At 45.9% G+C, this 71,807-nt stretch overlaps 1 protein-coding gene across 4 annotated transcripts; it reads left to right on the top strand.

Annotated features, from left to right (window-relative positions):
* Positions 1-18,070: 18,070 nt before the first annotated feature.
* On the top strand, positions 18,071-64,019 carry LOC140734551 (triacylglycerol hydrolase DDHD2-like). Of its 4 annotated transcripts, XM_073058691.1 has the most exons (18): positions 18,071-18,721; positions 19,094-19,278; positions 29,257-29,632; positions 31,212-31,422; positions 33,054-33,244; positions 37,438-37,527; positions 38,605-38,815; positions 41,221-41,362; positions 42,331-42,539; positions 44,196-44,302; positions 46,083-46,175; positions 50,302-50,397; positions 50,705-50,869; positions 54,441-54,596; positions 56,104-56,206; positions 60,677-60,841; positions 61,601-61,766; positions 63,221-64,019. In XM_073058691.1, the coding sequence occupies exons 3-18, from the start codon at positions 29,285-29,287 to the stop codon at positions 63,300-63,302; spliced, it is 2,535 nt and encodes an 844-aa protein (XP_072914792.1). In that variant the 5' UTR covers positions 18,071-18,721; positions 19,094-19,278; positions 29,257-29,284; the 3' UTR covers positions 63,303-64,019. The 4 variants fall into 4 exon arrangements, with proteins under 4 accessions (XP_072914792.1, XP_072914782.1, XP_072914799.1 ...); XM_073058681.1 differs by lacking the exon at positions 19,094-19,278; XM_073058698.1 differs by lacking the exons at positions 18,071-18,721; positions 19,094-19,278 and adding an exon at positions 26,842-26,962.
* Positions 64,020-71,807: the final 7,788 nt, after the last annotated feature.

The raw sequence follows: 71,807 nt of genomic DNA, 5'->3' as shown, positions 1-71,807 counted from the left end.
CCCAGGAAATTCTGACCACTGTTGTCCTCAGTCTCTCACCAGTCAAGGTACAGTCTCCTTTTCCATATTCTTCCGCCAAAGTGGATGGCCTGCCCGTTTTCCACACTATATTTCATCTGCCATCTCCCCCGTTTTTCAACCAGTGTGCCCTCTACCTCAGCAACCACTTCCTCTAAGACCCTCATATTCACTTTTTCAGATCTCGACGGTCTATAACATTATTTTTTTATTTTGTAATTTTTATCTAGCAATAACAATTACTGTAAGTTAATTCGGCCTTTTTGACCTCAGATCTCTGAATAAAATTGAGGTTTTTTTCGCGTGTTTCCAAATCTCTGTCATTTTTCTTACTTCCCATTATTAAATCTCAAGTTTTATCCTCCAGGGACAAATGCTTCTGTCAGTTCCTCTTTTCTATGCCTATTTTTCATCAGGTCTAACTGTCTACATTTATATTTCTCCTCAGCTCGCTTTCATAGTCTGTCTTATCCCTCTTTATTTTTTAACTAATCTTGTATAGATTTCCAATACTCTGGCCTTCCACTGAACTGAAGTGACTTTAAATGCCCGGCTCCTGTGATGGAACCTGCTTTTACTTCAATAGGTCATTATTCCAGGCTTTTGCAGTGCCTGATCAATTCTGCAACTATACGTCTCCCTGTGTGATACAGAAGTTACATGTCTCCTTCAAGTCCTTAGGGGTAAATATTGCCAACAGTTTGGCCTGGGCCCGCCATGTAACTGCAATGGTCAAGAAAGCACAGCAACACCTCTACTTCCTCAGATGGCTAAGGAAATTCAGCATATCCTCATTAACGCTCACCAATTTTTGCAGGTGAACCACAGGAACCGTCCTTCCTGGAATAATCACAGCATTGTATGGCAACTGCTCTGACCAAGACCGCTAAAAGTTGCAGAGAACTGTGACCACAACCCAGACCATCACACGAAACAGCCTCACCTCCAGTGACCGCATCTGCACCTCCCACCAACTCAGGGAAACAAGCAGCATAATCAAGGACCCCTCCCATTCTGGTCGTTCCCTTTTCTCCCCTCTTCCATCGGGCAAAATACACAAAAACTTGAGAACATGTACTAACAGGATCAAGGACAGCTTCTAAAACACTGTTATCAGACGTTATAGCAGATATCCGACTGACAAAGATGAAGCCTACACCACTGTGGCCTTTGCACTCCATTTGTCTCCCTGCACTGCATTTTCTCGGTAAGCAGAACACTATAGTCTGCATTGTACTAGCATGAGGTGCTAATGTTTCGGAATGAGCTGTCTGGGTGGCATACACTCAACGAGTTTCACTGTGTCTCAGTATTTCAGCCAGAGGGTGATGATTTTGTGGAATTTGTTACCACAGGCAGCTGTGGAGGCCTGGTCGTTGGGTGTAATCAAGAGTAGGTTCTTGATTGGACTCGGCATCAAAGGTTAAGGGGAGCAGCCAGGGAGTGGGGCCGAGGAGGGAGATAAAGGATCAGCCATGATTGAAAAGCGGAGCAGATTCAGTGGGCCAAATGGCCTAATTCTGCTCCTATGTCTTACAGTCTTATGAGAAACCAATAAGCAGTTGCTGTTGATCTCCAAGGTCACAAGGGTCCAACCTACCTTTCCTTACTGGCATCAGCTTGCTCAAACTACACAATGTACAAAGGGTGACTTGATAGAGAAGTATGAGCAGATGAGAGACATTGATATTGTGGACTTCCTCTTTTTGTGCCCTTAACTCCAGTGGAGTATAGGCCTTTAACGACCTCCCAACTCCATCATCCCAAGTCGATGGCATGGTTGGAGTTTGTCAATGTTTCCGTCATCTATTGCACAGGGGACTGGCCTCTGCAGCTTCACCAGAGCCCTGTTGGCCAGCCTTACCTGCTTCCACCTGTCATGGCGGGAACATAGGGTTGGACTTTGGGTGGCAGATGCAGTGGACAGCCATAGAATTTGTTCCCAGGGCAGAAGGGGTCATCATGTTTGAGGAAGTTAGAGGAGAGAATGTTAGAGGAAGGTTTTTTTACACAGAAAGTAATAAAAGAGGCAGATACATTCAAGGGAAACTTAGATAGGAACATGGATGAAAGAACAAGAGAGAGTTATGAGCTATGTAGGAGGGGAGGACGATCATGGAGTGAGTTATAGGTCAGTACAACACTGTAACCGAAAGGTCCATATTGTGCTGTATTTTTCTATATTCTATACCCTTTAAACTTTCCCATCCATGTACTGGTCCAAATGTCTTTTAAGCACTGTAATTTCACCAAGCTCGACAGCTTTTTTGGCAGCTCACTCCACATAACCATTATCATTTCAGTGAAAAGCTCGCACCTCGGGTCCCTTTTAAATATTTCTGCTTTCACCTTAAGTGTATGCCCTCAGCCCTGGGCAACAAATTGTGGCCATCTACCTCTTAAACATGAGAAATTCTGCTGATGCTGGAAATCCAAGGCAACGCACACGAAACGCTGGAGGAACTCAGCAGGTCAAACAGCATTTATGAAAGTGAATGACCAGTTGTTTCGAGCCGAGACCCTTCTTCGGGACCGGAAAGGAAGGGCGAAGATGCCAGAATAAAAAGGTGGAGAGAGGGGAAGGAGGGTAGCCAGAAGGTGTTAGATGAAGCCAAGTGGGTGGGAAAGGTCAAGGGCTGGAGAGGAAGGAATCTGATAGGAGAAGAGGGTGGACCACAGGAGAAAGGGAAGGGGGAGGGAACCCAGGGAGAGGCGATAGGCAGGTGAGAAAAGGTAAAAGGCCGAAGTGGGGAATACAAGAAGAGGCGGGTGGGAAGGAAAATCCCAGAATATCCAGTCTCTCCCTATAACTCGATCCCTCCGGTCTAAGTAATATCCTTAGCAATCTTTTCTCACCTTTTCCAATACTCATTTACAAATTGGAAGAACAATCTTCAGGATTTTCCCAGACAGAAAGATCTGATGGCTGAACAAAACTAATTTTCTTTTGAGAAATAACACTCAATTTCATGCAACAAACCTCTGTCGCTGGTGTGTTGGTTCAGTGGGAAACGCCTGGGCAATCGGAGGACTATGCTGGAGGGAGGGGTTAGATTGAGTCATTGATAAGGTGAGTACAACATCATGGGCTGAAGGGTCTGTACTATGCTGTTCTGTCCAACAGAGCAAGCCATTAGGAGGATGCATTTCCTCCTAATGTAGCAAAGCCAAAGTTCTGTAACTCTAAAAAAATATGATTCTATGAAACAAGAACAACTGTCCTCTCAAAAGCAAGTCAAGTTTTCTGGAGCTATGAATGTTCACAGCTCACCAGTTACAATGAATTATGTTTGTGTGTTTTGGTAAATTGCGGGCTCCTGTTTCTCCTTGTGAACGCTGTTCGAGGTCACTGGACCATCACTGAATGAGTCCCTTATTTCACATTGAATTACTGACTATCGAGCCTCCATCAGCGCTGCTTGGGTTAGAAAGCAGGTCACCCAGCAGCTGTGGGAAGCACTGATGTCTAAATGCAGGGACGTTTATCTTACATTACCCAGCTGGTTAATAGCTATCCTTTCAATTAACTTTCTCAGAAAGAAATCCCTCATTGCCACTGAAGGTCGTTCTTTGCTTATTTTCCCCTCTTCGCATTTGTTTAATGCCATTTCTACCACACAAGTGTAAAGGAGAACGAGAAAAGTTGTTTCTCCGCATCCAATAAGGCACCAAAAAAAACACAATAAGATAAAGAACACGATTTTCTGGAAAAAGAACTTTCTCTGATGGGGAATCATCAGGAAATAGGGAAGTCACTCTGTCCTTGAATAAAAAAATTGCTTCATGGTTCTTGTCTAGAATTAACTTTCTGATCAGAATCAGATTGAATAGCACTGACATATGCCATCAAATTTGTTGTTTTGTGGCAGCAGTACATTGCAAAACATAAAAAAACTCTAAATTACACTGAGAAATGTAATATATATTTTTAAAAATCAAATGAAGTAGTACAAAAGAGAGCAAAAATAGTGAGGTAGTGTTCTTGGGTTGGTTCATTGTCTGTTCAGAAATCTGATGGCAGAGAGGAAGAAGCTGTTGCTAAGTGTGTGAATTGAGTGTGTCTTCAGGCTCCTGTGCCTCTCTGATGGTAGTAATGAGAAGAGGGCGTGTTCTGGGTAATGGGCGTCCTTAATGATGGATGCTGCCTTTTTAAGGCGTCGCCTTTTGACTATGTCCTCAATGCTGGTGAGGCTAGTACCCATGATGGAGCTGGCTAAGATTGTAACCCTCTGCAGCTTTTTCTGACTCTGTGCCGTGGCCCCTCCATACCAGATCATGATGCAACCAGTTAGAACGCTCCCATGGCACATCTGTAGAAATTTGCTAGAGTCTTTGGTGTGTTACGACGGTGCCACAACTCTGAGGGGCCGAAGGGTACAAAGTAGCCCCCTCCATTTTGAGAATCACAAGATCACTATTAATTCAGGTCTGGGGACCCAGGAAATGAGAGAGAATCCTCAAGGGTTTGGAATGTGTGTCCTGCCCTCAGCGAGACAAAGCCACGGATACCGGCCATTGTCTCTTGGAGACGGAATTGTATATTGAGTACCGTACTATTCATTGAAGCCCTCAGGGAATGACCAGAGTGGTCTGGTTGAGGGATTGCATCATCCCAACCTGATTGACATCTGACACCCCGTGAGTAAGGATAAAAGAGGGTCTGGGGAACAACCCCTTTAGACGCACCAGGAGAAATGCTAGAAATCCCGTGACAGCGTAATAGCGACAGCCGGTGGAGAGCCCACGTGCGTCCTTTCCCGTTGCCGGGATTGGGGCCTTACCATGGAAGAACGGCTTTAGCTAAAAGGAGAAACCAACACCAACGGAACTCTGGAAGGATCGACATCATAAAAAGGAAAAGCTGGCAAGTTCTAAAAATCTGTCTTTTGACTCCAACCAAAGGCTGCAGCCTGCATGAACTTGAGTGACTTTTATATTTCCATCGGACAATACATTATCCCCTAGACAACGATAGAGCTATTTCTTATTGATTATTATTATACCCGCACTTTTAGATCTAGTATTGACGACATATAGTATCTGTATGTTTGCATTGATATTATTTTTGTGTATTTTTACCAATAAATACTGTTAAAATAGTACCATCAGACTTCAACGGACCGCTCTATCTTTGCTGGTAAGTGACCCAGTTACGGGGTACGTAACAGGTGTCATACCAAATCTCCTCAAACTCCTAATGAAACACAGCTGCTGGCAAGCTTCTTTGTAATTGCATCAATATGTTGGGCCCAAGATGGATCTTCAGAGATGTTCACACCCAGGAACTTGAAATCACAAAACGACATTCTCAAATCAGCTGTTCTGATAGAACTACAGGGAGAGATGATCACAAACCCAAAAAGGCAACTGGTTCTCTTTCCATAGATGCTGCTTGACCAGCTGGGCTTTTCCAGCATTTTCCAGTAAATGATATCTATATTTTAAATATTCCATATTTGGTCTCGTTGCTACTGGTGGAATTAACTGAGAGGAAAATTGGTGGCTGAATTTCCTGCATTATCATAATGGATGCACTTCAAAAGCACTTTCTGTTTGGCTGCGAACACCCTGAGGACCTGTAAGGTTAAAAGAAATGCAAGTCAGTGAGGAAACAATGGCTGGGTAATGAGGTCAGGCGGAGTTGGGGCGGGGGGGGCGTGGTCATGCTGTGGACCAAGGTGTAGGACTGTGGAGACAATCCTATCTACTGCTGTGCCAGAGTGCTAATCACACCACCCCCCCAGAAAAGAGATGACTAGCCTAGTCACCTCTGACCAGAATATAAAAGCAAAAATGTGACGTTGAGGCTGTACAAGGCCCCACTTCAATAGTTCAATGGTTCCATTTAATATCAGAGAATGTATACAACGTACAACCTGAAATTCTTGTTCCTCACAGACATCCACAAAAACAGAAGAGTGCCCCAAAGAATGAATGACAGTAAAAACATTAAAACCTCAAGCCCCCCCACTTCCCCCACACACAAGAGCAACAAAGCAACAACCCTCCCCCTCCCCCTCTTCAGCACCCTACACTCACCAAGCAGTAGCAAAGCCCCCAAGAAAGACCATGATCTGTAGTTCAACAAAAACTAATAGTTTCACCTGACAATTCAACGTACCACAGACTCTCTCTCTCTCACCAGTAAAGGGATAGGGAGGTGCGAGAGGGGAGACATAACAACACAACTCGCTGATTTGCGATGATAAAATCTGCCACACGCTTTTCTCCCCAAGTTCTCCGACTTGAGAATCGACAACCAACTCTCCCCCACCAATGAGAGCGCACATGCTTCACCAAGGATGGAGCTACTGTCAGCCAATCCGGTGTTCCCAATGTTCCACCTTCTCCCGCAACACTTTAGCCAGTGGCTCCTGCTTAGAATCCGCTCGTCGTCAGAGCCGCGAAGCCTCAGACCCCGAAGGTGCACTCGTGTACTAGGCCACATCTTTGGGATTTCGAACGGCGGCCGGTTGTGAGCCCCCAGGAGCAGGTCCCCCCACCACAAAGAACCAAAGTCTAAGTGTAACTCCTGGTCAGGGTTTCTGACAGAACTCCATCCACTCTGAAAAAGAAAAAGAGAGACACCAAAGTTAGAAATTAAGCTGTTTCTGCAGATGAGCTCGAAAAGGAACAGTTTTGGGCCCCTTATCTAAGAAAGGATATGTTGACATTGAAGAAGGCTCAAAGGAGGTTCATGAAAATGATTCCAGGATTGGAAGGCTTATATAGAAACATAAAAACATAGAAACATAGAAAATAGGTGCAGGAGTAGGCCATTCGGCCCTTCGAGCCTGCACCGCCATTCAGTATGATCATGGCTGATCATCCAACTCAGAACCCTGTACCTGCTTTCTCTCCATACCCCTTGATCTCTTTAGGCACAAGGGCCATATCTAACTTCCTCTTAAATATAGCCAATGAACCAGCCTCAACTGTTTCCTGTGGCAGAGAATTCCACAGATTCACCACTCTCTGTGTGAAGAAGTTTTTCCTCATCTCGGTCCTAAAAGGCTTCCCCTTTATCCTTAAACTGTGACCCCTCGTTCTGGACTTCCCCAACATCGGAAACAATCTTCCTGCATCTAGCCTGTCTAATCCCTTTAGAATTTTATACGTTTCAATAAGATCCCCCCTCAATCTTCTAAATTCCAGTGAGTATAAGCCTAGTCGATCCAGTCTTTCTTCATATGAAAGTCCTGCCATCCCAGGAATCAATCTGGTGAACCTTCTCTGTACTCCCTCTATGGCAAGAATGTCTTTCCTCAGATTAGGGGACCAAAACTGCACACAATATTCTAGGTGCGGTCTCACCAAGGCCTTGTACAACTACAGTAGAATTTCCTGCTCCTGTACCCAAATCCTTTTGTTATGAATGCCAACATACCATTTGCCTTTTTCACCGCCTGCTGTACCTGCATGCCCACCTTCAATGACTGGTGTACAATGACACCCAGGTCTCGTTGCATCTCCCCTTTTCCTATAATAGTTCAGATAATAATGTTTTCCTGTTCTTGCAACCAAAGTGGATAACCTCACATTTATCCACATTAAATTGCATCTGCCATGAATTTGCCCACTCACCTAACCTATCCAAGTCACCCTGCGTCCTCTTAGCATCCTCCTCACAGCTAACACCGCCGCCCAGCTTCATGTCATCTGCAAACTTAGAGATGCTGCATTTAATTCCCTCGTCTAAATCATTAATATATATGAGGAGCATTTGATGGCTCTGGGCTTGTACACACTGAAATTCAGAAGAATGAGGGGGAAATCTCATTGTTTGGATTGCTCTTTGTCTGGAACCTCCCCCTTGACCTTACCACCATGGGTGACCCTACCAGGAGCGAAGCACCAGATGGCTAAACTCCAGACTGCATTACCCTGGGGATGTCAGGAACTCACAAGCCTTTCCACCACAAGGTGACGATCCTCAGCGAAGTCTATGGTAAACTGTGATGGAACCTAAACTAACTGGTGATGAAAGATGACTGATGTACTTGCATTTTAGGGCAATATGTGTGTGTTATGGAGAAGATCTTTCCAGTGTGCTGGCAGTCCTCAACTTTCTACAGTAGGCAGAAGGCAGAAAAGACCCGAGATGTGCTGCCAAACAAGGAGCCACAGTGTGCTTTGTAGATGGTCCACACTCCATCCACTTGCCCCATTGGTGAAGGAGGTGGATGCTAAGGGTGTTTGGTGGGTGCCAATTAGCAGAATATTCTTAGCAATATTACATCTATGACAATTAGACTATTTCATGTAACTCACTGTAGACACATAACAAGAGATGCTGAGAAAACATAACAGAGACACAGGAGATTGCAGATGCTGGAATCTGGAGCAACAATCAAAATGCTAAAGGAACTCAATGGGTCAGGCAGCAATGGTGGAGGGAAATGAACAGTTAACATTTCAGGTCGAGGCTCTTCATTGAGATTGAGCATATTTCAACCTGCTGGTCCATGGTCTCCTTTGGTCTTGTGCAGGGAGGAGGGTTTCAGATCTCTAAAACATTGAGATCTCCTCTGGGGAAGGTAGGCCTGTACAAAAAGGAGAGTTATACCTGAACTGGGGGTGGGGGGGGACCAATATCCTTGCAGGCAGGTTCACTAGAGCTGTTGGGGGGGGGGTTCAACTAATTTGGTGGGGGGTGGGAACAGAAATGATAGGAATGAGGATGGAGTAGTTAGTATACAAGTAGATGCAGTGTGTAGTGAGACTGTCAAGAAGAACAGGCAGATGATAAGGCAAAATTGCAGTCAGTGGGATGAGTTGAAGTTTAACAGGAGGACAAAATCGAAAGCGGTGATGAATATAGGACTGAAGGTGTTATATTGAATGCACAGAGTATAGGAAATAAGGTAAATGATCTTGTAGCACAGTTGGAGATTGGTAGGTATGGCATTGTGAGCATCACTGTGTCATGGCTGAAAGAAAACCATAATTAGGAGTTTAATATCCAAGGATACACATTGTATTGTTAAGACAGGCAGGTAGGCAGAAGGAGTGGGTGGCTCTGTTGATTTTAAAAAAAATGAAATCAAATACTTAGAAAGACATGACATAGGATTAGAAGATGAAGAATCCTTGGAGGTAGAGTTAAGAAACTGCAAGGGCAAAAAGACCCTGATGGGAGTTATACACAGGCCTCCATACAGTAGCAAGGATGTGGGGTACAAATTACAACGGGAAATAGAAAAGGCATGTAAAAAGGACAACGTTATGATGGTCATGTGGGATTTCAATATGTAGGTAGATTGGGAAAATCAGGTTGGTGCTGGATCCCAAGAGAGGGAATTTGCAGAATGGCTACGAAATGGATTTTTTAAGCAGCTTGTAGTTGAGCCCTCTAGGGGACTATACAAGAATACTAGGTACAACTTACAGAGAGCAAAAGAACAATTCTAATTGAGGTTAGAGGCGGAACTGGACCCACGTCATCTCTGACAGGGTTTATAGGACATTGCCTCCTACAAAGTGTAACCCAGTATCATGAATGGCAGTGATGCATCACTCCCAGATGAACTCAATGCCCTTTGAAAATAAAACTGCAGCTATGTGGATACCTGCAGCATCCGGTGACCCTGCGATGTCTGTCTTGGAGGCCAGCGACAGAACATTTTTCAAGAGGGTGAACTTCGCAAGGCAACGGTGCACCTGGTGATGAAGTGCTTTCAGAGGTTGGTTATGGCTAGAATCAACTCCTGCCTCACAATAGGTCTACAGCGGATGCCATCCATTGGCTCGTCGCATGGCCTTAGTTCTCCTGAACAATACTAATATTTATATCAGGCTGCTGTTTATTGTCTACAGCTCAGCATTTAATGCAATCATTCTGACGGTTGTGATAAAAGAAGTTCCAACACCTGGGCCTCTGTACCTCCCTCTGCAACTGGATCCTCAACTTCCTCACCAGAAGATCACAGTCGGTGCCGATTGGAAGTAACATCTCCACCTCGCCAATAATCAACACTGGCGAACCCCAAGGATGTGTGCTTGGCCCACTGCTCCACTCTTTCTACACACGTGACTGTGTGGCTAGGCACAGCTCAAGTACTACTGCTGATGACAGAATATTGTTGGCGAATTTCAGATGCTGACGGAAAGGCGTACAGGAGCGTAGATAGATCAGCTGGTTGAGTGGTGTCGCAGCAACATCATTGCACTCAACGTCAGTAAGACCAAAGAATTGATTATGGACTTCGGAAAGGGTAAGACTAAGGAACACACACCAGTACTCATCGAGGGGACAGAAGTGGAAGGTGTGAGCAATTTCAAGTTCCTAGGTGTCAGCATCTCTGAGGATCTACCCTGCCCCAACATATACAACAATGCAGTGTCAAAGAAGGCATGACAGTGGCTATATTTCATTAGGAGTCTGAAACATTTGCAAATTTCTACAGATGTACCATGGAGATCACGGTATCACGGTCCGGTATGGGTGGGGAAGGGCACCCAACATGATAAAAATAAGTTGCAGAAAGTCATAAACTCTTTAGCCTCTCCAGCATCCAGGACATCTCCAAGGAGCGATGTTTCAAAAAAGTGGCATCCATAATTAAGGAATCCATCACCCAGATCATGATCTCTTCTCATTGCTACCATCAGGGAGGAGGTACAGGAGCCTGAAGGCTCACAGTCAATGATTCAGGAAAACCTCTTCCGCTCTGCTGTCAGATTTCTGAATGAATATCGAACCCATGAACGCTACCTTACTACTTTTTTTTCTCTCTGCACTACTTATTTAACTTACATATATACACACACATACATAATGCTGATAAAAAGATAAAAAGTATTCCACCGCCCCCCCCCCCCCCGGAAGTTTTCATGTTTTACAACATTTAGTTACAGTGGATTTAATTTGGCTTTTTTTGACACTGATCAACAGAAAAGACTCATTCATGTCAAAGTGAAAACAGATCTCAACAAAGTGATCAAAATTAATTACAAATACAAAACACAAAATAATTGATTGCATAAGTATTCAACTCCTTTAATATGACACAACAAATCATCACTGGTGCAGCCAATTGGTTTTAGAGGTCATGAGATTAGTTAAATGGAGATCACCTGCCTGCAGTCACTGTGTTTCAATTGATTGTAGTAAAAATACACCTGTATCTGGAAGGTCCAACTGCTAATGAGTCAGTATCCTGGCAAAAACTACACCGTAAAGACAAAAGAACTCTCCAAGCAACTCAGTGAAAAATTAATTGAAAAGCATAAGTCAGGAAATGGATACAAGAACATTTCTAAGTTACTGAATATACCTTGGAGTACAGTTCAGTGAATCATCAAAAATGGGAAAGATTATGACTGAGCTGTAAATCTGCCTAGAGCAGGCCATCCTCAAAAACTAAGTGACCGTGCAAGAAGGGGACTAGTGAGGGAGGCACCAAGAGAACGATGACAACTCTGGACGAGTTACAAGATGGGAGAGACTGCGCATTCAACAACTGTTGCCCGGCTGCTTCACCAGTTGCAGCTTTTTGGGAGAGTGACAAAGAGAAAGCCACTGTTGAGAAAAAAAACTCACATGAGATCTCAGCTGGAGTGTGCTAGGTGGCATGTGGGAGACTCTGAAGTCAGCTGGAAGAAGGTTCGATGGTCTGATGAAACCAAAATTGAGCTTTCTGGCCATCAGACTAAATGCTATGTTCGGCGTAAGCCAAATGCCACACAACATCAAAAACACACCATTCCTGCCATGAAGCATGGTGGTGACTGCATCATACTGTGGGGATGCTTCACTACAGCAGGCTCTGGAAGGCTTGTGAAGGTAGAGGGTAAAACGAATGCTGCAAAATACAGGGAAATCCTGAAGGAAAACCTGATACAGTCTGCAAAAGAACTGCAACTTGGGAGAAGGTTTGTTTTCCAGCAAGACAATGACCCCAAGCATAAAGCCAAAGCTACACAGAAATGGCTTAAAAAGAACAAAGTTAATGTCCTGGAGTGGCCAAGCCAGAGTCCAGACCGCAAACCAATTGAGAATTTGTGGCAGGACTTGAAAAGAGCTGTTCACTCGTGATCTCCATGCAATATGACAAAGTTTGAGCAGTTTTGTAAAGAAGAATGGAGAAAAATTGCAGTGTCCAGATGTGCAAACCTGATAGAGACCTATCCACACAAACTCAAAGCTGTAATCGCTGCCAAAGGTACATCTACTAAATACTGACATGAAGGAGGTGAGTAATTATGCAATCAATTATTTTGTGTTCAATAATTGTAATAAATTTAGACCAATTTGTAAAAAATTATTCTCACTTTGATGTCAAAGGGTCTTTTCTGTTGATCAGTGTCAAAAAAGCCAAATTAAATCCACTATGATTCAATGTTGTAAAACAATAAAACATGAAAATTTCCAAGGGAGTGAATACTTTTTATAGGCACTGTACATGCCGTAATTTGTAGTATTTATTATTATGTATTGCATTGTACTGCAGCCACATAACAACAAATTTCATGACATTATCCTTGATGGAGATTGGGGAAGAGATGTTGCCAATCCAAACTATCTGGGTCTGCAAGTGAGAGAGTCGAGGATCTCCAGTTGTGCAAGGAGGTACCTGTATTGAGGCCAAGGTCTTGGAGCTTATTGATTTGTTTTGAGGAGATGATACCATTGAGTGCAGGGGATGATCTGGATTATGGATTTACATTTTTGTGTATATAAGTTGCAGGACATTCATAACCTTTTAAACTAGCACAGATTTGAGTTAGGAGGCTGAGGTGATTTGGTATGTCACCAAAGACCCTTGCAAATTTTTGTCGGGTATGGAGACTCCAATGCAGAGGATTGCAAGAGGCTGCAGAGGGTTCCATCACGGACACAACCCTCCACACCATTGAGGACATCTTCAAGAAGTGGTGCCTCAAGGAGGCATTCATCATTAAGGACATCTTTAGTGCCATCTAGAACATCCCCCTTCTCGTTATTACCATCAGAAAGGAGGTACAGGAGCCTGAAGACTCTCACTCAACGATTTAGCCGCAGCTTCTTCCCCTTTCTCTCTCCCCCTTCTTCCCCCCGTCATCAGCTTTCTGAATGGTCCATGAACCATTCATCACGATTTATCAGCAAGTGTGTTGAGGACTGTGTAATAAACAGGACGACAATCCACATGCTTTCCTTTCCTTTCCTTTTTCAATATTTTTATTAGTTTCTGCATAGAGGAATACAGAGAACAAGAAGATATATAAGTCAAAAGAAAAAAATAAAAAGTACCAAATACATTATATTAAAAATACTGTTACAATCACAAAACCCTGTATTCATAAAAATTAAATCATAATCTTGAAATATAATAATTTTGTTATACAGAAAAAATCTAAACCCACTATCAAAGTCAGAGCTGTTAGGAAAAGCAAGAAAAAGGGAAAAAAACCCTTATCAAATAATAAAATATTATTAGCCACCATCTGTACGTTTACAACAAATCAAAGGTTTTGAAAATAACTCAAAAATGGTTCCCCACAATGTATAAAAGTCTTGGCTAGATTCAAAAACTGAACAACAGATCTTCTGTAAATTTAAGCATGACATAACATCCCGTAAACATTGAGCATGAGTAGGCGGAACAGCATCCTTCTATTTAAGCAAGAGCACCCTCCTAGCTATAGGAGAAATAAAAGCCAAAATATACAAATCGGGTGTCTCTAAAATAAAGTCCTTTCCTCCAACAATACCAAATAATGTGGTCAAAGGGTTGGGCTTAAAATTTACCTTGAAAAGTACCGAGAAAGTTTGGAATACTTCCTTCCAGTATCTTTCAAGGCTCGGACATGTCCAAAACATGTGAATTAATGAAGCTTCTCCATTATTACATCGATCGCAGAAAGGAGATATATCTGAATAAAAACAAGATAGCTTATTTTTAGACATGTGAGCCCTATGAACCACTTTAAATTGTAAGAGGGAATGACGGGCACATAATGATGAAGTGTTAACCAATTTTAAAATTTCATTCCAAATTTCCTCAGAGATTGAAGTCTGTAAATCATGTTCCCAAAGATTTTTAATTTTGTCTATAGGAGCATTTCTCATTCCTAGCAACATACCATAAATATTGGATATTGAACCATTATAAAAAGGTTTCAAATTAAAAATTACATCTAATAGTCCTTATCGGAACTTACAGGAAATATATATAGTTGAGAATGCAGAAAGTCTCTAATTTGTAAATAATGAAAAAAGTGAGTTTTGGGTAAACTATACTTAGCTGACATTTGCTCAAATGAAAGGAGACTTCCTCCAACAAACAAAACCTGGAAACATTTAATACCCAATCTATCCCATTCTTTAAAAACTGAATTGGTCATAGAAGGTTTAAAAAAATGGAACAAATGGGACTAGACAAAGAAAATCTCAATAGACCAAAGAATTTCCTAAATTGTACCCAGATCCTCAGTGTGTTTAACTACCAAGTTTACAGTTAGTTTACTAAAAGATAAAGGGAGCGAGGATCCGAGAAGAGAAATGATAGAAAATTTATTACCAGAGTTAGCTTCTAAAGAAATCCATATTGGGCAGTCCTCACGGTCAACATAATATGTCCAAAATGTAAGATTTCATATATTGACTGCCCAATAATAAAACCTAAAATTTGGTAAAGCTAAACCTCCATTCTTAGATTTTTGAAGATGAACTTTATTTAGTCGAGAATGTTTGTTTTTCCATGTATAAGAAGATATAATAGAATCGAGAGAATCAAAAAAAAGATTTAGGAATAAAAACAGGTAATGCCTGAAAAAGGTGTATAAATTTAGGTAAAATGTTCATTTTAATAGTTGATTCGGCCAATCAAGGATAACGAAAAAGGTGACCCAGATGTTTTCACCGGGAACCATGGACGAAATGGGAAATGCCCTCTCTTCTCAGATCTAGGTCTGCTGTATTCAGATCAGGCGACCCTGACCTGATACAAAATCGAGTTGCAGTTTAGTTGTGGCAGAGCTTGCATTCTATAATATGGTAGGTAGTCAGACGATGTATGACAGCATCAACAACCAAGGCAAATCCCTTCCTGATGAGCTTAATACATTCATGCACAATTTGAACAGAGGAAAATGGGTATGAAACTGCACACCCCAACAGTCTCCAGAGCTTCTGAACCCACGGTCACTGTTTCAGATGTAAGATCAGTCTTCCAGAGAGTGAATGTGCGGAAAGCATCTGGCCCAGACAGTGTCTCTGGCTGTGTCATTCGATCCTGTGCAGATCAGCTGGTGGGGGTTATTGCAGACATTTTTAACCTCTTCCTGCTTCAGGGTGTGTGGTTCCCACCTGCATTAAGGAGACCACTATCATCCTGGTTTCAAAGAAAAACAAAGTCATGTGCCTTAACGACTGCCGCACAGAGGCTCCAACGCCTACCGTTGTGAAGTGCTTCGAGACGCTCATCATGGCATGCCTCGACTTGTGCCTCCCAATCTCAATCCACTGTGATTCGCCTACCACCAAAACAAGTCTATAGTGGCCACCTCCTCTGGACAGTAAAGACACCTATGTTAGACTATCGTTCATTGACTACAGATCCACTTTCAATGCTATTATTCCAAGCAAACTCATCTTAAATGTCCAGCGCTGCAGAAGGCATTTAACAATTTACTGGTAGTTCAAAAGCAAAGGAATTCAACTAAAAACATTACTAATAACACTTTTGAAGTAAATTGTGGGAAACTATCGCTGCAAACAGCGAAGAGGCGAGCGAAGGGGAAGCAAATGCGAGAGACGAGCTGTGCTGGTGTGCTGCCAAATCGACGCAGATGGAGTTGGACTGAGCGATGCGGAGAGGAGAAGTCGAGGCAGAGGAGTTCCGTTGCCCACCTAACTAGCCCAGGTATAAGGTTGGATCGCTCCAAGCACCAAGCCGATTTGGAGAGGTCGACGACGGCTTCATCAGCATGATGTAGACCCAGAGCGATTCACCGCGGTGGGGCCCGGGTTCAAACGCAAGGTGCTGTCTGGACAATTTAAACGCTGGCCCAGATAGACTGAAAAGGCAGGATGTTGAGAGTTGGGCTGATTGTGCTTTGGCACAGTGTTCACTCCTCCCTCTGTGCGACTGCCCCCGGCTGCTGTGCTTCATGTCTTCACAAAACTTGTGGCGATTTGCCCCGCTGATGTGATGAACTGATACCGAGGCTTTGGGCCTACTCCGAGCTGCTTGGGGACTCGGATTGGCTCGGAATGCTCTTGTTGGTGCTCGCTTGTGTTGTCTGCATGGTCTTTGTTTTTTTTTTCTTTCTCTGCAATTTGGGGGGCTGGTCTATTTTCTTTTAAATGGTGTTCTTTCAGGTTTCTTGCTTTGTAAGCAGAAAAATGACAAGGTTGTATAATTTATAGATACTTTTGTAACTCTCGCATCAGCTAGCAGCTTAATATAGGGGGTGATAACCCCCCAGTCCTGCCAAGCTTAAGAAATCTCATATGGGTGGTTGCTGCGCTATGTCCCCACGTTACAAACTAGTACCCCAAAATGACCAACAGTACACAAAATGCGATTAAACGGTTAAGCTTTATAATTCTTACTTCCACTCTATGGTTAGTAAAGAATCGAGAGGGGATGAAAGGGCGCAATCTGTTGCGCAGTGCTGGAGCTCACTGATAAGTCAATTGTTCACCATCAACCTCCTCCGATCGTCTTCGGACCCTCGCTCAGAGTCCACCCTGTCCAGCGGTCTACCAACTCTCTCCATTAGGGTCTTCTCTCCTCGGTAAAAGACGGCGAAAGTCTCTTTTCCAGCTCCCAAGAAAGAACAACAGCACTCCTCAGCCCGTTATCTCTAGTCATAACCCAAACGTTGCTGCTACAGAGAAACTATTACATCAGCGAAACCTTACCGCATTTTACACTTTGATAATAACTATACCTTGAATCACCAAACTCTAAATCCTGGGAGACAATGCATCCCTCTGCAACTGGATCCTTGACTTCCTGACCAACAGTCCTGCTGTCAGTAAGGATAGGGAGAAATGCCTCCTCCACAATTATTCTAGACCTTGATGCTCCTCAAGGATTGTCCTCAGCCCCCTACTCTATGCCCTGTACGTTCATGACTGCATGGCCAGGTTCTGCTCCACCTCCATTTCCAAGTTTGCAGATGGTTCCACCAAAGTGGGCCATACCTCAAGTAATGATGAATTGGAGGAGATGAGTGAGCTTGGTGCCATGGTATCATGACAACAACCTTTCCCTCAATGCTGACAAAAGGGTGGTTATTCATTAGTAAGGGGGGCAGTGAATGTGTTCCTGTCTGCAGGGTTGAGAACTTTTTAGAAGCTAACATCACCGTTAACCTATCCTAACTCAAACCGTAGAGAAGAGAGCTCATTAACGCCTGCAGGAGGGTAAAGACATTAGCAATGTCTAGTCCACCTGCCTATTTCTATCGATGCTCCACAGCTAGCATTCTATCCAGACGTTTGGTTATGGCAACTGTTCTGGACGTGACCACAAGAGACGGCAAAGAGTTGCGGAAACAACGGAAACCGGCCTCCCCTCAATGGACCCTCGCTGCCTCAGTAAAGCAGCCAGCATAATCAAAGACCCCACCCAACATGGACATTCTCTCTTCTCCCACCAGGCATCGCGTACCACCGGGCTCGAGGTGAGCTTCTATCCCGCTGTTTTTCGGACTCTCGAACAGACCTTTTGTACTTTAAGAGGGACTCTCGACCTCACGATCTTCCTCATTATGACCTTATTGTGTTTTTGCACTGCTCTTTCTCTGTAGGTTTTGCACTTTACTCTGCATTGTTTTTGCTTTACTTTGCTCAACTTCAATGCACTGTGTATTGATTTGATCTGCAGACAGACAGAGCGTCTTGGCCCATGTAACAATAATAAACCAATACCCTCATTATTCTTCATTTGTACTGTTTATTTATTTTTTAATTTGTAGTGATTTTATGCTTTTGCACTGTACTGTTGCCGCCAAACATATTTTACGTCATATAAAACGGCGGTAATAAATCAGGATCTGACCACTAATTGATCATGCATTCCCTTCTGCCGTCAGTCACCAAAGACAGCTGGGGTATTTTCCGCCTTTATCCTCAATTCAGCCAGTTCCAGTAGGGGGCGGTCTTGGACGAAGAGTGCCGCTCCCGGTCACAGCTTCCTCGTTAGTAATATAAACCCAGTAGGGAACAAACATTTGCATCGGCGCAATCTGCCTGATTAGGGAGATAATACAAAGAGCTACATTTGACAAATCCCATCCACGAGCTGACGCCGCTTGACCTTTGCTCTCGTTGACGTTTTTGTTTATTAAGGACTTTGGAGTGGAACGAATGCGGTTAGAGATCTTCAAGGGAAACAAAAGCGATGCGAAAGAGAAACGTTGGAGAAGGCGCTGGTGGAAGAGCGGCGATGAAGAGGAGGAGGAGGAGGGACGAATGAGACCGCTTAGTGCGCGTCTCCCAGAGCCGGGCAGTGCCTAACTCGGCTGCAGGCCTCTGCTGCAGGTTAATTCCGCTCTGCAAGCGGTACGCGTTTGGAATCTTGACCTGCGAGTTTGTATTAACGTTCCATTTCGGAAGTAACGTTTCGAATTTGCAACATTTTGTTGCAGCCACTGCGCTGCCCGGGAAAGACTTTTAAAAAAACACACCGGGACTTCAATCGTCATTGTATTCAGTCGTCACTGGAACCAAGGCTCGCAGTTAATTATTCTTCGGCCGCCGTTTCATGTGAGTAACTCTGATACTCACATAATAGTTCTTTACGGATTCAGTTGTAGGTAGTTGAAGAATCCCCCACTCCCCAAAGACTCTCCGGTACGGGAGGGGCGTGCTCGTTGTTTGAAGTGCTAAGGAGTCGTTCAGTTGAGGCCCTGTGTTTGTTTTCCCAGTTAGACTTATTTTGGAGGATGTCGGGGACGTTTTCCATGTTTACTCCCTTCAATTAGCATCAACAAAAAAGAAAAGATGATCTGATTACAGTTGGTACCGGAGCTTGTTGAGTCTGAAGCAACCCTGAAGAACAAGTGCCTCATTATTTGCAAATGTGTATTAGTAACACTGCCTTCCTAGTTATGAATACTGTACCACTTTCCTACGCAGGGCTTCCTCTCATTTGCTAGTGTACAAATGGCATGGTGGGACGTTTACAGCGAGGAATGCACTGTGACTCATAGTGCGCGTGACAGACAGTTCCCCCACCCTTGTCCCACCTTCTAGCACCTGCTCTATACTCCTGCAGCTTTCAACGGGGTAAAGGAATTTTTGCCTCCAGTATCGTTTAAGAGGTGAGTTCTATTGCCCCCCCCCCACCCCCACTGAGAGTGACTTTTCCTCTTCCCTTTCAATCCTTCTGCCAATTCAATCAAATCTGCGCCCGTGGGTTTTCTGGGGGCGATGCGCAGGGAAGGAATGTTGTTTGTCGCGTGTAGTGATGGTTTGGGTGTGAATGTAGGTGGCCTGGTTAGAAACTTTCTGGGTGGTGCATAATTGTTAGTATAGTAGACTCTGACGAGGGTTGTTTAAGATTACAGCAGGATATATCTCAACTGAGGAAAATGGGCCAAGTACTCGCCCATGGAGGTCAAGGTCCTGTATTTTGGGATGTTGAACCAGGACAGCACCTGTGTAGTAAATAGCAGAGGCCTGGAAGGTTTGGTAGAACAGAGGGGCCTTGGGGTACATGAATGTAATTCCCTAAAAGCTGTGACAGAGAGAAAAGCATGTTTGGAACACTTGCTGACAACGTTAGGATATTACAATGGGTTCCAGTTAATTGGGGCACATTGGGACCTGTATACTTCTGCTCAAATTAAGCGACTGCTCCAATTAGTTGATTTTTCATGGAAAAAGTAAAAAGGTATTTAAGAAAAAAAGAGCCTACCATTTAACTGAGTAACAAATTATGTATTTAAATGAACACAGAACTAATTTAAAAAGTACCAATACTACAGTTCTATAAACTGTTTTAGTTCCTACTGGTTACTGACGGAGGAATTCATCCAGCCTACACTGCCATTTTCTTTTGATTGACTATAAATGAACAAATTCAGTACAGACACCTCGTGCAGATGATAATGGTCTGCCTTCATACAATCCTGTCAACGATTACATCCTCCAAATCTCCATTTTTCATTTCAACATTCAAGATGATTGTCAAAATTCTTTGTAGTTCCTAGCTTGTCGAAGTGGTGAAATAGTTTCATTTTCACTCCTGCCGGTTTTTGGCACCTCCAAGCCTGGTTGCTTGAAGTAAAACAGTTGAGTAAAACAGTTCTGAATTGTCTTAATCAAATGCTGCTTTCTTGGCAGCTGTCTGTCAAAAATCGCTGGTTTTTGAACAAAAACGCATGCAACTGACACTTTTTAAAAACTGTTCATTCTAAGCACAGTGTAGCATCTAATGGCTATACAAATACACATGACTGACTCAAGTTAGAACTGGCAGCATTCTCCTGTCCCAATTGAGAGGCGTGTGTCCCAAATAAATGAAGAGAATCATGGCTATTTTCTGGATTAGTTTTTGTGTTTTAAGAGTTGTCCCAAATAATGTGGCTGGCCCAATTAACCGGAAACCAATGTACTAGACACTGGTGAGGCCATATTTGTGTACAGTTTTGTTCACCTTGTCATTAAACTACAAAGAGTACAGGAGTGATTTGTTAGTCCATGTCTCTACACTCTCTCAAATGTTTCTCTGTTACCACAATACCAGCAAAACCCCTTTCCTCCAATTTTGGAAAGCGCTTGTTTTGTAACTTCTAGTTTGACTGAACGATGACCAACTCAAGGTATTGGCTGTTTGAATCTTCACACTTTCACAGGTGTTCTGCTATCTTTTGTTATAATTGCAGATGAATGTTTTGTTCAGACATATCTACTGAAAACAGTTTAAAACCTCCCCGGGTCCTCAAATGAGACCAGTTGCGATATGAAATAACTTTTCTCTGCACAAGCCACACTCCGCGTTCTCAGCGTGCACAAGTAATTTGAGTTGATGTCCATTTGAGCCTGTACCCTTCTTGGGTGCAAAGAAGGTGAAAAGAGGGTGGGGGTGGGGAAGCTACACACACACAATGCTGGAGGATTTCAGTAGGGTTGGGCAACATCTATGGAAAAGAATAGACGGTTGATGTTTCAGGCCGAGACCCTCCTTCGGGGCTGGAAAGGAAGCTAGGAAGATTCCAGAACAGATAGGTGGAGGGGAAGGAGAATTCCTAAAGGTGAGTAGGAAAGGCAAAGGGCTGGAGAGGAAGGAATCTGATAGGAGAAGAGAATGGACCATAGGAGAATGGGAAGGAGGAGAGGACCCAGGAGGAGGTGGTAGGAGATGAGAAGAGGCAAGAGGTCAAAATGAGGAATAGAAGAAGGGGAGGGGAGGGAATTTATTTTACTGGAAGGAGAAATTGATATTCGTGCCATCAGTTGGTACTCAGATGGAGTACAAGGTGTTGCTCCTCCACCCTCATCGTGGAACGAGAGGGGGCCATGGGCTGACATGTCGGAATGTGGATGAGGATTGCAATTGAAATGTTTGGCCACCGGGAAGTTCCTCTTGGTTGAGGGAGCAAAGTTGCTGATTGGACAGAACATTCGGGGCTCGACAGCAGCCTGATGGAACCCAGGGAAAGCTGTTGTGAGAGTAAACCCTGCCCAGTGTGCGGCATTGTACTCAATTGTGCAGACAAAGCGTATTGTTCTGAACGACACGGCCTGTGAAGAACAGCCTGATGAAGCGGGCTTTGTAAATGTAATTTTTTCTGTCTTGGCCTGGTAATCAGGACTGCTGTTTCTGAAGTGGCAGCCTTTGCTGTAAGCAGGGGATTGGTGCTGAGAAATCTCCCAGCATTGTGATGAGGGTAAAGGTCAACAGGAAGCGGTGGACAGGCCAGTCCGTCACAGGAAAGCCCCACCCACCGTTGAGCATATTTACATGGAGCATTGCCACAAGACAGCGGGATTCATCACGTAGGCCCCTGACCATCCAGGCCATGCTCGCTTCTCACTGTTGCCATCTCGCAAAGCATCAAGCTCCACACCACAAAGTTCAGGAAGAGTTATCGCCCTTCAGCCACTAAGCTCCTAAAGCAGTGTGGTAACTTCACTCACCAGAGCTCTGAAATTATTCCACATCAGGAAGGAGGTACAGAAGCCTGAAGGCACACACTCAGTGATTCAGGAACAGCTCCTTCCCCTTTGCTGTCCGATTTCTGAACTGACATTGAACCCGTGATCACGACCACAATTTTTCAATATTTTTTCAGTTTTGTACTGTTCTTAATCTAACTATTTAATATACATCTAAATTTGTTACTTTTTTTTCTGTCTATATTATCATGCATTGCATTGAACTGCTGCTGCTAAGTTAACAAATTTCATGTCACATGCCGGTGATGATAAATCTGATTCTGAACTTGCAGGCTCACTTTCAGGGGCTGTACAACCAATGTTCAGAATCAGGTTTAATATCACTGGCATATGCCATGAAATTTGTTGTTTTTATGGTAGCAGCACAATGGAATACATAATTGGAAAAAAATGTAAATTACAATAAACATATTAGATAAGTAGTGCAAGAATAGATATTTTTTAAAGTGAGGTAGTGTTCATGGGTTCAGTGCCCATTTAGAAATCTGATGGCCGAGGGGAAGAAGCTGTTTCAAATCATTGAGTGTGTGCCTTCAGGCTTCTGTCACTCCCTGATGGTAGCAGTGAGAACGAGCCATGACCTGGGTGCTGGGGGTCCTTAATGATGGATGCTGCCTTTTTGAGGGATCTCTCCTTGAAGATGTTCTGGAGGCGAGTGTCCAAGATCTCAGTATTCAATACTCACGAGTTCTCAGTATTATTATTTTTATTTTATTTGCTCAGTTCTTTTGCCTGCTGGTTGTTTGTCAGTCTTTAGTGTTTTTCATAAATTCTATTGTATTTCCTGTAAATGCCTGCAGGAATCTCAAAGTAGATTGTATTTCGATAATAAGTTTACTTGGGCTTTGAAGGAGCTGCAAGATTACTTTCAGTGATGTTGAGTCAGAAAAGCCACTTAGTAGCTTGCTGTCCTTCTGTGGGATCTTTTGCGTCCCCCTGTGGGACAAGAAGTGCCCGAGTTTGCATCTCCAGCTATGCAGTTCTCCCTTGGGGATCCTAGACACGTGTGCCCGAGTCTGCAGAGTGAGGCTTGAGCCAGGAGGTACTGGTTAAAGGGGAGAAGTCTACTCACTGATGTTAATATCAAGTTGGAGGAGCAACTTGATATTAGTTCATATCTCGTATCCCTCATATCCCGCTTGGGTAGCCTCCCATCTGATGGCATGAACAGTGATTTCTCATAATTGCTACCCATCTCCATTCCTCATTCTGGTTACCCTCTTGCCCTTTCTCTCCCATCTACCACCTCCCTCTGATTACACTCCTCACCTTTGTTCCATGGTCACCTAACTAGATTCCGTCCTCTTCAGCCCTTTACCCCTTCCGCCCCACCTTTCTTTGCAGTTCTGATGAAGGGTGTCAGTTCAAAATGTTTATTCCGTTCCATAGATGCTGCCTGATTTGCTGAGTTCCTCCAGCATTGTGTGTTGTTAATATCAGTTGAAGGATAAATTGCTGCCTGGGGTGATTGAACATTGCACTGAAGCTTGCAGTCCCCAAATTCTGTTTGCTACATAACCGTACCAGCTACAGCTCGCTGGCTGGAAGGTGCTTTGTGAAGTGCTGAAAATAGTGGGAAAGCAATTCCTCACCTTCTCTGGGCTGGACTTGCGGCAGAAATAGTGATGCCTCCTTGAGCTGGCACATGGTGATCTCAACACGCATCACCAACAAAAAGTAGGGGCAGACTCCTTTTGTCTAAAGGTGCAGCCTTACACAGAACGATGGTTTGCTGCTTCAGGCTCTAAGAGAAAGGCAGTTGCTTGAGAGGGGACTGGGGGGAACTGTACATTCAGTGGCCACTTCATTAGGTACTCCTGAACCTCTAATCAGCCAATCATGTGGCAGCAACTCAGTACATAGAAGCATGCAGATATGGTCAAGAGGTTCAGTTGTTCTGACCAAATATCAGAATGGGGGAAGAAATGTGATCTTGACTCTGGAATGATTGCTGAAGGCAGATGGGCTGGTTTTTAAGTATCTCGGAAACTGCTGATCTCCTGGGATTTTCGAGCACGACAGCCTCCGGAGTTCACAGCGAATCGCTCTGGAAGCAAAAAACATCCAGTCAGCATCCCAGCGTGAGTGAAAGTGCCTTGTTAATGAGAGAGGTCAGGGGAGAATGGCCAGACTAGTTCAAGCTGAGGGGAAGGTGACAGTAACTCAAATAACCACGTGTGACAACAGTGGCGTGCGGAAGAGCACCTCTGGATGGACAACATGTCGAACCTTGAAGTGGATGGGCTACACCGGGTTCCACTGCTGTACCTAATGTTGGGCTTGAAATTCTGCCCTGTGTTCTTTTAGGAAGAGAGACAACTAACACCGGAATATAGCAAAACGTGGCTTTATTGCAGAATTCGTAACTGGCACAGCGAATCCACGGAGTCGCTGGAGAAGGCGTTCTGTCTTCCCCTTACAATCTGCTCTTATTTATACCCCTTTTCCCCCCAGCACAACCCCCCGTTACATATTAGGTAATATCGGGCACTTGTGTCCATCTTATTGGCCCGCAGCCATATGCTCACGAGTTACCTGTTTCTTTTGTTTACTGAATCGCGTGACACTGTTAGTTTCGGTGTAGCGGGGTCCCCAGTTTCGCTCCCCCTCGCTCGCATTCCAGCTTCCTAACATGATGTGCGTTACGTGAGCCACTCCTGACCTGTAATGGCGGTCCCGAATTAACCCCAATACTAATTAACCCCAACACTGATGAAGTGGCTAGTGAGTGTAGAGCCCAGCCTTTTGGAATCGGCGTGTTAGAATTTAGACAACACAGCTGAGAAGTGGCAAAATAGCAAACTAAATCCCAGCAGTTCAAGAAAGATTGCTATTATACAACATCCTTGATAGATCAAGCCATTGAAATACATCAGTGAGGGTAAATTCACGCCTCATGTTTACATCTGCTGTGGAACATGGAAACTGGCCGCTAACCTTTGCACGGGACGTTTTGGCAACTAGCAGTGTGAGGAAATTTGACGTTGATCGGATGATAACTGTTGGCCAAGAGTTGACCTAATTGATGCAGTAGAGCAGGTGATCAAAAACAAAACTAATCTTGATGGCACTGGAACCAGTTTACATATCTGTACTGAGGTCTTTGGGCTCTCTGTTAATTAGGAGCTTTGTCAACAGCATTGCAGCTGATACTCTGACAGAACAGTGTTGTGTTGAGTTGCATGCCTTGGAACAATTTTCTCCTGGAAGGTCTGCCTGACGTCTTTGATTTGCCCAACCTGTTAGACAAACAAATAGTTGGTTTCCCTGTAATCATTCTGGCAGCTACTTTGCAATATATATTCTCTAGTATCAGCCTCCTCTGATAATGGAAATTAACCTGCAATGTTGTACACTCAATTAAGTCTTTCCAGTTGGTTTGTTACAAACAATTTCCTTTCTTGATCTGCCAAGCGGAAACCATGATATCCTTGTACATCTCTTCTGCGCTCTCCTTAGTACTGCCTCGTCTTTCCCGTGATGTCGTGATCTCAGCGTTGTACAAGACTTCAGAAGTAACCTAACTAATGTTGTAATCCCGCTGTCATGTATAATGTCCCTCAGCTGATTGGGCAAATATCTGATGTGCCATGTCAACTTGAGGACTTCGTCATTCGGTAAGATCTTGACTTGGGTGCCTGGCTTAAACCATCGATCGATCTTGGGCCAGTGACTCTGCCTCAGTACAGTGGTAACGAATGCCAGAGGTTTACCTCCCTTTGGAGGGGAGGGAGAAACTTCTCATTCTGGTCATCTCACTATAGGAAGGATGTTGAGGCTTTGGAGAGGGTGCAGAAGAGGTTTACCAGGATGCTGCCTGGTTTAGAGTGCTGTCATGAGAGGCTGGGTAACCTTGGGCTGTTTTCTCTGGAGCATCGGAGGTGGAGGGGAGATCTCATAGAGCTTTACAAGATTAGGAGAGGCATGGATGTAGAGAGGGCAGAGTATCTAGAGGGCATGCATTGAAAGTGAGAGGGGGCAGGTTCAAGGGGGATGTGAGGGGTAAGATTTATACTCAGAGTGGTGGATGCCTGGAATGCATTGCCTGGCATGGTGGTAGAGGCAAATTTATTACAGGCTTTCAGGAGACATTTGGATAGGCACATGGATGTAAGGAAAACGGAGGGATGTGGACATGGTGTAGGTCGGTGTGATTAGAGCTTGGGTGTTGTTGATTTGCTTGTCAGCTGGTTCGGCCTAACTGTTGGCTGACTGGCCTGTTCCTGTGCTGTACTCTTCTATTTCTATCCTGAAACTCTCAGTTGCTTCACTTTCACCCCCTCAAAGGGCTCATTCTTGCCAGTGTCTGCCCTGCTGGGTAGATGTGTATCGGTATCTCTTGTCTTGGTACAAAATTCCAATCCGCCTTCCCATTCCGACATGTCAGTCCACGGTTTTGTCTGCTGGTGTGATGAGGCCACTCTTGGGTGGGGGGAGCGTCACCTCATGTTCTTTCTGGGTAGCCTTCAACCTGACGGCGTGAACAGTGATCTCTCTAACTTCTGGTAACTTCTTTCCCCTGTCCATTTTCTCTTTATTTTTCATTCCCCATTCTGACTCCTCTCTTACCCATTTTCTCCTCACCTGCCTATCATTTCCTTCTGGTGCCCCTCCTCCTTTCCCTATGATATTCCTCTGCCCTTCAGCCCTTACCTTTTCTGCCTATTGCCTCCCAGTTTCTCACCATCCCTCCTCCTCCACCCACCTGTTTTCACCTGTACCCTGCCAGGCTGCCCACCTTCCCTTCATCCGGCCTCTTGTGGCTATTCTGAATGACTTGCTGCAAATCACAGTGATGCTTCCTCGGGAAGAACATATCAACAGGTAATTGATATTGTCCGTTCCAATATGTTTTGGAGGGGACTTGATGAGTTGGGCAGAGAGGAACAATTTCCCCCGGCAGCCGGTATTGGATGAAGCGAAGGGGTTGGGGGTGGAATGTTGTTAGTCTTAATAGAGGGAAAAAAAATTAGAGCTAGAAATTTCAGGTGTGAAATGAGGAAAAAGAGGCACACGAGAGTACAGATGCTGGGATTTGGAGCAACAAACGATCTGCTGGAGGAATCGGGGGTAGGGGATGGTGGAGAGGAGGAATTGCCAATGTTCCGGGTTTAAACATAGAAAACCTACAGCACAATACAGGCCCTTCGGCCTACAAAGTTGTGCCGAACATGTCCGTACCTTAGAAATTACTAGACTTCCCCATAGCCTTCTATTTTTCTAAGCTCCATGTACCTGTCCAGGAGTCTCTTAGAATACCCTATTGTATCCACCTCCACCACCATTGCCAGCAGCCCATTCCACATACTCGCCACTCTCCGAGTTAAAAATAAAATGACCCCTGACATCTCCTCTGTACCTACTCCCCAGCACCTTAAACCTGTGTCCTCTTGTGGCAACCATTTCAGCTCTGGGGGAAAAAGCCTCTGACTATCCACACAATCAATGCCTCTCATCATCTTGTACATCTCTATCAGGTCACCTCTCATCCTCTGCTGTTCCAAGGAGAAAAGGTCGCGTTCACTCAACCTATTCTCATAAGGCATGCTCCCCAATCCAGGCAACATCCTTGTAAATCTCCTCTGCACCCTTTCTACAGCTTCCGCAGTTTTCCTGTAGTGAGATGACCAGAACTGAGCACAGTACTCCAAGTGGGGTCTGACCAGGGACCTATATAGCTGCAACATTACCGCTCAGCTCCTAAACTCAATTCCATGATTGATGAAGTTCAATACACCATATGCCTCCTGAACCACAGAGTCAACCTCTGCAGGAGCTTTGAGTGTCCTTTGGACTTGGAACCCAAGATCCCTCTGATCCTCCATTCTGCAAAGAGTCTTATCATTCTGCAATCATATTTGACCTACCAAAAAGCCCTGCATCAGTAAGTATGTGAGGGAACCTTCCACCCATGGAGACAACAGAAATTTGTAATTTGCTTCTGGAGTGGCCATTAATGCTGGGTTGGTGGTTTTAAGTTGCAGTGTGGTGGATTTCTGTGAACCTGGCGTACGCTTGGGTACCTCCTGTGCCTAATAAAGTAGACACTGAGGGTATGCTCGTGATCTTCTGCTGCCGTAGCCCATCCACTTCAGAGCTCAACGTGCTGTGTGTTCAGAGATGCTCTTCTGCACACCACTGTTGTGACACGTGGTTATTCGAATCACTGCCGGCTTGAACTCGTCTGGCCTCCCTCATTGACAAGACATTTCCCCCCACAGAACTGCTGCTTGCTGGATGTTTTCACACCATTGTCTGTATATAAACACTAGAGACTGTTGTGCATTTTTTTTTTAAAAACCCAGAAGATCCACATTTCTGAGATACCCAGACCACCCCATCTGGCACCAACAATCATTTAAAGGTCAAAGTCAATTAGATCACAACTCCATGGAATTTAGAAAGATGATAGGGGATCTGATTGAAACATATAAGATTATTAAGGGATTGGACACACTAGATTCAGGAAACATGTTCCCGATGTTGGGGGAGTCCAGAACCAGAGGCCACAGTTAAAGAATAAGGGGTAGGCCATTTAGAACGGAGTTGAGGAAAAACTTTTTCACCTAGAGAGTTGTGGATCTGTGGAATGCTCTGCCTCAAGGCAGTGGAGGCCAATTCTCTGGGATGCTTTTGAGAGAGAGATAGAGCTCTTAAAGATAGTGGAGTCGAGGGGTATGGGGAGAAGGCAGGAATGGGGTACTGATTGTGGATGATCAGCCATGATCACAGTGAATGGCGGTGCTGGCTCGGAGGGCAGAATGGCCTACTCCTGCACCTATTGTCTATTCAAATGTTTGGTCTGAAGAACAACTGAAGCTCTTGACGGTGTCTGCATGCTTTTATGCATTGAGTTGCTGCCGCGTGATTGGCTGATCAGAGATTTGCCTTGACGAGCTGGTGTACCTAATAAAGTGTATCTAGGGAGGAAATGGGTAATGCATTGGGTCAGGTCCCAACTTGATTACAATGAAGAGTGAGTTGGACTTGAGGGCTTTTTGCTCCCATGACAGATAGATCCTTTACTGATCCCAAAGGAATGTAGCATTAGAGTGTCATAGTAGGTGGTGGTAGTGAAATTGTGTATTGAACAGCCACTGACCTGTTGTTTCCTCCAGGGCTGTGTAAGCTCCTCTGCCTCGAGAAATGGCTGGGACGCCTGCTCCTGTTGTTCCTGCTGATGTTGAGCAACCAAGTACAGGCAGCGTTCTGGCCAATGGTCTGTGTACAGCGCCAACGGGATCGTTGCCACTGAGAACTGATGACCAGGCACCATCCTCAGCTCCAACGCTTTCACGGCCGGAGCCCGTAGGACACGGCTGCCACCCATCTGCCCTCGGCCAGGGGCCTGCAGGTCAGGAAGCCGGTCGGGCTATCGGCTCCACGACTTGGGGAGATCAGGAGGTCAGCTGTGGCGAGCAGCGGGCTCACGGTGCGGGCGGTCCTCGTTCTGACCGCCAGCACCACACTCCCGACACCGCTCCGTTACACCAGGTGAGTCTTGCCTCGTCCCAGAGCTAGAGTTTGGTTCAGTAGGACAGCCAAATTTTATTTGGAAAAAATCCAAAACACAAGGTGCCGATCGGAAATAAAAACCAAGAGTGCTAGAAAGACTCGGCGGGTTGGGCAGCGTCTGCGGGGAGAGGAGCGGAGTGGAGGATCCAAGGCCAGAACTGGGTGAAGAGTTAAACACTGAAAAACTGACTGTCTCTTTCTCCACTGATGCTATCTGTCCAGCTGAGTTGCCAGCGATCAAAATTGCGAGGCAGAATATCCTCTGCACAAAGCCATGAAATCCCAAACAAGTCTATGCTTTTCCAAGTGTAGCACGTCCAATCCCTAAGACTCTTCTCCAATAAATGCCCCTACCACTGCTGACCTATAATTTGCTGGTTTGACCCTATTGCCCTTAAACAGAGGAACATCACTGACCCTAGGGACCTTGCCTATGGCTAAAGGGGATACAAAGTAGCCAGTGGCCAAACATTTTAATTCCCATTCCCATTCCCATTCCAGGATGAGGCAGTCCTCAGAGTGGAGGAGCAGCATCTTGTATTTCGTCTGGGAGCCCTCCAACCTGATGGTATGAATACTAATTTCTCCTTCCAGTAAAAATAATCCCCCCTCCCCCATTCCCTACTCTTACCTCTTCTCCCCTGCCTATTACCTCCCCCTATGTCCCCTCCTCCTTGCTTTTCTCCTCTGGTCCACTCTCCTCTCCTATCAGATTCCCTCCTCACCAGCCCTTTCCCTTTCCCACCCACCTGGCTTCACCTGTCATTTTCCAGCTAGCCTCGTTCCTCTCCCTTGACCTTTTTAGTCAGGCATCTTCCCCCTTCCTTCTCAGTCCTGAAAATGGGCCTCAGCCTGAAACACCGACTGTTTACTCTTTTCTTGAGATGCTGCCTGACCTGCTGAGTTCCTCCAGCATTTTGTGTGTGTGTGTCTTTACAAACTCACATCCAGCTTGATGACATGAGCATTGAATTATCAAACTTGCGGTAATTTCTAACCCAACCCCCACCCCCCCATGACTTTCTTTTTCTATTCCCCCATTCTGGTTTCCCTCTCACCCCTTCTCCTCACCTACCCATTGCCTCCCTCTGATGCTCCTCCTCCCTGTATCCCATGGTCCAGTGTGCTCTCCTATCAGATTCCTCCTCCTTTATCTCATCCACCTATCTCCTTCCAGCTTCTTACTTCATCGACCCTTACCTGGTCTCAGCCTATCACCTGCCAGCTTACACTCCTTTCCCCCCCCCCCCCCCCACCTTATTTTGGTTTCTGCCCCATTCCTCATGTAGGGTATCAGCCCAAAATGTCCCTCCATGGATGCTGAGTTCCCCCAGCATTTTGTGCTTGTGCATGTTGCTAGGAATACTGAAGGAACCTGATGATGCTTGGTGACTGACGGTTCAGACCAGGATCAGAGTTACAGGGACTGAAATGTGTGGGTGTGTCACCCGATGGTACGGCCTGGGCCCCGAGGAAACGGCCAGAGATTTCCGTTACTGTGGACTATACTGAGGCGGATTATGAAAATGGCTCTGTTTACTTCTCTGGAATGTTTCAGGATGCGCCAGGAACAATGGATCAGGGAGAGGGGCTGCCTGATTGCCCAGTACCTACAAGTCAAGGAGAGACAGCCAAGGAGGACCCGCTGTTGAGCCCTTACGAACTGGTGCAGCCTCATTGGTTCCACTGCAAGTTGGAAGACTCCAGGGCCGTGTGGATCCCCTTCAGTAAACTAGACTCCCTCGTTCTGGAGGAGAAGTATCGCTCTGGTGGGTACCTGGCGAGTAAAGCTGGAAACATACAGATTGGGACAGGCCCTTCTGCCCATTAACTCTATGCTGACCATTGGGCATCCATTCAACCCTATCCTACGTAATTCACCCCCTCCGTGCCAACCACATTCTCATCAATTCCCTTCAGATTCTCCCACCATGAGGGGCAAATTTACAGTGGCTGTTGACTCCACCTTGGGATGTGAGAGGAAACCAGGGTCACCTGGGGTGAAACCCATGCGGTCACAAGGAGAGCGTGCAGACTCCACTTGGTCAGCAGCTGAGGTCAGGAATGAGCCCGGGTTTCTGTCACCGTGAGGCAGCGACTGGGCCACTTGCAGACCCAGCTCGGCAAGGTTAACCTCGATGGAAGTTTGTTGACTGACTCGGGGGATGCAGAGATCTGTTCGGGGAGGAATTGTGAGACCGTGCATTTGCATCTGATTTTTAGTTTGGGCTGCAGCAATTGCATTTGTATGACACCATGTAAGAAGCTGTTCGATCAAGCGACCAAAAGCTTGATCAGAGATAGAAGTCGAAAGAGTAAAATGGTGGGGAAAATTCCAGAGCTTGGAGCCTTGTTAATCACTGGAACAGCTCCCTGTGGGGAGGGGGGGGGGGTGGAATTCAATCAGAGTAAGAGCAGAAGTCCCAATGAAGCGGCTGGGTGCTAAAATCCAACAGTTTATTTCTCTGCATAGATGCTGCCTGACTTGCTGAGTATCTCCAGCATTTTGTGTGTGCTGAGTGAGACCAGAGTGTTCCAATCAGAATCAGGTTTATTGTCACGTACAGTATATCATGAAATCAGTTTTGCTGAATCAGTACAGTGTAATATATAAAATATACTATAAATTACAATAGGAAATGGATATTAAACAATCCAATGAGAGAGCAAAAATAGTGAGGTTACGTTCATGGGTTCATTGTCCATTCAGAAATCTGATGGCGGAAGGGAAGGAAACGTTGAGTGTCTTCAGGCTCCTGACCTCCTCTCCGATGGCAGTAATGAGAAAACGGTTATGTCATGGGTGGTGGGAGTCCTTAGTGATGGATGCAGCCTTTTTCAAGAGTCACCTTTTGAAGGAGTCCTCTGGTGGGAAGGCTAGCGCCCGTGATGAAACTGGCTGAGTTTACGCCCCTCTGCAGCTTTTTCTGACCCTGTGCAATGGCCCCCCCACACCAGACAGTGATTCAGTCGGTCAGAATGCTCTCCGTGGTACACCTGCTGAAATTTGTTAGCGTCTTTGGTGATATACCGAATCTGCTCGAACTCCCAATGAAGTATATCTGCTGGCGGGCCTTCACACATTTGTCAGTTAAGCTGTCAGCCCGCGCAGCTTTGGGATGCGGGAGGCAACAGGAACTTCTGGCAAATTCCATGGGGGTCACAGGGCGAACATGAAGTCTCCACACGGGCAGTGCCAGGGGTCACGGTTGAACCTGGTTCTCTGGTACTGAGAGGCAGCAGCTCTACCCACTGTAGAGTGGCGTGGGGATGGAATGGGCACGTGGTTATCCCGTGCTCCTTGGTTTGAAAGGGCAGATCTGAACATGAATGGCATTGAAAATGAATACAAGGGGGAGCAGTTCCTCTCGAATGGCTTCTCTCTCTCTCTCTCTTGCAGCATCAGACTCGGACGACGTGGTTGTGGCAACGGATGGTGGGCGTTACGACGTGTTCCTCGCCCGGCGCTCCAGGCACGCGGTGTACTGGCAGGAGACTCCCAGCAAAGTGCGGAGGTGCACGTGGTTCTATAAGGGCGAGAAGGACAGCAGGTTTAATCCCTACACCGAGGAGTTCAGCGAGCAGATCGAGGTACAGTGCTGTAAGCTGGGATCTGTCTTTAACCACCCCTTTCCTCCTTCTCAGCAGTCAGGGGAGATACCAGTGTTGGATGGTCTATCACTGGCTGGTTGTTGGCATTCCTGTCCTGCTGTCCTTTCCCCTTCCACTGGCAGGAACAGCTCGTCTGAACTCATCCGGGACCCTGCCACCACTCGCCCGAACTCATCCGGGACCCTGCCCCCACTCGCCCGAACTCATCCGGGACCCTGCCCCCACTCGCCCGAACTCATCCGGGACCCTGCCCCCACTCGCCTGCATTGGAGGGCTTCACTTGCTGAGGAGAGAGTGGGGTGGCTGCGTTATGTCCCAGAGGAACTTGAGGTCACCCCTCACTCCTTATTGAGACTTTGAATGATGAGGGGCATGGCAGAGTGGACGGTCAGAGCCTTTTTCCTAGGGCAGGAGGGCCTTGAAGTAAAAGACATCGGTTTAAGTGAGATCCGAGGGGTAGGTTTTTCCACACAGAGGGTGGTGAATCAACTTCCAAGGAGTAGTGGAGGCAGATAAAATGACAATGCTTGAAAAGGTATTTTCATAGGAAAGGCTCAGAGGGATCTGGGCCTAATGTTTGAAAAGGTATTTGGAGAGATATTTGTAGAGGAAGGGTGCAGGGGAAATGGGCCTATTGGAGGCAAATGGGATTTGTGTAATAGGCATCATTGTCAGATAGGAGGTGGCCACCGAGGGTGCAGAAACAGGAGCTAAGGCAGGCTGAAGGAATTGCCCCACCAGGTGAGCCCATAGGTGTTTCCAAATAGTTGGACAGCAGATTATTGGAGGCTTGCTGTATAATCCAGACACGTCCTCCCGGCTCATGTTCTCTGACCCAGCCAATAGAGCAGAGTCACTGAAATACGTTCTGACAACTTGGGCCCTGGAGGGATGTAGGCCTAGCAGCACGTCTGTTCCTCTGCGCTCTTCCCAAATGCTTGAACTCTGACCTCCAACATCAATAGTGGGGCCAAGGTAGCGTGGTGGTTAGCGTGATGCTGTTACAGCTCGGCGCACCGGAGTTCAGTTCTGACACCGTGTGTAAGAGGTTTGGATGTCCTCGTGAGCGTGTGGGCTCCCTCCCGGTGCTCCTGTTCCCTCCCAGTTTCCAAGGACTTTACAGTTAGTAGGTTAATTGCAGACTGTCCTGTGGTTGGGGTCGACCGTGGATGTTGCACGCGGAAGTCTATGCGATGCGCGAGCCGGGGCAGAGTGTTGTGGAGAGCGAGCTGTTGCCTGTGTAGCGGCTGCCCCTCTCCACACAGCTGACGAAGCCAAAGGAACGGCAAGTTCCGATGAAGTTCGGCACCAGCGGAGTTGCCCGTCAGTGTTGAATTCAGCGTGGGATTGCCTTGGGGACTCCGGAGCTTCCCCTTCCCCAGATGAGCTGTCAGTCACGGCTTTCGAGCTTCATCTGCCCAGACTGACTGCTTTTGCTCCTCCTGTCAGTAGAAGCGATTCTGCCAGGCTGAGTAGCTAAGCCACACGTGGATAGACAAGATAGAGGCAGGAAAGTTGTTTCCACTGGTAGTTGAGACTAGAACTAGGGGACACAGCCTCCAGATTCAGGGGAGTAGATTTAGGACCGAGATGAGGAACTGCGTTTCCCAGAGGGTGGTGAATCTGTGGAATTCTCTGCCCAGTGAAACAGTGGAGGCTACCTCAGTAAATATACTTAATACAAGGTTGTATAGGTTTTTGCATAGTAGGGGTATTGAGGGTTAAAGGGAAGGGGCAGGTAGGTGGCAATGAGTCCATGGCCAGATCCGTCATGATCTTTTGAATGGCAGAACAGGCTCGAAATGGCCTACTCCTGCTCCTATTTCTTGTGTTCTTATAAAGGCCAGGAGCTGGACTTGGTAGTCAGAGGCTATTTGAGGCACGTGCCACTGGGGCATTCAATAGGTACAGGGAATTTATCCTCACTACCACCCCCAGGCTGTAACAAACTTAAGGAACCGTGATTAGGCCAGGGTTAAATAGATGGGTGGCTGGGCAGCACAGCTCGTTAGGTTGGAAGGGCCTGTATCGTTGCCTTGTTTCACAAGTCGGTCCTTGTTTTGTGACTCTCATGAATATTCCAATTATTTTTGCCCTTTCTGTCGCAATGAAAGTAGATGGTGTTAAAGGAATTAAATCTGTGTTAAACAAATGGCCGAGAGCTGTGTTGAGAATTGCTTCAGCGGAACAAGGTGAGGCTGTTGACTAAATAGATGTTTTCTGGTATGGGATCGCCAATACCCATGAATGGAAAAGCCTACGATAAGTAATGGATGAAACCCAGTCCGTCACAAAAACATCTTCCACGTCGTTGGGCATATCTCCAAGGAGTGCTGCCAGTGTCCTTCACCGAAACCTCCCACCATCCAGGCCCTGCTCTCGCCTTGCTGTTGCTGTTTCCTCCACCCACCGGGAAGGAGGTACAGGAACCTCGGGTCCCTCCAGGACCAGGTTCAGGAACAGTTATTTCCCTTCAGCCATCCGGCTGCTGAACCAGTGTGGATAACTTCACTCACCTCAACTCTGAACTGATTGCACAGCCTGTGGTCTCGACAATGATGTTCTCAGTATTATTTATTTCTGTATTTGCACAGTTTTCCTTTTGCACATTAGTTGTTGCTCTCTGTTTGTGTGTGGATTTCCATTGTATTTCTGTGTATCTATTGTGAATGCCCACAAGAAACGGAATCTCTGGTTAGTACATGGTGTCATTTATGTACAGGTGGCCCCCGCTTTTCGAACGTTCCCTTTACGACAGCTCGCTGTTGTAAACGACCTACTTTAGTACCTGTTCTCAAGAACCACAGGGTTTTTGCTTTTACGAAAGAAACAGGACGCCTGCTTTATACCTGTGTTGACCCCACAAAAGACTACAATGACCGTAAAGCCTTGTGCGGTCAGTTGTTCGCGTATGCGTGTATGTGCACATGAATGTCCGTGTTTTTCCCTCTCTCCCCCTCTCTCCCCCTCTCTCCCCCTCTCTCCCCCTCTCTCCCCCTCTCTCCCCCTCTCTCCCCCTCTCTCCCCCTCTCTCCCCCTCTCTCCCCCTCTCTCCCCCTCTCTCCCCCTCTCTCCCCCTCTCTCCCCCTCTCTCCCCCTCTCTCCCCCTCTCTCCCCCTCTCTCCCCCTCTCTCCCCCTCTCTCCCCCTCTCTCCCCCTCTCTCCCCCTCTCTCCATGTTATTTCGTAGGTTCTTCTTTTAGGTCTGGGAACGCTCAAAATATTTCCCCTATAAATTAATGGTAATTCTTCGCTTTACAACATTTTGGTTTTCAAACGGTTTCATAGGAACGCTCTCCCTTCGGATTGTGGGGGAAAGCTGTACTGTGATATATTTATTTTGAACATCTTACCCTGAAGAAATTTCTCTAGGTGCCAGCATCGACTCGATGGGCTGAATAGGCACCCCACACTGAAATTATTTCAATAAATGGTTTGTTCTTTATTAAGGTTTGGAATTGGGCAGAGCTGGGACAGAAATTGGCTCTGTTTCCGTGTTAATAAACATTAGACTCCACACTTGGGATCAATGACCTTTGCTGTTTCTTTCTTTCCGTACATGAAGCACTGCTCATTGATTGCCCACGACTGGGTGGTTTGTACAGCCAGGCATGGATCAGATCAGGTCCAGATCGATTACAGTAGTTTCAAGCTGATACAACAGTTGAGCGGCTTCAAGATTGATACGAGCATCTTAACACAAGACCTTTAATTAACTGCAGTTCATTGTTTAGTTGCCTTGGAGGGATTTGCACGTCCCTCTCCACAGATCTGAGAACTGCAGCTCGACAGCCAGAGTCCTCGGGTCTAAATCTGGATTTTAAAATAATAATCCCAGTAAAATAACTGGTAATCTCTGCTTTACATAAATATGGAACTTAAAGGCTAATGGTGCCAAACTAGCAGATTGTTAGAAACACCCAGCTGGCTCACTGATTTAATTTGGGAAAGCAATCTCCTGTTCTGTGGTGTGGACTCCAGATCTGAGCCAACACTCTGTGAAATGGCTCAGCAAGGCTTTGTGTCCTGGAGCAAATTGGAGATGGGCAATAAATACTGGTCAAGCCAGTAACATCCATATTCTGTAAGCAGTTCACTTTATTTTAAAGAATGTGCTGTTTGAGAACAAGATTCCTCTGTCCCTGCTTGATGGAAATTCTTGACTCTCCACAGAAAATGTACGAATTGTGTGTGGTAACTAACGAATGGAGCCAGAGGGTGGAATTCCCCACAGGAGAAGTCATTATCCTGCACAATCCAAAGGTGACTGCGTGGGGGCAACGTGTGCTCTGATTTCACAGAATATTCACGAGACTTTTGAATGCTTTGTGGGTGAGGCAGGTTTTGGGGACTTGTGAAACCCATTGCTCTTGGCTGACTCTAGTAAGTGCAGAAAACACCTGTATTTATATAGCAACTTCAATGCAGTGAGGCTGTCCAAGTGAAGTTCATTGTTTTATGTACGAATGCGATGTAAAACTTGCAGCTTCACAGACTTGTAGATTCAGGCATTTCATGAGGGCTCTGAAGCACAGTTTAATGAGCTTGATAAGATTTTAAGGCATGTGGTCATAAACTTGGTCAAGGATGTCAGGACTTCTTGAAGGGAAAGGCAGAGGGGGAGAAAGGGGAAAAAATGGGAGAGGTTTCAGGAGGGAATTCGGAACTTCAGATTTGGTTAGTTGAAGCAATGGCCCTCGAGTGGGGTGAAATTAAAATCAGGGATGTTCTGATGAGTCTTGGCCCAAAACATCAACTGTACTCTTCTGCATAGATGCTGTCTGGTCTCCTGAGTTCCTCCAGCATTTTGTGTGTGTGTGTTGCTTTGATTTCCAACATCTGCAGATTTTTCTCGTTTGGGATGTTCTAAACTCCAGGATTGTAGAACAAGCGATGTTTTTAAGCATAGGGGGAGATTGGAAATAGAAAGGGCAATCTATGTCAAGTATGTATGCTGTATTCCAATCTATCTCAATTATGGACACTATCTTGGCATTGAAATCTGAGTCGGGACATTGTATCCACATTCTTCAAAGCTGCCTATGTTTAACAACATTGGAACAGGACTCCAGAGATAACTCTGTGAGGTAAAGCGTTCTTATTTCATTCACAACAGAGGAAGTGGGGGGGAGGGAGGTTGTCTTAGTTAATGGTCAATCCAGAAGCTATAACCTTCAGCAATGTAGCACTCCCATTAAGCCCCAAGCTCCTGAGCTTTGACCAGCTCCTGCCTTGGGTGTTGTAATAGGAGTGTGTTAACTATGTCTTGATGAACTGTCTCATGTCTCTACTACCCAACTGTGTGTTTTCTCTCTCTCTCCTCTGGTGGCCTTTCCTCAGTTGATGATACATTTCCAGCCATCGGGGTCATTGGACGAGTGGGGAACTCCCTCCACCGAGCAGAGTAAGCCGTGGGTCGTGAAAAGAGGCACAGAGCAGACCTACACGGACATCTTCGCCGGGGAACCCGTGAAGGTGGATCACCTGGTCTTCATGGTGCACGGAATCGGACCGGCCTGTGACATTCGATTCCGCAGCATCATTCAGTGCGGTGAGCCTTCTCCTATTGCCCTGGATCTGCCAGCCTTCGCCGTCTGCCTTTTCACGCTGGCTGTCTTCCCCTCTGTCCTGACCCCCAACACACGGATCTCTGTTTCTGTCCATAGAAGCTGCCAGAGTTCCTGCAGATTCCAGCATCTACATTCTCTTGTCTCAAGTTTTTTTCCGTGTTGTGTAGTTAAAGCTTGTTGGATGCAGCTCCTTTCTTCTGGAAAGGCAACTAGTGTTTTAACCTGACGCATGGTTATACTGATTGTCCCAGGATGAGACATTCTGGGATGAGCAGGAGTGCCTTCTGGCTAAAACTTTGGGAAGATCAAAGTCATTGTCTTCTTTCCCATAGCCAGCTCAGTTCAGTGACCCCTGACCCCTGGTTTGTGTCTGAAGCTGAAGACATTCTCCTTGATTGTCCCTTCAATATTTGAACTGCAACATAATTCTATAACGTTCAGTCACGGCTCTTCAAAAAGATAGTAATAGACAGTTGCCTGAAGAATAGAAGACTACATGATCTAGAAATTGAATTAGAAAGCACTGGAAATGCTTAGCAGGTCAGGCAAATTGTAATGCATGTCAGAGTCGTAGAGCACTACAGCAGAGAAACCGGCCCTTCAGTCCATCTAGTATGTGCTAGTACCATCAACCCACACCTGGACCATATCCTTCCCATCCAAACTTCTCTCGTATGTTGCAATCGATCCCGCATCCACCACTTCCACTGCAGCTCATTCCACACTTGCACCCTCTGAGTGAAAATGTTCTCCCTTGGGGTCCCCTTAAATATTTCACCCTTCACCTATTATCTCTCGTTCTAGTCTCAGTGGAAAAAGCCTGCTTGCATTTATCCTATCTACACCCCTCATAATCTCCAACACTGCACAAAATAAAGTCTAACCTGTACAGCCTTTCCCTATAACTCAAGTTCTGGCAGTAACCATGCAAATTTTCTCTATACTCTTTCAATATTATTAATATCTTTCCTGTAGGTAGGTGACCAAAACAGCACTCATTGCTCCCAATTTTGCCTCACCAGTGTCTTACAACTTCAACATAACTTCCCAACTCCTGTACTCAGTACTTCAGTTTATGAAGGGCAATTTGCCAAGAGCTTTCTTCACTATCCTATCTACCTGTGAGACCACTATCATGATTGTGGATCTTTATTCCCAGATCGCTGTGTTCTACCACACTCCTCAGTGGCTGTCCACTGTAAGCCCCTCCCTGGTTTGTCCTCCAAATGCAACACCTCCCACTTCTCTGCATTGAGTTCCATCTGCCATTTTCAGCCCATTTTTCCAGGTGGTCGAGATCCTGCTGTAAGCTTTGACAGCCTTCTTCGCTCTCTACTAATCCCCCAATCTTGGTGTCATAACAAATTTGCTGATTCCAATTTGCCACGCTAGATCATTGATACAGATGACAATCAACAACGTACCCGGTACCGATCTCTGCGGCACACTTGTCGTAGGCCTCTAGTCAAAGAGGCAACACTCTATTACCATCCTCTGGCTTCTACAAAGCCAATGCCTAATGCAAGTTACTGCTTCCTGATTTCCAAGTGAGTAAGCATTCTTGGCCAGCCTCCCGTGCAGGACTCTGTTGTACAACACGCTGGAGGAACTCAGCAGGTCGGGCAGCATCCGTGGAGACGAACAGTCAAGGTTTTGGGCTGAGACCCTTCGTCAGGACTGAAGAGGGAGGGGGCAGGGGTCCTATAAAGAAGGTGGGGGGGGGTAGAAGGTGCCAGGTGAAAAACCAATCAGAGGAAAGATCAAGGGGTGGGGGAGGGGAAGCAGGGAGGGGATAGGCAGGAGAGGTGAAGAAGGAATGTAAGGGGAAAGCACTATGTGTACCGTAGTAGAAGAAGGCAGAATCGAGAGAGAGGCGATCGGCAGATAGGTGAGATATGGTGAGCCACATCTCCATGAAACTGAGAGCACAGCAATCCCTCATTTCCCTCTGATACAGCAATCTTGCTCATGGGTCCTCTATCTTGTTCTCCAAAAACCATACACTTGCTAACATGATGCTGTCTAGAGGAAGATTTACGCCCTGCTGTTTTGGTCTGGCTCAGACCTTCCCTTCATCCGGCCGTGGCGATGTACCTTCGTCTGCTTAGTGCCGGCATTCCTGCGAATCCTCCAGGATATTGTAAAATGGCTAGTTCATTAAGATGGTTTAAAAGTACATTACCTAAAGGGAAAATACAGACTGCATTTTGCAGCAATAGTAGTTCTGAAGAGGTATATCTAGAAGTTTTGCGAGCAGCCCACAAAACGTCATCTCTTGTCGTCAACGCCAGTAGTCAAGCAAAGCTAGGCCGCCTGCCCTTGTGGTATATTGGGCAACGGTGTCTGGAGCCCTTCTGCTGACTAGCCCACTCTGCCCCTTTTGCAGTGAACGATTTTCGGAGCACTTCCCTCAGCCTGCTGCAAACACACTTCAGGAAGGCCCAGGACGAGCAGAAGGTTGGTCGAGTGGAGTTTCTGCCCGTCAATTGGTACTGCACTTTGCATGGAGACGCAACAGGGGTGGATGAGTGAGTGTCTCTTCCTGCTATATTGAACAGTTTGTGCAAGTTAATTTCAGAGTAGTTTGTCATATACACTGGTGCAATAAAATCCTTTGTTAGTGTGAAACTCAGTAAAAAAAACTGCATACATGTTAACAGAAAGTAGTGTGTGCAAATCAATGGAAATACCTCCCCAGAACAGAGTGCAATCTGCACATGAATTTGCTCTTGCAGTAGCGCAGTGATGTGTTTGTGTGCATCTGTTTTTGTATCCTTGCATCTTGTGTGCCTGTGTTAATGAATCGATTTATTGTTTGTGCACGTGGTATATGCGTGCATGTCATCGTGTTTATTGCATGCTTCTCCGTGTCTAATGCACGTTGTGTACATTGTTGTTGTCTTGGTTCTGTTCCGTGCCTGGTTGTGGTGAGGGACGCATCACAGCCGTGCGTGCAGAGGCTGTCTCTCAGCAGTGGGCAGCGCTTGCTTATTGGGAGCCTGATCTCTATTCCCCCGTCCTCAGTGCTGACAGCACTCAGGGTTGGCACATCTCAGCAGACCAGGGGGAGGAGGTGGCCTTTATTCTAACGTCCCCTCCTCATTGCCTTGATGAGTTGGGTGCCGGGAGGGTGCGATCTCCCGGCTTTGTCTCAAGAACTTGGTCTCAAAACAAAATATTCAGTATATTGTGAGAAGAAATCTTTTAACCCATAGGGGAGTAAATGTTTGTAATTCTGATGGTGTGGAGTCTCCGTCCCCAGGTACATTTTAGCTTGGGGGATGTGGGGTCAGTGCAAACTAGAGGATTGGCCTTGGTATCAATGAATGATGGAGCAGGCTTTGGCTGCTTGTCCCAGCATAAACCAAGCTCTCTGCATTCCCACCGTCTGCCTCTTCCAACGTTCTCCCTCCCTGGCAAATTTCATGCCATCGGTGAATTGTTAGTGTTGCCACTTGCCCTGACTCCCTCTCTCCTTTTCCCCGGCTCCTGGCAGGGATATCCGGAGGATCACGCTGCCGAGCATCAGCCGTCTGCGGCACTTCACCAACGAGACCCTGCTCGACCTCTTCTTCTACAACAGCCCCACCTACTGCCAGACCATCGTGGACACGGTTGCCAGCGAGATGAACCATCTCTTGTCCATCTTCCAGCAACGCAACCCGGACTTCAGCGGTGGCATCTCGGTGACTGGACACAGTCTCGGTAAAGCAGTGATAACCGTCGGGAACCCTCGTGTCCCTCGGCCCGTCCACCTACCCCAGGTCTGTGAGATACCTGACCACCTTCAATATAGTCTCCACGCTTAATCGCTCCATCCAAGATGTACTGACCTGGGTTCGCTAAGAGAATGTATGAGTATACAGTGAAACACACAAGTCCATATACAGTATACGTACACAACGCTGGAAGAACTCAGCAGGTCAGGCAGCATCTGTGAGAAAAGAGTAGCCAACGTTTCAGGCCGAGACCCTTCACCAGGAATGGGGGGAGAAGAGAGGGCCGAAGCCCAGTAATAGAGATAGGGGAGGGGGTAGGGCCTAGAGGTGCCAGGTGGAAAACCAATCAGAGGAAAGATAAAGGGGGGAGGGGGAGGGGATAAGCATGAAAGAACTGTAGAGATAATGAAACAGAAAGTTGAAAGGGGAGAGAGGCAGAGAGGGACCTGGAATAGGGGGAGGGGGAGGGAATTACCGGAAATTGGAGAATTCAATGTTCATACCACCAGGCTGGAGGCTACCCAGACGGTAGATGAGGTGTTGCTCCTCCAACCTGAGTTTGGCCTCATCATGGCAGTAGAGGAGGCCATGTATGGACATGTTTAGATGGGAATGAGAGGCAGAGTTGAAGTGGGTGGCAACCGGGAGAACCCTGTCTTGGCATCTGTTATAATGCCTTGCTTGTAGTAACATGGGAGAGCGCACGCCAGTCTTTTGACCCGCTGATGTTGCTGGTGTAACCTGTGCAGGTTCCAGCGCTGGCAGCCTTCCAGCGCAGGGCCGAGAAGCCCGCCGTTCTCCGGCCTCGTGAGTCTGGTGTACACACCCTCCAGTCCCACCAAATCTGTGGGATTGGGATGTCTCTCCCATCCAGGCTGTGGTTTGTGTAGATGCTGTATGATTTGATGCCCTGTCACAGGAAGTAACAGATCGCACACTGCGTACAGCTAATGGAAGTATATTTGTGCATAGTAACAACAATGTGGTTAGTAAGAAAGTGGAAGAAGAACAAACGAAAAGGGCCCCTTATACTAAACAGTTGTTTGTGCACAGGCTGGAGCTCAGTTCTTCCGAAAGTCATATCCACTGCTCCTCAGACTTCTGCACCTTGCTCCATCGGATCACAGTCCACACCAGTTCGAATCCTACGATCGGTTCCTTCCAGCACCTTCTCTCTCTCCATCTGCCACCGAACAAAGACCCAAAGCTCACACAAAACAAAACCCTGACTGGACGGCTCACATTCCAAAGCACCGGTTATCTCTAACCTTGACCCAAACGCTGTTTCTGCAGGAAGACCATTACCTGAAACGCCCTACAACATTAACAGTGAAACCTGTACCAGGACATTACACTGGCCAGTCACAAACGAGAAAATCTGCAGAGGCTGCAAATCCAAGCCACACACGAAATGCTGGAGGAACTCAGGAGGCCAGGCAGCATCTATGGAAAAGAGTAAACAGTCGCCGTTTTGGGCCGAGACCCTTCATCAGGACTGGTGAAGGGTCTCAGCTGGAAGCATCAACTGTTTATTCTTTTCCATAGATGCTGCCTGGCATGAAATGCTGCTAGAAAGCTTGCTGGCAACACAATGTCTAAACAAGGAAGCCTTTCCGTCTTAAGTGTATGCTCTGCTCCGCAGGTTCCCTGATCCTCTTTGATATACTGACAAACCAGCTAGATGCTGAATCTAGAGAACCTACGCCAAGACAACCACTTCGGAGGAGGAATTGCCATTCCTGCACCAAGGTACTTCCTGGTATTCCTGGGTTGGAGTTCAACACAACCTCACTTCACGTCCCTGTGGAGCACAGTAAAAGAGCAATGAGCAGATTGTAGATGGGCTGGTTTACTTGATAGGCAATTCTTAGATAAAACGAGCAGTGATCCAGGAGAGAGAAGTCATTACACCTTTCTTAGTGGTAATTGGCCACCAGCTGCACCACTTCTCCAAACTTGGACCTTGACCAAGGAGAAGGTTGGAAACTCCAAAGCAGATCTGTATCAGACTGGGACTGTGTGGTTATTGGGGTTAATTTGTAATGTGGATGGGTTAGTACCTTTGGGACTCTGAACAGCTTTGAACATCATAGCAATGGAACGGGTCTGAGGGCCTCCTCTTGCTGTAGGTTTGAATTTTATAAAATTTACAAGGATGTTTCCAGGACTGGAGGACCTGAATTATAAGATTGAATACATTAGGACTTTATTCCTAAGAATGTAGAAGATTGAGAGGAGATTTGATAGACATATACAAAATTTTGGGGGTATAGCTAGGGTAAATGTAAGCAGGTTCCTTCCCCTGAGGTTGGGTGAGAATACAACTCAAGGTCATGGGTTAAGGATGAAAGGTGACGTGTTTAAGGAAAATATGAGGGGAATATTCTTCAGTGGGCGGTGAGAGTGTGGAAGCTATCAGTACAAATGGTGCATGCAAACTTGATTCCAAACTTCTCTTAAATGTTGAATAGGTACATAAATGGTAGAGGTATGGAGGGCTGTGGTCCCAGTGCAAGTCAGTGGGAGTAAGCAGTGTAAATGGTTCGGCATGGGCTAGATGGGCCAAATAGCCTGTTTTTTTTTGTGCTGTAGTTTACTGTCACTCTAAAATTGGAATTTCTCCTGACACACTGACCATTTGGCCCATTGAGTCTTCTGCCATCTTCCTCTGCCTACTGATGTACACTCATGTGTCCTGATACATTCTGCTGTTTAATGAAGCAATCCTCCTTTTGGTGTCCTGTTGAAATGCTGAAGTCAACGGCTTCAGGGATGCACCAACAATTTGTTTGCCAATATTTGAACAACCGTTCCAAGCCAGTGTCTTAATTTTTCTCTTTTGTTCGAGTTTCCGCTGTCACCCCATGCATCGTTGACTGTTGGTTTTAAGACAGATCAACGGTGGGAAACAAAGGCAGGCTTGCATTTTTCTAATGCCTGTTGTCTCTTCCGAGATAATCCCAGGTGCCTTTCGACCACTGAAGCACCCATTATGGTGTATTTGTCATTGTAAAGTATGAAATGCTAGAGGCAGTTCACACAGCTGGCAAGCTCACTCTCGCAATTAGTGTGCTGAACATCAGGCTATTGGATTTGGCAGTGTTAAGTAAGAGGTAAATATTGGCCAGGACATGGGGTAGAGTGCCCCTTCTACCTAAAATACAGCCTGGCATCCACTGGCTCTTACTGTGCATTGAAAGAAGTCTTTTACAACTCTTTTGTAAGGCAGCTCCCAGGAGAGTGTACCTGGTCCTTTGCCCAGGTCTCTGTGGAGTGGAATTTTAACCCACTGCTCTTTTGACCCAGAGGTGAGAGGAATGCCCCTTGTGCCAGGACCACACCTGATGTCACCCTCTCCATGCAGCCACAGGTAAACCTTGTGGGGTTGAGCTAGCGCTGTGGAGAATCGCATGATCGCATTCATCGCCAAGTCCCAGTGCCCCGATATCATTGGACGATGTTTGCATCAAGCAGGTTCACCAAGAGCTCGCACAGAAATAACGTTTTCTCTTTTCGTTGGGCGCAACAGGACCCGCGGAGCTTGGAGGAAGCCCTGAAGATGCACGGGTTGTCTGAATTCCAGAGTGTCTTGGAGAAGGAAAGATTGGACTTTGACTCCTTGGTAAGATCTGTGTTCAAGTCCCACCTCCTAATTTTCCTCATTTGATAGATATAACACTTCTGGTCACGCCTTCCCCTTTGTGAAATGATTGACAGGTAAAGTCCGTCCTTTGTCATAGTGGAGACTGTCAGACATTTCGGAGCATTCACCAGTTGAACCCCCGGATCAGTGAAGGTTTCAAAGTTCAGAGTACATAAATGAGTGTAGGTATCCCTTTTTGTTCAAGAGCCTGATGGTCTAGGGGTAGTAACTGTTCTTGAACCTAGAGGTGTGAGTCCTGAGGCACTTGTTCCTTCGACCTGGTGGCAGCAGTGAGGAAAGAGCCTGGCCCGGGTGGTGAGGATCTTTGATGGATGCTACTTGCAACAAGAGTGTTGTAAAATGCTCCTCTTGGAAACTCATTGGAAGCGCTCTCAGACGGTAACGTCAGTCCCGAAACCACTTAATCCCTGGACCCAGTTCCCTGGAAACCCTGTAACCATCTCACCGTAGGTTCGTAATGACTTAGCTGTTGCTCTGAATTCAACCTAACGGCGACATAACCCAACAATGCATGGGAATAACGTTGAAAGAGGTAGTTTCCATTAAATAAACAACGTCGAGGGTAAATATCATTTCGGGTATATGCAACCATAAAAGTTTGAGTGTTTCTGCTAAAGAAAACTTGTCTGAATACTGACACACTCATGCAAATTTACCATTCAGCAGGAAACAACTTAACTCGCACCAGTATAAATTTAGATCGAAAATGTATGGGCAAAACATTTTTAAACTATAACAAAAAACAGTAGTACTTTATATACAAAGTTAAAGTAAAAGCCTGTCAAATGTATAAATAATTGTCTATATCATGCACATAATCATTGGAGCTCATTGTTGCGTATCAATCCAGTTTAATTCACTTTGTTTACTCACAGAACTGAAACTTTTGTGCAGAAGAACCTGTCCCAGGAAACAAATATTCATTCAACATCCAAGGGGAAGCTTTTTCAATGTCCTGTGCTAACTAATTAACTATAAGTTACCTGCACGCTCTCCCTGAGAACATTGTCTGCATGAGGGTTTCCCAGCATCAGTATCTGTCCTTCCAAATGGGTTCTGTCAACATTTCACCATGTTCTTCTCCAATGTTTGTTGACCGTTTCCATTTCTCCTTTGATCCCATGCTGTCCCTTGAAAAATGTATCCCCGTTTTTTCCTGTGCTTTCTCAAAAAAAATGTTAACAAGACAAATCCTATTGGCCAATTCAACAAGCCTAACTTAATCACTGATTTTATTTTATTTTAAATGGCAAAAATGAAATAGTCGATATTATAATGTAAGGAACACTTGCTGCATTTTGAGAAAATCTGCAGAAAATAAAATGCCCAACGGCATAACTGTATTAATAAAATAGAGCATGGTCTTAAACCAGGGTAATTAGATAGGCAATTCAGAATCTGATTAGGATCGTGTTTATTATTGTGAACTTTGTTTTGGGGCTGCAGTTCAGTGCAAATCATAAAACAATTTACTATAAATGACAATATAAAATAAATAGTGCAAGAGAGGAACAGGGAGGTGGTGTTCATGGGCTGTTCAGAAATCTGATGACGGAGGGGAAGAAGCTGTTCCTAAAACATGGGGTGTACGTCTTCAGGCCATTCTACCTCTCTGATGGTAGTAATGAGAAGAGATGATGAAGGTCCTTAATTCTTGAGGCACTGTTGACGGTGGGGAATAATTCTATCAGCTGGTCTCAGCCTTGTTGACAAAGCACTATTGAGACACAATTCACCACGTGCTATCTCAATCCTGTAGGATCCAGAACAACCCAGCTAGATTGCGTTCCTTTCCTGCAAGGACAAACATTATGATCCTGATCTCATGGACTTCTTTGTGTGGGCCTCTTCCATTACCAGATACACTCTCTAGCTGGCCTGATGTTTGCCTTTTCCATACCTTGTTTCCAGAAGCTCTGGGAAATGTTGTCCAGTCCCGTCCTTCAGTGGGTTAAGGGTTTTCTCATACAGCCATGACATTTTCTTCCACTTGCTAATTCCTTTATCAATGGCACAGCATCAAAGCCAACAGCCTGAGGAGGGCCGTGACTAGGCTTGAGCTCTAGTGTTGGGAGGGTTGTATGTCGGCTCCTCTGCAACTTTGCTGGAGTATCTTCAAACCCAGCAAGAGGTGGATGTGCGTGGATCTTCCCTGCAGAAAGACGGAGATGCCTCTTTGACAGAAAGGAAGTGATGGAACTCCTTCAGGCCAAGTACAATGAGTTTTGGTTCACGCTGTTTCTTTTTGGAGACTGTATCTGTGAGTGTTAGAGCAGTACAGGAATCAGCTCTTCACCCAAAAAAAACTTCACTTGCCCCCATCATTGTAATGTTCCTACAACCTATTGACTCACTTTCTAGGGCTCCTTGTCTCATGATATTGATATTTAATGCTAATTTATTTATTTTTGTATTTGCACAGTTTGTTGTCCTTCTTACACTAGTAGAATGCCCAAGTTGTTGCAGTCTTTCATTGGTTCTATTGTGGTTATTTTCCTATGTATCTATTGAATCTCAGGGTTGTATATAGTGACGTAAATGTACTTTGATAATAAATTTACTTCGAACTTTGACACCCAGTTGGAAATGTCCTCATCTCTTCCCCCGGAAGTTTGTGACTAAACTCTGGTGTAAATTGCTCAGACTTGGTGGAAGTGCAAAGTGACTTGAAACTTGTTGGGATCAAAAAAACTCATTGGACTTAAGAGGAATGAGAAGCTTTCTTTTAGGAACGTTAAAAAGTTATGAAAAGGGATAGATAAGACGGGCAGGAAGGTTGTTTCCATTGATAAGTGAGATTAGAATTAGGGAACGTGGTCTCAAAACTGTTCTCAAGACGAGAAACTGTTTCTCCCAGAGATCAGTGAATCTGTGGAATTCTCTGTCCAGGGAAGCAGTAGATACGATCTCATTAAAAGTATTTAAGGTACAGTGGATAAATTTTTGCACAGCAGGGGAATTGGGGACTATAGGGAAAAGGCAGGTGGGTGGAGCTGAGTCCTCGTGCAGATCAGCTGTGACCTTATTTAATGGCGGAGTAGGCTCAATGGCCAACTCCTGTTCCTATTTCTTATGTAAGTCCATAGTATCAATAGAGGGGAGTTTTGTTTGTGGAGCCTTTCCATTTCCTGCAAAGCACAAGTCAGGAGCAAGAACAAAGTGTCCCTCCACCACCCTGCGAATCCAGTCCCTACCCCTCTGGCCCACATGCCTGCTGTGTACACCATCGGCAGAATACCTTGTGGTTGCTCCCTCAGTTGACTTGGACCTCGCCTTTGCTATCCAAGGAGGACGGGTCCTGGCACTCGCATTCACCTGCTGGTTCCCCTCCAGGTCACACTCCCAAGTCCTGGCTTGGAAATGGATCAGTTGCGGCTAAGGTTTTATCTGGCGTTTGTCCGATGGCACTTGGAATATTCTGAGCAGCTTTGGGGGTCCTCGTCCGAGAAAGGATCTGCTGACATTGGAGAGGGTCCAGAAGAGGTTCATGAGAACGATCCTGGAAATGAAAGAGTTAACATGTGAGGAGTATTTGATGGCTCTGGACCTGTACTTGCAGGAGTTCCGAAGAATGAGGGAGTCCTCATTGAAACTTATCGAATATTGAAAGGCCTAGATAGTGGATGGGAAGAGGATGTTTCCTGTCGAGGGGGGGGTTGGATGCATCTGGGTTTAGAGTGCACAGCCTCAAAGTAGTGGGACGTCTGTTTAGAACTGAGGGGAAGAGGAATTTCTTTAGCCAGAATCAGTGGAATTCATTGCCACACAAGTGCATGTGGAGGCAAGGTTATTGGATATATTTGAAGCAGGGGCTTACATGTTTATGGATAGTAAAGGTATCAAAGGTTACGAGGAATCCATACTGGGGAAATGAATCGGCCATGGTGGAAAAGTGGAGCAGACTCGATGGGCTGAATGGCCTAATTCTGCTCCTATGTCTTGTGCTGGAATCTTCCTCCCCCAACAGCAGTTTGGGAGCAACATCACCTGCAGGCTACTGCAAGCAAGAAGGCAGCTCACCTCCGCCTTGAGCACAGTGAAGTAGAGGTAATATACAAATGCTTCACTTTTCCTCCCACACCAGGCTCTGTGTTCGGATGATGAACTGAAGGACTTGGGGATACCTCTGGGACCAAGGAAGAAGATCCTCAGTTTGGCAAAGAAGTTGGCCCACGCCCAGGTAGGCCGTGCTCACTGGCAGTGTGTTGTACTGAATCTCTGGGACAGCGGTGGTTGGGAGGAATGAATTTTGTGCTCTGGGGGTGCTCAGTAGTCCATGAGACAAAACACAAACTGCTAAACCATCCAGAGGGGAATGGCATGGGTCTCTGGAGTGTAAGAATATTCTGAATCCGTGGTTTACAAAGTACAGGGGAAGAGGGGATTTGGGTTCACGTGAGAGGGCCAGACTCTTCTGTTTTTCTTCCGTCAAGTGGTTCTGTTTCCTCAGTGGCCTTCTTGTTAGTGTGTCGCTCTCTCCTTGGCAGGAGCACGGGGAAGAGCCAACCGCTGAGCCGGAGGTGAGAGGCATCCCGGGGAAAGTCAGCCTGCCCTCAGAGGAGGAGGGGGCCGGTGAGCAGTCGCAGAGACCCCTGTCCACCAGCAGCCTCACCTCTGTGAACTACGAGCAGTTTGACGTTGGCATCGGTCAGGTGAGTCAGGGGGCAGGCACCCTGTGCAAATGCCAGCAAGCACCAGTCCTGGCTTGGTTGAGTTTATAGGCTGTAGCGGAAGTGTATATATGTGGGTGGGTCTGCTGATGTGTAAATCCAAGTAAAGGATTTTGTCTGCACAAAGGTCGATGCAGTGTTTTTTTTAAACAAAAGACCCTGTAGCTGGTGATCTTGTTTCCGTTCTTTAGAAGCTCTGAAGAACTTCTAAAGTTCTGAACCAAACATTGGCAAGTGCTGCGTTGGTTGGTACAGAGGTGGTGTTCTGGTGGATTCTGATGTTTTCAACCCAGGGTTCTTTCTGGAGTCAAGAACGAGGCATCACATTTGTTGCTTCACGACTGTTTTATAAAGCACTAATAAAACAGAGAATTAGCAACAGAGGCGGGAATCTAAGAATGAAGGGAAAAAAAATAGAATAAAGATGGCAAGCCCGTGTGCTCTGCCCTTAAACTCCATTGATCAGAGACGTTCCATTCAGATCTGTAGATAATTTAACCAACCGCATAGCCCCCATTCCAACAACGTGACATCAGAGAAGCTGCCAGAACTATAACCACTAGGGGACACTGAACAACTGCATATACTTTCTGTGACCACTAGGTAAAGTATTAAACAGTTGCATACATATAGGAAGTTGTATAAAATACAAGCAGGCATAAATTGTTTAACTGCAAAGATAATAAGTATACAGTCGGCCCTCCTTTTCCGCGGATTCTGTATGCGCGGATTCAACCAACCGCGGATCGGGAAAACCCGGAAGTTCTCTCTCCAGCACTCATTGCTTGAGCATGTACAGACTATTTTCTTGTCATTATTCCCTAAACAATACAGTATAACAACTATTTACATAGCATTTACGTTGTATTAGGTATTATAAGTAATCTAGAAATGACTTAAAAGTACAGGCAGTTCCCGGGTTATGAATGAGTTCCATTCCTGAGTCTTGTCTTTAAGTCGGATTTGAAGTCGGAACAGGTACATCCAGTATTATTTAGCGTCAGTTAGTCAAACTTTTTTCTTAGTATATAGTACATATTTTACCTTTCTATGCATATAAAACACTTAAGAAACATATGTATTTCAATAATTAAACCACTGCGTTGCTTAGTAATAATTGTAGCTTTCATCAGGGCAGGGCTTTCGCATTCTCCATTAAAATTGTTCCGATCATTGACCGACTGTAGCCTAACGCTTTTCCATTGACCGATGGCATTTCACCTCTTTCCGATTGTTTTGTTACTATGGCTTCTGCAAATAGTGGCGCATGGGACTCATCAATAAGAGAGATTGCTATCTGCTTTGGACTGATCCCGACAACCATCCTTGCTGCGATAACAACTCCTTGAATTTTGTCCATTTCAAGCACAGTTATTTGGATTTGATAGATGTTTGGTGAATATAGCTCTTCTTGCGTCTGTACACGTCTGTGATGGCCATGGCAACCTCCAGCCAAATGAACTGCCAGTCCACGTGGTGCATTTCTTGTCACCTTCGAACTGGATTATGCATTTTAATTGGCCAGTGTCATTCATTGTCTGCTCAGTGTGGAGCTATTCATAAGCAGTATTTATCTTGAAAATAATAATAAAAAATTCTAGAATCTGGAAAACTGAAACAGAAGATGCTGGAAACACTCTGGGTTGAGTAGCGACTGTGGAGAGAATAGTTCCCACTTTAGGTCAAAGTTGCTGAAAGTTTCCAGTCAGTAACTTTTTTTTAAATCCCTTGCTCTATGCTGTTTAAGGTAATTAATTGCTAATAACAAGCTTTCAATCAGCAGGAATACCATGGGCCTAGTGTCTCCATTGTGTGTCTTAAACGTTCATTGATTTGGGCTGTATTGTTATTCTGCATTGACCTCTGGGATGATGGACTGAGAAGTTTCTAGTGCTGAATCTGGTGGGGAGATTCTTGCCACCCCAGACCAGGTGCCATAACCTCCACTCCCCCAGATGTCGGTGTCTTGTACCAGTTGACACATTGTCCCCATTGTATCACTGAACACTTCTCACTAAAAGTTAAAGCTAAATATCGCTGGAACTCTGAAATGGAAAAACTGAACATAATTAGTCACTCAGGCAGAATCAGGTTTATTATCACTGACGTGTCATGAAATTTGTGGCTTTGTGGCAGCAGTACAGTGATACAGGACAATTCTATAAGTTACAATAATAAATAAATAAAATTAGTAACGCAAGATGGTGTTTGTGATCCACACAGAAATCTGATAGCGGAGGGGAAGAAGTTGTTGCTAAAACATTGTGTTTCTCTTTGGGCTCCTGCATCATCACCTTAATGATAGCAAAGCTAAGAGAGCGTGTCCTGGATGATGAGGGTCCTTAATAATGGAAGCCGTCGCCCTGAGGCTGTGCCCTTTGAAGATGTCTGTGATGGTGCCCGTGATGGAGCTGGCTGAGTTTATAGCCTCTGCAGTGAAAACTTTGGAAAGAGTAAAATCATTGCTCAGACATTGCCCCTCTTGCATCTGCTGGCAATGATCCTGATGTTCAAATCTACTTTTCCTTTGAAGAAGTTAAAGTGTTTGGTCACTTTCAGAGGGTGGGATTGGGAGGCTACTGAATAATGAAGGGGGTGTACAATAGGGTGATGCCAGAGAAAATGAAATGACAGGCAAGGAATGCAAACCAAAGCTGAAAGGAAATGGGCAGTGAAGTGTGGAGCAAGAGGAAAGGTGCATCTGAGCTGCAGAATAACTGCCCGTAGCTGCTGACCAGTGTGGTGAGGTAGGAAGTTGCTTGTTATTTATTGAAGCCCAGAATTCAACTCCCTGTTGGTTTGCATTGAGGAGGCATGAGCGAGAAGCAGGTACAGACCGTCCACTGTGGAATAGCTGATTGAAAGGTACTAGTGTCTGAAGAATTGTGAACACTCTCAACACTAATGTAGCAATAGAACAAACAAGTAACCAGACGAAAGAAATGTTAGTCTTTCATTTCTAGTCAGTTTGGATCCAAATGTGAAGATGTATTACTGAAATTACATAGAGTTCTGGTCAGACTGAATCTGGAATTTTGTGACCAGGTTTGGTGCCCCTACCTAGTGAAGACAAGTATACACGTGACAGAGGGAGTGCACCAAGGTTTTACCAGATTGATTTCTCCTTCAGTCTATTTCAGTGCTTGAAAATCTACAAATTTCATTGTGCGAGGACTAACTCCCCATCTCAGCCTCCAGTTTTTCAAGTCTGGTGTTTAACTCTCCAACCAATAGTGTCACATCTTCCCCGCCAACTCTTGGAGCCGTGCCCATTCTCTTTTGGCCCCCTCGCTTTTGGTATCATTTAGTAACGGTTCTGAGCAGAGTCAGTACGAGTCAGTAGCTTACCTGCCAAAGGGCTTGTGCTGTCTGGTTCCATGTTAAACTAAACAACGAATGGCGAATGGTTAGGGTATGGAAGGAGACCGTTCAGCCCATCATATCTGCACTAGATCTCTACCCGAGCAAGTCGCTTGTTCCACCCCAGCTATTTCCCTGTAGCCTTGAAAATGGTAATTTTATTAAAAATTTCTTTCTTTAATTCCCACTCAAGGTCCTGGTAAATTATCCACGCCTCAGTTTTGAGCCGGAGGTCTTCTTTGCATTTGGCTCGCCCATCGGTATGTTTCTCACTGTCCGAGGACTGAAGAGAATAGATCCCAACTACAAGTTCCCCACGTGCAAGAGGTTCTTCAACATCTACCACCCAGTAGGTACCATCTTGGCAAAAGTAACAGTAGAAAGTTGTGCGAAAACCCTTAATATTCCTGGTGTGCTAGTTTAATAGAAACTTTGACTTTGAGTGGTATGAATAATGTTTTCACATAAGCTGAGTATAAAGTAATCCGGCATTGATTTTTTAGTTCAAAAGTTGTCTCTTTAATAGTTAAACCACTATCATAACTTGCTCCAAACAAGAGAAAATCTGCAGATGCTGGAAATCCAAGCATAACTTTTTGAAGCTTCTTATTTAAAAACAAAAGAAATTGGAAACCAAAACTGAAAATGGCGGAAGCACTCATCCAATTGGGCAGCATTAGAGGGTCGAGAGAAACGGTTATTTCATGTGGAAGGTTCTTCTGTAAATCTGAGAAGGAGAGGAAGTAGTTGAGTTTTGAGTTGGAGGGTGGGATGGACAGGACAAAGGGATTATCTCTGGTAAGACGAGACCAGGGTTGCCATGGGGAATTGCTGCTGATGAAGCCATATTGATGAGAGGTGTGCGTGAAACCGACAGAGGAGCTGTGGGATTGGTTGATGGTTTGCCCTACTAGACATTGGCACAACTAGCAAAGTGGCTTTCTCACAGCACCCGAGGCCAGTGTCCAATCCTGACCTCAGGTCCTGTCTGTGTAGAGTTTACACGTTTCCCCGATGACTGCATGGGTTTCTTCCCACATCCAATCATGCCACATACAGATTGGTAGCTGTAAGTTGCCCCTCTTGTGGATGGGTGATAGAATCTGGGAGAGGCTAGTTAGCTAGAGTGCGGGATGAATGTTGGTGAGCACTTGAAGGCTGGTGCAGAGGGTGGACCACCACCCTGTTTCTGTGGTGTGCGAATTGGACTGTGTAACCAGCCAGGCTCACCAGAGATGACTCTTCTGATTCGTTCCTTCTTCCTTAATGTGTTGGGTTTGGAAAGGGAATTGGTCTACGAGTCTGTGGTGGCCAGTGCCATCATGTTTGCTGTTGTGTGCTGGGGCAGCAGGCTGAGGGTAGCAGACACCAACAGAATCAGCAAACTCATTCGCAAGGCCAGTGATGTTGTGGGGGTGGAACTGGATTCTCTGACGGTGGTGTCTGAAAAGAGGATGCTGTCCAAGTTGCATGCCATCTTGGACAATGTCTCCCATCCACTCCATAATGTACTAGTTAGGCACAGGAGTACATTCAGCTAGAGACTCATTCCACCGAGATGCAGCACTGAGTGTCATAGGAAGTCATTCCTGCCTGTGGCCATCAAACTTTACAGCTCCTCCCTCGGAGTGTCAGACACCCTGAGCCAATAGGCCGACCCTGGACTTATTTCCACTTGGAATAATTTACTTATTATTTAATATTTATGGTTTTATATTGCTATATTTCTACACTATCCTTGGTTGGTGCGACTGTAGTGAAACCCAATTTCCCTCGGGATCAATAAAGTATGTCTGTCTGAGGAAAGTCTGAGTTTCTCCAGTGATGGTAAATGTTTTCCTTTTTGCCCTCTGTAGTTTGACCCCGTTGCATACAGGCTCGAGCCCATGATCGTCCCGGATGTGGACCTGGAGCCCATGCTGATCCCCCATCACAAGGGCAGGAAGAGGATGCACCTGGGTAAGGCACCGGTAGCGTGGTCAGGTCCCAGCAACAGTCCCGTTGGTGAACACACGTTTTCCCCAGTGACTACTTACTGGCCACGTTTAGCTGGAGAACACTGTGCTTCCGCTCAAAGTTGAGGTGGACCCCAGTTTCCCTTGCTGCAGAAACCCCATTGTACAGGTGTATTGTAGCGGGACAGGGTACAGGCTGGAGTTCTGTCCCGTGCTTAAGGTACTGTGTGTGCGTGGGTGAGAGGGAGGAATGGGCCTTGTTTTGATGTTATGCCAAGCATTGTGGGCATGCAGTGTTGGTGCCAGGATGTGTGGCAGCACTTGTAGGCTGCCTTGCGTGTGTTGGTTGTTAACACGAGTGACCCATGTCACTGTATATTTCAATATTCTTGTGATAAATAAATTTGAAACCTGAATGTGACCTATCGTACTTGAGTCTTCCCATCCAGTCTCAATTTCCAACTGGTGACTACCATCAGACATTAGGGCAGAATTAGGCCATTCAGCCCATCAAGTCTACTGTACTATTCCATCATGGCTGACTTATTATCCCTCTCAATCCCATTCTACTGCCTTCTCCCCGTAACCTTTGATACGTTGATTAATCAAGAAACTTTCAACTTCCGTTTTAAATATACTCAGTGATTTGGTGTCCACAGCCATCTGTGGCAATGAATTCCACAGATTTGCTACCCTCTAGCTAAAGAAATTCCTCCTCATCTCTGTTCTAAAAGCACATCCTATTCTGAATCTGTGCCTTCTGGTCCGAGACTCCCCCACTATTGGAAGCATCCTCTCCACATCCTACATACCAGGATTACTTTCATGCCTGGGAAGCCCTAGAGCATTCTGCCAATGACATTGTGAAAGGCTCTGTAAAAAAATTAAAATAAATCTTGCGTTAAATAAGGATTGTCCCAACCCAGTGGTACTGTCTATTTGCCGGTCACTGGCCACGTGGTTTGCCGGGGCGGCATTGGCCACTGAAGCAACAAACCAGGGAGAAAGGGCTGTTGCATGAAATTGACTGTAATTTTTTGAAAGAAATTGAATGCTTGTCAGTCATCAGGTATTTCTGTGCGGGCAAAAGTGAAGATTTGCCTTCCAGATTCTTGAGATAGATTAGAAGGAGTGCAGAAAAGATTCATAAAGATGGAACTGGAACTGGGGATCTTGAGGGCCTCCTTGTGGGCTTCAGGAAGGGGAAATCGAGGGAACACACGTCAGTCCTCTCGAGGGATTAGCAGTGGAAAGGGTGAGCAGTTTTCAGCTCCTGCTTTGGGTGTCAATGTTTCTGAGGATCTATCCTGTGCTCGACTTATTGATACAATTACAAAGGTGGCTATATTTCATTAGGAGTTTGAGGAGAATTGGCATGTCGTCATAGACTCACAGATTTTGAAAAACGTGCCATGGAGAGCATTCCAAACTAGTTGGATCATCGCCTGGTATCGAGGGGCCACTGCACAGGATTAGGAAGAGTTGCAGAAGGTGGTAAGCTCAGGCTGCTCCATCATGGGCACTAACCTCAAGAGACGTCGCCTTTTGAAGATGTCCATCATTACAGACCACCGTCACATAGGACATGCCCTCTTCTCATTGCTACCGTTACAGAGGGAGTACTGGAGCCTGAAGGCAAACACTAAACGTTTTAGGAACAGCTTCCCCTCTGCCATCAGATTTCTGAATGGATAATGAACACTATCTCGCTATTTTTCACCCTTTTGCACTTTTTTATGTATGCTACTTAATGTAATTTATAGTTTTTCTACAATTATTGTGTATTACAAAGTACTGCTGCGAAAACAACAAATTTATGACATATGCCAGTGATACTAAATCTGATTCTGAGTTACAAGGAGAGAATGACCGTAGCTGGGTTTTTCTTCCAGTCTGAGGCTGAGGAATCTTTCTGACCCTTTCAGAACTCTCTAAAATCATGAGGGCCATGGATGAGGTGGATGGCTGCAGTCTTTTTCCCAGGGCAGAGGAGTCTAAACGAGAGGGCATACACCTAAGGTGAAAGCAGAAATATTTAAAAAGTGACCTGAGGGGCGAGCTTTTCACTCAAAACGATAATGGTTATGTGGACAACACGCACAAAACGCTGGTGGAACACAGCAGGTCAGGCAGCATCTATAGGGAGAAGTGCTGTCAACGTTTCGGGCCGAGACGTCGACAGTGCTTCTCCCTATAGATGCTGCCTGGCCTGCTGCGTTCCACCAGCGTTTTGTGTGTGTTGCTTGAATTTCCAGCATCTGCAGATTTCCTCGTGGTTGCATGGTTATGTGGAGGGAGCTTCCGGAAAAGCCATAGAGGTGCGTGTAATTGCAGTGTTTACAAGACAATTGGGAGGGTACATGGATAGGAAAGGTTTAAAGCAGGGGTTCACAACCTTTTTTATGACTGGGGCCCCTACCATTAACCAAGGGGTGATGGACCCCAGGATGGGAAGCCCTGGTTTAAAGGGATGTTGAACATAGAACAATACAGTACACTACAGATCCTTCAGTCTACAATGTACTGATCTGTATAAACCTACTCCATGATTAGTCTCCTTCTCTCCTACACAGTCCAGAACCCTCTTTCTTTTTTTTTCTTGCGTCTTTGTGCCTATCTGTGGGTCTTTTATGTCCCTATTGTACCACCACACTGCAGTGCACACCAGGCATCCACTATGTGCCCTTTTTAAAAAAAATAAATAAAACAGCCTAACTCTGACATCCCCACTAAACTTCCCTGCATTCACCTTAAATAGATGTCCTCTGCTATTGGCCGTTGCTTCCCTGGGTGGGAAAAAGTGCTGGCCTGCCACTCTGCCAATTATCTTGTACACCTTTATCAAGTTGCCCCTCATCCTCCATCACTGCGAAGTGAAAAGCCTTATCTTTTCCTCACAGGATGTGTTCTCTAACCTAAGCAACAGCCTGGTAAATCTCTGCACCCTCTCTGAATTTTCCACATCCTTCCCTTAATGAGGCGACCAGAATTGAACATAGAACTGTGTGTGTAGTCTAACCATTACTTTGCAGCTTTTGAGCTCAATCCCCCAACTAATGAAGGCTCTGTATGCCCCCTTGGCCACCCTATCAACCTGTGTAGAAATTCTGAAGGATTTGTTGTCTTGCACCCCAAGATCCCCCTATTCCTCCACACCATTAAGAATCCCACCGTTAACCTTGTACTCCACCTTCAGATTTGATCTTCCAGAGTGTACCACTTCACTCTTTTCTAGACTAAACTCCATCTGCCGCTTCTTGGCCCAAATTTGCAACCTATCTATAACCCGTTGTACCTACAACAACCTTCTACACTATCCACACCACCTCCAACTGTCGTGGCATCTGCTAGCCTACCCCTCTACTTCATCATCCAAGTCACTTTATAAGAATCACAAAGAGCAGGGCCCCAGAAGCGCCAGATATGAGCCAACCCCAGGCAAATTGGACCAGCTTGGATAGACGTTCTGGCTTGCACGGGTGACTTGGGCCGAACGGCCTGAGTTCATGCTCTGACTCGACAGAACTACTTTCTAATTCGCTTCACTCCCTTGGACAGTGCCCAGGGTCTGCTCTGTCAGGGGTTTGTGATCCTTTATTGTAAAGGAGTCCCAGTAGAAGAGGAAGGAAGTCCCACTCCAGTTGTACGGAGTCTTGGTGAGATCCCACTGGCATGCATTGTCAGCTGCTGTGGTCTGGTGTTTAGCTTGCATGGATTAATTGGATTGAGGGTTTTATCCTAAGGAGGGATTGAGTGAGGTGATTAGAGTTTGGGACGATGAGGAATGAACCGTTTATGATGTAGAGGATTTGGAGGAACGTTGAGTGGATTGCTTCCTCTGCACTAAGAGTCACGGACCAGTGACAAAATCTTGGAACAACAGCAAAAATGTAAGTTTCCTCACCTTCCTGCTCTCTGCGTATCTTCACGGAGTATGTTTGTGTCAGGAAAAGAGAATTGAGAGGTGTGGTCACTGGGCAAGAATGGGCAATCAGAATCAGATTTCTTATCACTGACATACGTTGTGAAACATGTTTAGTGGCATCAGTGTGGTGCAAGACTTTTTAAATTCACTGCGTTGCACTTGTGCGAAACAAGGAATAGCAGGGTAATGTACATAGATCGTTCAGAAATCCGATGGCAGAGGGGAAGGTGGTGTTCGGAAAACATTGAGTGTGTATCTTCAGGCTCCTGTACCTCCATCCCACTTGTGACAATGAGAAGAGAGCATGTCCTGGGTTGTGAGGGTCCTTAATGACGCCAGAGGCTCCACATTTTGAAGATGCCCTCTTCTTAAGGGACTGGTGTGCCCATGATGGAGCTGGCTACTGCAACCTGTAATGATTCTGTGCATTGGAACCTCCATGCCCAGTGATGGGAAAGTAGATCTGAAGGGCTGAAAGGCAGCCTCCCAATCCCAGAACTGGTGCATTGCTGAATTTTGTTCTGCTGTGCTTCCTCTGTGTGCCAACAGAACTGAAGGACAGCCTGACGCGGATGGGCTCCGACCTGAAGCACGGCCTCTTCTGCTCCCTGCGGAACGCCTGGCAGTCATTCACCCGGCTCCAGTCGCCCCTGCCCCAGCTGCTGCCCGACACAACCGCCGCGGCCATCGAGTCACCCGTCGCCGAGAGTGAAGGTGGGGCCTTCCCCTGCGCGGGCTTTAGAGCTCCCCCCTCCGTGTGTCACGGTTCCAAACCCTGCCTATCTGTTCCCAAAGGGGTTATCCATCGGGAAACATTTGCCCCAGCTGGAGGTAGGAGGGAGAAGCAGGAAGACATTTAGACTGAGCAAGGTTGCCTCCGGTGAAATCCTGTTAAAATCACAGCCATTCCTGAGAGAATGGGGTCACCAGGCAAATAACAATAACCCCCTGCCCAGCGGGACAAGTCCCACTGCTCCTCTGTTCTTGATCTGGGTTTGTGCCCGGTGCTCAGAAAGGGCTTCGGGGTGAGAGGCCCCTGCTCTGAACGTCACAGGCAGGAGTTGGGAGAGTGCTCCCTACCCTCTGTGCCCTGCTCGATTGGCTGCACTTTGCCAGGCAATGCCCGTGTCGCCTGACAGCCTCGGCAGGCAATAGTACTGTGTGCCCCCTCCACAGAGCATCTGCAACCCTCCGTAATGCCACCTTTCCTCAGCCGCCTCCCCACCCCCTCACTCTGCGCCCTCCTGGCCTTTGTCCTAGGTCACTGCTGGTCCAGAGGAGACTAGGGCCACACAGTTACCCACAGCCCGTGACTGAGCCGGGCACTGCTGCTCCTTTCCCTTGGCATCTTCTGCCCCCTCCCTCCCGACCGTGCCCACTGTGTGCAACACTCGCTCCAGGGTGCTGGCGCTCACCACCATGTGCCCTGTTGCCCCTCGCCATTCTAATCTGCGCCTGTGGTTACTTCCTAAGCCGGGTCTGAAGCGGACGGGAGCGGCTCCCTGCAGGAGGAGGAGGAGAAGGAAGTCAGGATCGGGATGTTGAATGGCGGACGGCGTATTGATTACGTGCTTCAGGAGAAGCCCATCGAAAGCTTCAACGAGTACCTCTTCGCTCTCCAGAGCCACCTCTGTTACTGGTAAGGGGACGAAGGGAGTGCTGGTGCTGTGGGTAAGGGAGGGCAGAAAGATGCCACCAACAGTCCCGTTTCAACGACTGCTGGTTTGGTGCTTTCATGAAGTTGCACGTTGCTTGTAGTGTGGAGGTGATTGGTGGAATCTGGAGTTAATTGGCTGGTGTAGAATTAGGGCTAATGGGCACGCGATTGTCAGCACGTTGGTGGGCTAAGGGGCTGTCATATCCATGACCTCAAAGGATTTTGGACGGGTGACATTTCAGTGCCTTAGGATGTCACACCACTGCCGTTTGGGGCAGCAATAAAGGTCCTCTATCCCCAGCGGAGTTCAGGGCTTCCTTCATGTCAGTAGCTTCCTCTTATTTTTCACTACTGTCAGTCATGCAAGTCGTGGGTGGGGGTTCAAGAATACCATCGCACTCAGATGTAGAAGGATTCTTCATTTGCTGTTTCCGTCACAGTTTTTGTTTGACCAGTCAGGGTTATTAGCCCTGAATCTGGAGGACCAGTGGACCTCTCTTAGCCTGGCCTCTACCCTTTGACGTGTTTGGCATGGGTGACCCTACCAAGAGCCAAAGCGCAAGGCCCTGACTCCAGCCAGCATAGCTCTCCAGGTGGCTGAGGCACACAAGCCTCCAAACCACGACATGGGTGTGATAGTCTTGGAGAGAGTCGCACAGTGAGTAGCTGGTTCATTTGAGGCTTATCCGGGCACATTGTGGGCAGCATGGCAGCACAGCAGTAACACTGTACAGTGCTGGCTATCAGGGTTCAGTTTCCCCCGCCCCACTGTTTGTAAAGAGTTTGCACGTTCTCCACGTGACCGAGTTCCTCCGAGCGGTCCAGATTCCTCCTACGTTCCAAAGGCGTACGGGTTAGGGTTAGTGAGCTTCGGGCAAGCTTTGTTGGCTCTGGGAAACATGGCGACACTGGGGGAGGAGCTCCCAGCCCATCTTCAGTGTGTGATGGCGGTGGACTCGAGCGACACACTTCACTGTGTTTTAGTGTACATGCAACGAGGCTGATCAATCAGTCATTGATCTCTGGACAGGATTCGGCAGAAAGGCCCCTTGAACCCAGAACATCTGGGCAGCTTGGATCTGAATCGTCACTTCTCTCCTCGCCTTTGTGGCGCTTTGGCTGGCAACCTTGCAGTTTCTTTAGAATTTCTGTCTTTTATTTCAATGAGGCCGAGTTCTAGCTTGTCCGAGGAGCCGGCCGGATTGGAACCACTCACCTCAAAGTCCAGAGCTGATGCCACTACTCTACCGGCTGGCTTTGGACTTGAATTAAAATGCACAAAATACTGAAAGTACAAAGCTGGCCAGATGAGGCAGGAAAACACGTTTCGCACGTTGATACTCAGTATTTCATTTTGAGTTTGTGTTTTGAATGTTTGCCCAACAATTATATTGTTTTACTACCTGTGTTTGCCAACTCTGTTTGTCGTCCCCTAGGGAATCTGAGGACACAGTGCTGCTAATTCTGAAGGAAATTTATCAAACACTCGGCTTCAGCCTCGAGCAAGCGCAGCACTAACAAAGACCCACACCAGCAGGGATGAGAATTTCCAACACACCCCAATGCTGACAGGCTTGGAATCTCCAGCCCACCAAACATGACTCCGTTCCTTCTTTCAAAGCCAAGCTGCTAATCGTGAAGGTGTTGAGGATAATACAGACTTTCACTACCTTCTGAGGTAGCAAACAAGGTCGGTTGCCAAATGCATTGGAAAGCTTGTCCGCCAGACGTTTGAATTTTGAGCGCTGCAAAGAAATGGCGAGTGGCCTACATCCAGCAGGGGAGGGAGCCTCTCCAAAGGTTGCATTGTCTGTAACTCCCTCGCAGACATTAACAGTAGTGGCATCCAATTAAGAGGATTAACTTGAATCAGTGATGTGGTCTACATCATCAGCAAGAGTGTGTTCTGTGATGGGCGCTGCGTACGGGAGCTTGACGACAGACCAGCAGTACAGACTTATTTAACCATTTTTATTCTGGGTTTGAAATGCAGATGTACTTTTTAATCTGAGTGTGGATTTAAGACAGGAAATATTCTCATTTATTCACAATACCACTTTGCAACCGAGCATCCCCGTGGCATTCATGACAGAACATTATCTTTGAATTCCCGTGCACATTTCTGGATTGTCCTTGTCACACAGTGGCGTGACGCAGTAGTGTTGGAGTAATTGTAACTCGGTCAGAAGTGTATTTGTCAATGCAAAACAATAAACTAGCACATCTGTAACAGAAGCAGAGGGTGTTCTGTGAATGTTGGAGATTGTTCCACAGTGTTTCTGTTGCTGGAAACTCCCAACGTAATGGCTTTAGAACCAACCAATAGCCATGACGTTGGAATAGAATTCCAGCCGCCCCAGTCTTTGTTCTGTTTCTGTGAAGTCGAACTGAGTCATTGTCAAATACTTCTTTCCACTGTCCCGGCTACTTTGAGTAACATCACCAGAGCGAATTAACTGACCTGTGTGGCAGCTTGTTGTGTAACTAACTGTATTTCCACAATATTTCAGATCTGCCATGTTAGTTTTGTTTTTAAAACAGTAATATTTGGAACATAGAGTACTGCACAGAAACAGGCCCTTCGGCCTACTATGTTGTGCCGAACCACCTAAAAAAAAAAGTAAATCAAAAACACCCAAAAAACTAATCCCTCCTACCTACACAATGTCCATATTCCTACATCTTCCACACATTCATGTGCCTATGTAAATATCTCTTAATCCTCTAATGTATTTTCCTATACCACCATATCAGGCAGTGCATTCCAGGCATCCATCACTCTGAGTAAAACACTTGCCCCTCACATCCCCCTTGAACCTATCCCCTTTCACCTTCAATGCGTGCCCTCTGGTATTAGACAGTTCTACCCTGGGAAACAGATTCTCCCTGTCCACTCTATCTATGCCTCTCATAGCCTGATAAACCTTATGTACAACATGGTGTCTCGTTACAGATTCCTAATGGCCTCTTTTTTTTCCCCCTCAAATCTTTGGTGGGGTTCCCATTTCTCTGTAATGGAGGACAACGCGACTGATCCTGAGACCTTTTCCTTCTCCTCTACACTCAGATGTCACCAATCTCCTGATACCCCGAAGTAGCACTTCTCCTGGGGTTAGGTGCATTAAAGGCATCTTGTAGTCAGACCAGGCCCCAAGGGTGACTTGAGACCTTGTTCCTGGCTGTGTGGATTGTTGATGGCTGTGGTACTGAGCTCCCGTCCTTTCGTCAGATGTCTACTCCAGTGGCCGCTCATGTGGTAACAGAAGTGGTTCTATTCTCACCTCTGCAGGGGGATGCAAGTCAAAACTAACAGCTGCAGTCTGCACCGATGTGGTGGGCACGTTAGACCGTGAGACATAGGCGCAGAATTGGGCCATTCGGCCCATCAAGTCTGCTCTGCCATTGCAAAGGATGGCCCCACTGCATCCCAGAATATCAGCACCACAGCCCATCTCCGAGCACAGGGCTGTGGTCTCATCCCTGGCCTTTCGTCTGACTGGTGCCACCATTCACTGCGCTGTGTCCACTTGAGTAGATCATGCCCTTGGGACAGGACCATCCCCATTCACAAGCAGTTGGATCTGCTGGAGCTGCTCCCTGAACACTGGCATCCGCAGAAACCGCCCTCCACCCAGTGCTGGAACACCTGTTTGCTCCTGTGGGAGCACTTGGACCCTTTCACCTCCAGACCTGCAGGTCGATGTAGGTGGGAGTAGGCAGGTATGGACTAGATTGGCTGAAGAGCTTGTTTCTTTGCTGGAGTGCTCCATGAGTCTATGAAAAATCTTTGGCCTTTTCTCTCTGTGTCTGCTCTGGAGTTGGGTTGAGCAAGTTCAACATAGGAGTGTGAGTGTATTAGACACTGCAGTAATAATTACATCTGCCTCATCTTTTGTCTGAATGACTGCATTAGCTTTTTTGATTATTTTTGTACCAATCCATGACATTTTAACAACTTGTGTACAAAAATCGAGACACTGTGGACTCCTGCTGGGCCTTGGTTTAATATTAGGTCCTTATAGATAATGTGTATGCTAGTTATGTAGGTTGGATGAAATAGGTCAGGATTTCATTCCCTGGCATGAGGAGAGTTCACAGAGCTGAGGGTTATAAATAGGGTGAATGCATGCAGACTTTCCCCCCTTTAAGGTCGAGTTAGATCAGAACTAGAGGTCATAGGTTTAAGGTGAAGTACTTATGGGGAATCTGAGGGGCAACTACTTCACTCAGGATGATGCGAGTGTGAAATGAGCGGCCAGCATAAGTAGTAAATGCATGTTCAAAAAGTGGCATTTAACAGGAGAAAGGTATGGAGGACTATGGTCTGGGTGCTGGGCAAAAAAAGGACAGCATGGACTAGATGGGCTGAAAGGCCTGTTTCTGTGCTGTACAATTTTCTGAAAAACTTTGGGGGATCTGGCTTCATGTCTGCTCTAGATTGGGTTGAGCAAGTTCAACATAGGAATAGGAGTGTGTTGGACACTACCTTAAAAGTTGCATTTACCATGATGGAAGGGGGGAGACGGAATGGGGTAATCTGCTCCTATGACTTGTGGTCTTGTGTCTGAATGACTGGTCTGAGTGTAGAAGACTATCCCTTCAGATTGTGGCTCCTTAGCTATCTCAAAGGCACTCTCGCCTTGTCTGCAGTCCTGGCAATACAGAAGGGGTGAAATTGTAGATGACGCAGTGAAGCAGCAGCCACTGCCTTCCAACTCCAGTAACGCAGGTTCAATCCTGACCTCTGGTGCTGTCTGTATGATGTTCAAAGTAAATGTATTATCAAAGAGCATGTACAGCGCCTATAAAAAGTGACCCCTCCCCCCCCCCCCCCCCCCCTTAGAAGTTTCCTCCTTTTATTGTTTTACAACAGTGAATCACAGTGGATTTAATTTGGCTTTCTTTGTCACTGATCAACAGAAAAAGACTCGTGTCAAAGTGAAAATAGATCTCTACAAAGTCATCTAAACTAATTACAGATATAAACACAAAGAATGATTGCATAAGTATTTTCCCCCTTCATGTCAGTGCTTAGTAGAAACGCCTTTGACAGCAATTCTAGCCTTGAGCAACACACACAAAATGCTGGAGGAACTCAGCAGGCCAGGCAGCATCTATGGGGGAAAAAAAAAGTACAGTTGACGTTTTGGGCCAAAACCCTTTGGCAGGAGTGGAGGTAAAAAAGGCTGAGGAGTGGATTTAGAAGGTGGGGGTGGAGAGAGAGGGAACCACCAGGAGATAGGTGAAACTGGGAAGGGGAGGGATGAAGTAAAGAGCTGGGAAGTTGATTGATGAAAGAGACAGAAGACCATGGAAGAAAGAAGAAGAGGGGAGGAACACGAGGGAGGTGATCGGGGCAAGGAGATAAGGTGACAGAGGGAAAGGGGACGGAAAATGGAGAAGGGCAGAGGGCATTACTAGAAGTTTGAGAAATCGATATTCATGCCGTGAGGTTGGAGGATACTCAAACAGAATGTCTCCAACCTAAGTGTGGCTTCATCACGACAGTGGAGGAGACCGTGGATGGATATAATGGAATGGGAAGTGGAATTAGAATGAGTGGCCATTGGGCGATCCCTCTTGTTCTGACAGGTTGGAGTGTAGATGCTCGGTGAAGCGGTCTCCCAATCTACGTTGAGCCTCGCCGATATACTGGAGGCCACACTGGGAGCACTGGATACAGAAGGTGACCCCAACAGACTCTCAGGTGAAGTGTTGCCTCCCCGAAGGACTGTTTCAGGCCCCGAATGGTAGTGAGGGAGGAGGTGTAGCACTTGTTCCGCTTGCAAGGGTAAGTGCTGGGAGGGAGGTCAGTGAGGAGGAGGGAAAGATGTGCTTGGTGGTGGGATCCCGTTGGAGGTGGTGGAAGTTTGAGAATTGTGTGCTGGACGTGGAGGCTGGTGGGGTGGTAGACAAGGACAAGAGGAACCCAATCCCTGGTAGGGTGGTGGGAGAATGGGGTAAGAGCAGATGTGGGTGAAATGGAAGCGATGCAGTTGAGGACAGTGTTGATGGTGAAGCCTTGAGTCTTTAGCTTTGAGTCTGTGTGGATAGGTCTCCATCAGCTTTGCACATCTGGAGACTGCAATTTTTCCCCATTCTTCTTTATAAAACTGCTCAAGCTCTGTCAGATTGCAAGGGGATCATACATGAACAGTCCTTTTCAACTTCAGCCACAAATTCTCAATGGGACTGAGGTCTGGACTCTGGCTTGTCCACTCCAGGACATTAACTTTGTTCTTTTTAACATACATCCCTCTGTAGCTTTGACTTTATGCTTGAGGTCATCATCTTGCTGGAAAACAAATCTTCTCTCAAGTCACAGTACTCTTGCAGATTGCATCAGGTTATCCTCCAGGATTTCCCTGTATTTTGCTGCATTCATTTTACCCTCTACCTTCACAAGCCTCCCAGGGCCTGCTGCAGTGAAGCATCCCCACAGTGTGATACAGCCACCACCATGCTTCACGGTAGAGATGGCCTGTTTTGATGATGTGTGTTTGGCTTACAACAAACAGGGTTTAGTCTGATGGCCAAAGCTTAATTTTGGTTTCATCAGACCATCAAACCTTCTTCCAGCTGACTTCAGAGTCTCCCACATGCCTTCTGGCAAACTCCAGCTGAGATTCCCAACAGCGGCTTTCTCTTTGCCACTCTCTCATAAAGCTGCGACTGGTGAAGCACCCGGGCAGCAGTTGTTGTATGCACAGTCTCTCCCATCTTAACCACTGAAGATTGTAACTCCTCCAGAGTTGTCATAGGCCTCTTGATGGTCTCTCTCCCTAATTCCCTTCTTGTACAGTTACTCATTTTTTGAGGACATCCTGCTCGAGGCAGATTTACAGCTGAACCATATCTTCCATTTCTTGATGATTGACTTAACTATACTCCAAGGGATATTCAGTGACCTGGACATTTTTTTTTGCATCCATTTCCAGACTTGTGCTTTTCAAAATCCTTTTTGTAGTTGCTTAGAGTGTTCTGTTGTCTTCATGGTGTAATTTTTGCTGGGATACCGACTCACCAGCGTTGGACCTTCCAGATACAGTGTATTTTTACTACAATCAATTGAAACACCTTGACTGCACACAGATCTCCAATTAACTAATTATGTGACTTCTAAAACCAATTGGCTGCACCAGTGATGATTTGGTGTGTCACATCAAAGGGGGTGAATACTTATGCAATCAATTATTTTGTGTTTTTATATTTGTAATTAACTTAGATCATTTTGTGGAGATCTATTTTTGCTTTGACACGAACGTGTCTTTTTCAGTGTTCAGAAAAGCCAAAATTAAATCCACTGATTCAATGTTGTAAAACAATAAAACAGACAGGCATACTTTATTGATCCCGAGGGAAATTGGGTTTCGTTACAGTCGCATCAACCAAGAATAGAGTAGAAATATAGCAAAATAAAATCAGAAATAATTAAATGATAATAAATAAATTATGCCAAGTGGAAATAAGTCCAGGACCAGCCTATTGGCTGAAAACCTGGAAACTGCTGGAAGGTGGGGGTTGAGTACTTATTTTTAGGCACTGTATGTCACCATATACAACCCTGAGATTCATTTTCTTGTGGGCATACACAGTAAATCCATGAAACACAACAGTATCAATGAAAGCCAGCACCCAGCAGGATAGACGAGCAAGCAAATTGCAAAAGACAAACTGCAAATGCAAAAGAACAAAAGTTATTAATAATAAATAAGCAATAAATATCAAGAACATGAAATGAGTTCTTATAAGTGTGGTCATAGATAGTGAGAACAGTTCAGTGATGGGGCGGATGAAATTATCTCCTCTAGTGCAAGAGCCTGTTGGTTGAGGGGTAATAACTGTTTCTGAACCTGGTGGTGTGAGCCCTGAGGCTCCTGTCAAACCTTCCTGATGGCAGCAGCAAGAAGAGAGCATAGCCTTGGGTGATGGGAGTCCCTGATGATAGATATTGCTTTCAACAGCGCTTTACCTCTGAGAGATTGAGGTATTTCCACTGCATTTTGTAGGATTTTCTGTTCAAGGACTTCGGTGTTTCCAATCCAGGCTGTGAAACAACCAGTTGGTATACTCTCCACTGCACATCTATAGAAGTTAGTCAAAGTTTTGGATGTCATGCCAAACCTTTGCAGTCTTTTATGGCAGTAGAGGCACTGCTTTCTTCATAATGGCATTTACATGCTGGGCCCAGGACCGATCCTCTGAAATGATAACACCATTGCTGACGCTCTCCACCTACGATCCCCCGATGAGGACTGGCTCATGAACCTCAGGTTTCCTCCTCCTGAAGTTAATAACAGCTCCTTGAGAGGTTGCTGTTGTGGCACCACAACCAGATTTTCATCCTCCCTCCTATATGCTGATTTGTCACCACCTTTAATTCAGCCAACGACAGTGCCGTCATCAGCAAACATATATGTGGAATTGGAACTGTATAAAGGAAGTAGAGCAGGGACTAAGAACGCAGCCTTGTGGTGTACCTGTGCTAGTGATGATTGTGAAGATGGTTTTTTCCCATCTGAACTCACTGGAAACAGCAAGTGAGGAAATCAAGGATCCAGTTGCACAAGGCGGTATTCAGGCCTAGGTTTTGAAGCTTATTACTTAGTTTTGAGAGAAATATATTTAATGCCAAGCTGTAACGCTAAGGAGCATCCTGATATTCCAATGTTCAGTGACGAGCTAATGAAATGGAATCTGTTGTGCCAGTAGGCAAATTGGAGCGGATCCAAGTCACTTCTGAGGCAGGAGTTGATGTGTTTCAAAGCACTTCATCACAGTGCATCTTATTCTGCTGACTGTTGGGAGACCAGTGCTACAATCCCAGACAAGTGATTACCCTTTTTTTAATTTTAAATTTCTAACCTTTACCCATGTAGCCTCCTCTGAAGAGCCTTCTAGAACATCCTCCCTCATTGCTGCTGTTGTGGTCTCATTCATCAATACTGCTGTTTTCTCTCATCTTTTATTTCTTCCCTAAGTTTCTATGCTTTAAAATGTCGTGTTGCATATCCTTCCCCTTTTTTAAATCACGTCTCAGTACTGACTTTCCCGATCTCACTCAACCCATTCCCCTGGTTTCTCCTCATAACCATTACCCCCTTTACCAATCAAATACCTTACAAAGTCTGCCTTAAATACGCCCAATGACTCGGCCTCCATAGCACCACCCTCTGGCTGAAGAAACTTTTCCTCATCTCCCTTTATTCTGAGACTTCTCCCAAAGATTTCTTCTCTCTGTTCACCCTGTCCAAGCATTTCAATATTCAATTAACTGTGTATAGTATATTCCCTTGTCCTGATTAATGCGCTAAGATTTGGCATGACATCTAAAACTTTGATAAACTTCTATGGATGTCTAGTGGTCAAAATATTGACTGGTTGTATCACAGCCTAGTATAGAAACACCAATGCCTTTGAATGGAAAATCCCACAAATCGTAGTGGATACAGCCAAGTCCATCATGGGTGAAGTCCTCCCTACCGTTGAGCACACCTACACGGAGTGCTGTCGCAGGAAAGCAACATTCACCATCGAGGAGCTCCATCAGGCCATGCTCTCTTCTCACTGCTGCCATCAGGCAGAAGGTGCAGGAGCAGGACTCGAGCCAGCAGGTTCAGTAACAGTCATTACCCCTCAACCGTAAGGCTCATGAACCAGTGGAGGTAACTGCACTTGCCCCATCACTAAACTGTTCGCACAACCTATAGACGCAATCTCCAGGACCCTTCGACTCGTTCTCGATATTTATTGATTTTGTATTTATTATGTTTTTTTTCCCTCTTTGTATTTGCAGTTTATCTTTTGCACACTGGTTGTTTGCCCGGCCTGTTGCATGCAGTCTTTCATTGTTTTATAACGGTTCTTGGATTTACTAAGTATGCCTGCAAGAAAGTAAATCCCATATATATGTTGACATATGTACTTTGATAATAAATTTATTTTGAACTTTGAATGTTTATCTACCTTACCAATCAGGCTCCTTGTATTAAAGAAGATGTAGTTTAGCCTTCCATTCTTCTC

Source organism: Hemitrygon akajei, chromosome 1, assembly GCF_048418815.1.
Source record: "Hemitrygon akajei chromosome 1, sHemAka1.3, whole genome shotgun sequence".
Classification (NCBI taxonomy): Eukaryota; Metazoa; Chordata; class Chondrichthyes; order Myliobatiformes; family Dasyatidae; genus Hemitrygon; species Hemitrygon akajei.
The sequence above is the reverse complement of the archived record's forward strand: the minus strand, read 5'-3'. Positions and strand labels throughout refer to the sequence as shown.

Bases quoted from the DNA above. Each gene is read 5' to 3' on its own strand.
- LOC140734551 (XM_073058681.1), top strand. From the start codon at position 29,285: ATGGCTGGGACGCCTGCTCCTGTTGTTCCTGCTGATGTTGAGCAACCA. The intron at 31,423-33,053 runs GTGGGTACCTGG...TCTCTCTTGCAG, and splicing joins GGAGGAGAAGTATCGCTCTG to CATCAGACTCGGACGACGTG. The intron at 42,540-44,195 runs GTAAAGCAGTGA...TCTGCTCCGCAG, and splicing joins GGTGACTGGACACAGTCTCG to GTTCCCTGATCCTCTTTGAT.